The sequence below is a fragment of the Triturus cristatus genome, chromosome 9 (assembly GCF_964204655.1).
Source record: "Triturus cristatus chromosome 9, aTriCri1.1, whole genome shotgun sequence".
Taxonomy (NCBI): Eukaryota; Metazoa; Chordata; class Amphibia; order Caudata; family Salamandridae; genus Triturus; species Triturus cristatus.
Genome location: NC_140592.1, coordinates 711,890,069 through 711,962,157, shown reverse-complemented (window position 1 = coordinate 711,962,157; position 72,089 = coordinate 711,890,069). Strand labels below are relative to the sequence as shown.

At 45.7% G+C, this 72,089-nt stretch overlaps 1 protein-coding gene across 1 annotated transcript; it reads right to left on the bottom strand.

The window, feature by feature from the left end:
* Positions 1–43,324: 43,324 nt before the first annotated feature.
* On the bottom strand, positions 43,325–57,046 carry LOC146798567 (transmembrane protein 272-like). Its single transcript, XM_085625874.1, has 6 exons — positions 56,983–57,046; positions 54,813–54,950; positions 54,410–54,455; positions 52,424–52,486; positions 46,792–46,971; positions 43,325–45,218 (listed from the first exon to the last, which is right to left on the bottom strand). The coding sequence occupies exons 2-6, from the start codon at positions 54,843–54,845 to the stop codon at positions 45,007–45,009; spliced, it is 534 nt and encodes a 177-aa protein (XP_085482000.1). The 5' UTR covers positions 54,846–54,950; positions 56,983–57,046; the 3' UTR covers positions 43,325–45,006.
* Positions 57,047–72,089: the final 15,043 nt, after the last annotated feature.

The window sequence follows — 72,089 nt, the reverse complement described above, 5'->3', positions numbered from 1 at the left end:
CGAGCTCCGCCGCGTGGCCACGCCCCCTGCCTTCTAGCAGCGTGGTCCGCGACCTGCCCCCGTAGTTTTGCTGTGTTTACTGTTTGCTGATATTGTTGCCTGTCTCCCTGTATTTTGGTGTTCTTTTTCCTTCTGTATTGTACTGTACTGCTCGTTGCGCTAGCCCCTTCGTCCCCCCTCCCCGCTCCCCGCTTCCCGCCACCGTCGCTAACCCCGCCCCTTTTGCCTTCTGTACCCTCCCTGCTCCCGCCTCCCAGCTGCTCCGCCCCCCCGCGCACTTCGCCATATATGGCGACCGTGCGAACGCGCAGCGGTCACGCGCAGCGGGCGCGCCGATTGTGCGCCGAAGGCGCGCCAAAGGCAAGCCTGTCTACGCCCGTCCGCGCCTGGACCGCGCCCAGTGCCAGGACCCCTGGACCCCACCGACGGAAGACGACCCGACAGTCCTACGACGCCGCAACACTCATCGCACTCAACACCGGCGGGACCCAGGGATGCTACCGAGCGACTCCGAAACACACCCACGGACCCTTCAGCTGCCACGCCTGCAAGTTCACCTGCCTCCGGACCTGCATCGCACCAGCACCCGCCAAGTCGAACTCCAGCAGCACCCACCTCAAGTGCATCCTGCTCAACACCCGCTCCGTCCACAGACACGCCATCGAACTCTGGAACCTCCTCGACACCACAGCCCCTGACGTGGCCTTCCTCACGGAGACCTGGATGAACGCCTCCTCAGCGCCCGACATCGCCATCGCCATCCCAGAGGGCTACAAGATCACCCGGAGGGACCGCACCGCCAACCAGGTGGGAGGAGGCATCGCCATCATCCACAGGAACACCATCCGTATCTCGACCAGCACCGACAACACCCTGACCACCGCCGAACACCTGCACTTCCAGATCCACACCGACCCGAAGACCACCCTCAGAGGCACTCTGATCTACCGACCTCCGGGACCACGCACCCAATTCAGCGAGGACATCGCCGACTTCGTCAGCCCGCACGCCCTCGCCTCCGCTGACTACATCCTCCTGGGAGACCTCAACTTCCACCTGGAGAACAACAACGACCGCAACACCAACACCCTGCTCGACAACCTCGCCAATCTTGGACTCAAGCAGCTGGTGTCCACCCCCACCCACCTCGTCGGACACACACTCGACGCATCGCCTTCAGCCACGCCACACAGCTTCAATGGACGGACCACAGCTGCGTCCACTTCACCTTCAAAAGAACGACGTCCCACCACCACCAGCAACAGGCTGCCCGCAGAAGCTGGAACAAGATCACAGCCGACCAGCTCGCCACCTCCCTGAGCCAGCACCCTCCTGCCAGCTCGGCGAACCCCAGCCAGGCCGCCGACAACCTCACGAAGTGGATCAGCAACTGCGCGGACGAGCTCGCCCCGCTGAGGACCCCGCCCAGCGGATTCGGCAGCAAGAAAGCCCCATGGTGCACCAACGAACTCAAGAGCTCCAAGAAGAACTGCCGAGCCCTCGAGAAAGTCTGGAGAAGGGAACCAACGCCGGACAACATGACCACCTTCAAGCTTGCCACCCGGAAGCACCACCAGCTGATCCGCGCCGCCAAGAAAACTGCATTCAAGGACCGGCTGGACAACAACGCACACAACTGCAAGGAACTCTTCAACATCGTGAAAGAGCTATCCAACCCCAGCGCAGGAAACAACGACATCACCCCATCGCAAGACCTCTGCGACTCCCTCGCCTCATACTTCCACAACAAGATCGCAGACATACACAACAGCTTCAACAACCAACCAACGCACACCACGACCGAACCACCACCCCCCACCATCACCCTCCACGCCTGGACTCCGATCAGCACCGAAGACACCATCCGCACGATGAACTCCATCCACTCCGGATCTCCGACCGACCCTTGTCCCCACCACGTCTTCAACAAAGCCGACGCTGTCATCGCACCCCACCTGCGAGACATCATCAACACATCCTTCGACACCGCCACCTTCCCTGAGAGCTGGAAGAACGCCGAACTCAGCGCTCTACTCAAGAAACCCACAGCGGACCCCACCGAACTCAAGAATTATCGCCCCATCTCGCTCCTCCCGTTTCCTGCCAAAGTCATCGAGAAGACCGTCAACAAGCAGCTGGCCGCCTTCCTTGAGACGAATGGATCCCTCGACCCCTCACAGTCTGGCTTCCGAGCCAACCACAGCACCGAGACCGCCCTAATCGCTGCCACCGATGACATCCGAACCCTGATGGACAACGGAGAAACAGCGGCCCTCATCCTCCTGGACCTCTCTGCGGCATTCGACACTGTCTGCCACCGCACCCTAGTTCAGCGCCTCAGCAACGTCGGAATCCAGGAGAAGGCTCTGGAATGGATCATCTCCTACCTCGACGGAAGAACACAGAGAGTCCGCCTACCACCGTACAAGTCAGAGGCCACCGAAGTCATCTGCGGCGTCCCTCAAGGATCCTCGCTGAGCCCCACCCTCTTCAACGTCTACATGAGCCCCCTCGCGGCCATCGCACGCCAACACAACCTGAACATAATCTCCTACGCCGACGACACCCAACTGATCCTCTCCCTGACCAACGACCCCGCCGCCGCCAGAGCCAACCTGCACGAAGGGATGAAAGAGGTAGCCGAGTGGATGACGACCAGCCGCTTGAAATTGAACTCAGACAAGACGGAGGTCCTCATCCTGGGCTCTTCCCCCTCCGCCTGGGACGACTCCTGGTGGCCTCCAGCCCTGGGCACCGCACCCAAACCGACAGACCACGCACGCAACCTGGGCTTCATCCTGGACTCCTCCCTCTCCATGACCAGGCAAGTCAACAACGTCTCCTCGGCATGCTTCAACATCCTACGCATGCTACGAAATATCTTCTGGTGGATCCCCACCGAGACCAGGAAGACCGTCACCCAGGCCCTCGTCACCAGCCGACTGGACTACGGCAACGGCCTCTACGCCGGTACCACCGCCAAGCTACAGAAGAGACTCCAGCGGATCCAGAACGCCTCAGTCAGACTCATCCTCGACATCCCACGAACCAGCCACATCTCCGGACATCTGAGAGAGCTGTATTGGCTCCCCGTCAACAAAAGAATCACCTTCCTCCTCCTCACCCACGCTCACAAAGCCCTACACGACCAAGGCCCGAGCTACCTCAACAACCGAATCAACTTCTACGCTCCCAAACGCCACCTCCGATCAGCCAACCACGCCCTCGCCGCCGTCCCCCGCATCCGAAGAGCGACGACAGGAGGAAGGTCCTTCTCCTACCTGGCCGCCAAGACCTGGAACTCCCTCCCGTCCGACCTGCGCCTGACCCAAGACCACCTCTCCTTCAGGAAGAAGCTGAAGACCTGGCTGTTCGAGCAGTAACGGCACCCCCCTTCCCCCAGCGCCTTGAGACCCTACGGGTAAGTAGTGCGCTCTATAAATGTCTTTGATTGATTGATTGATTGATTGAGTGAATGAGTTTTGGTAAACTCTTAGGGATAGTGGTGCTTGTCTAGAATCACACTGTGAGTCTGTGTACATTTGGGAACCACTGTGAGAGAAGCGTTTGGTAACATTGTGTATTTGCTGACAGATAACTGTTTTAAAACATGTCATGTTGTCAAGTTTTAGTAGCATTAGAAGACAGTTATGGCTTATGCTTCCATTAAATGAGTTAGGTATTGACAGTAAAGTGTAGTCGTGAAATATGTAGATTGTGTGCACTTCCCTTACCACTTCCAGTGTAGTGAATGAGTTTTGGTAAACTCCTAGGGATAGTGGTGCTTGTCTAGAATCACACTGTGAGTCTGTGTACATTTGGGAACCACTGTGAGAGAAGCGTTCGGTAACATTGTGTATTTGCTGACAGATAACTGTTTTAAAACATGTCATGTTCTCAAGTTTTAGTAGCATTAGAAGCCAGTCTTTACTTATGTGTTGATTAAATGAGTCAGGCATTGACACTAAAGTGCAATCGTGAAATATGTAGATTGTGTGCAGTTCCCTTATCTCTTCCACTGTAGTGAATGAGTTTTGGTAAACTCCTAGGGATAGTGGTGCTTGTCTAGAATCACAATGTGAATCTGTGTACATTTGGGAACCACTGTGAGAGAAGCGTTTGGTTAGATTGTGTATTTGCTGACAGATAACTGTTATAAAACCTGTCATGTTGTCAACTTTTAGTAGCATTAGAAGCCAGTCTTTGCTTATGTGTTGTTAAAATGAGTCATGATTTGACACTAAAGTGCAGTACCATGTAGTTTTGTCTTCACTGCACCAGAGCTGAAAATTTAAAAATTTTACCCAGGCACTGTCCTAGAAGTAGTCTGATGATTTAGTCAGTTTCTAAGTACTTATGTTGTGAACCAACCATTACCAAATAGACTGCTTCAAATGTCTATGCAGTATGCATGTAGTTCTCTAACCACCTATACAGTTGTTTTCACACCTTCAATTCCCTAGTCAGCATCCATACACTTCTAGGAAACACCCTGTCAGTCCCTTTGCAGTCTTCTAGTGACCCATTCAGCACCATGTAGTAATCCATTCACTGTGCCAAAACGCAAACATTTATAAATTCACTAAGACACTCTGTTTACAGTACAGTAATGATTCAGTCACTGTCTAAGTATTCATGCACTGAGCCAGGCCTTAGCACATGGACTGCTTCAAACCCCTATGCACTATGCATGTAGTTTTCTAACCACCTACAGACTTGTCTTTTACACTTTCAATTCCCTAGTCAGTATCCATATAGTCCAGCAAACATCCTGTCACTCCCTTTGCACTCTTCTAGTGACCCATTCAGTACCAAGTACTAATCCATTCCCTGTGCGACAACCCAACCACTTATAAATTCATCCAGGCAGTCTCCTTGCTGTAGTCTAATCATTCAGTCAGTACCGAAGTACTCATGCAGTGAGCCAGGCCTTAGCACATGGACTGCTTTAAATGCATATGCAGTATGCATTCAGTTCTCTAATCAGCTACACAGTTGTCTTTTGCAACTTCAATTCCCCAGTTAGTATTCATATACTTCTAGCAAACACCCTGGTACTCACCCAGGGTGTCTCCTTTTAGTAGTGTAATCATTCAGTCACTTAGCATGTAGTCTTTTAGTGAGGTAGGCTTTAAGGCACGAACTGCTTCAAAGTAGTATGCACTATGTATGTAGTGGTTTAATCATCGTCACACTTGTGGTTCAGGGCTATAGTTTCTTAGTCTGTTTTTATATAAAATGTGTATGTACAGTAATGGAATACTGTAAATTTGAAAGTTATTAATATACATTTATTTGTGATTCTTTTTTGCAGATACTGTTTTTCAACGTTAAAATTGAGAAATTAGAGGAGCCAAGATGGCGACCGGGACGGCAGCGTAGACTCCCGGCTCCGTGAACCTCCGTATCCCGCACGGATATCCTGCATTAGATCCTCAGCCTGCGCCATGCGCCCGTGTTTGTGAATAAGAGCGGCAACCGATCGAGTGACTCCGAAGTTTCTGGCGGCTGTACCGCCGGAGAAACGGGTATTTGCAATTTGCGGCCTGTGCGGCCCTGGAGCCGGGACCTCGAGTGGACACCTTGGCCGGGTGGCAGTTTAACAACAGCGGCCTTTGGTGACTGGGTGGAGTCGGACTGCCGGATCGGTGCGACTATCGGCCTACATTTCGCCGTGGTCGCTTCCTACCACTAAGCGGAGCGGAACAAGTGCATGCCCGGGGTGGCAGTTCCACGACTCTCCGGTGATTGCCTCTGCCTTCGACGGTGCGCTGCCCGAACGCCGCCCGTAACTCGCCCTGATTCCTGTGGGCTGCTCCCGGATTTTCGCGGGCGCTGGTCCGTAGTGGGGACGACTGTTGCCTGTGATACATTTTTGTCTGCCTCCGGAACTCTGTTTGCCAGCGACATGGACCTTGATGCGCTTGCCCCTGGGTCCCGGTCCCAATACGGGTTGGACCTATCCGGCGGCCATCTTGTCACGATGAAGTCTACCATCCTGTACACCAGGTCACAGCAGGATCGGGAGTGTGCGATTCTGGGGAGCGTAGCGGAGCGATCGCAGAGAGCTGTGCTGGGGTACTGTGACCTTCTCGAGGCTCTCGGTGCCCTTCATTCCACCTTGCTTCATGGCGTTTGGGTATTGGGGAGTAGGCTTGATGGTGTGGCATCAGCGTTGGGACAGTTGCGGCCTGCCTGTCCTCAGATACACAGGGACTTCCTGCACTGCACTCAGGACGACAATTTCGTGGCCACCCCTGTGACTAGTGACCAGCTGGAAACTCCGGACAGTCTACTATCGTGTGATCGGCTGGCTGTGGGTCTGATCTGTCCCGGAGGTATTGGACCTGAGTGGGGGGGGGTGGCCTTGTCCGGTGCGCGGCCTCCGGCGACCCGGGGAAAACTCAAGCAACGGTTGTCTACTCTGGCTGATTCCGCCTTCCTGGACCTTGTGTGCGGTGCAGATCCTGGGGCAGCACTGGGAAAGACGTTCCTCCATAATGCTGACTGGGTTGGTACTCAGAGACTCCCACCCCACCGGGGTGCGTCGCTTCCTGGTCGTTTTTGGACGCTCCTTTACCGTGTAGCATTGGACATGGCGCCGGGTCGAGGGGTATGCATGGGCGGATTTGCCAAGAGTGGCCAAGGATAAGAATGATCTTCCAGAGGTAGTCGGCTAATAGGCGGGCGGGCTCGGGGTTGCGTGCTCTCATGGTATAACTGTCGGTGTAGTAGGTGCAAAATGCTCCCCATCTTTCTTTGACATGGTCGATTTTGTGTTGCTTACTGTTTGCTTTGGGGGAAACATAATGTGCGGGAGGGAGAAGCCGGGGGCATGTTTTGAAGGCCCTCCTCCAGTTTATTAATACTCTCTCTACCCCCCCTTCTGGTGGGGTTCTTTTCTTACTCCTTTTTCCCTGTTTCTTCTATATTTCGGGTCTGGTTCCAGGGCGACAGGCACACTGCTGGGGGGGGGGGGGCCGTACTCATCTGCAGAGGTGCAGGGTGGGGGGTTGGGGGAGGGGATTCTTTAGTCTTTAATCTCTTTTTTCCATGGCCTCCTTTTTCTTCTCTGATTCTTCTTGTTTTTTCTTTTCTGGGATCAGCGTGGTACACCTCCTTTGTTGTGAATCGTTGCCTTTTCATGTGTGCCACAATTTCCGGGGTGTTCTCTGGGCTTTAGGGCAGGGGACTGCAGGCGCAGCTGGGCATGATATTCTTCCCCATCCTGAATTTCCTGTGTCTGCGCCATTGAACCAATAGATTGCTGTTTATTGCTTATGTTTATTATTCTGCCTGCCTCTTATCGCTGTTGGGAAATTGTTCGGCACCTGATCCTTCTGTCTTTTTCCATTATAAAATGAAAAACCTTTTTTATCCTGGTGTCCTACCTGCGCTGTTCACTGGCCAGACTATATTAGCATGAAGATTCTGCTCCCCGAGGTGCTGCCTGTGTTAACATTTGATCTCTGTTGCTCTGACTGCTTAGCGGCCGGCCCTGGGGGGTTGTAGGCCCATACTTGTTACTGATTGAAATGTCAATAAAGGTTTTTCAAAAAAAAAAAAAAAAAAAATTGAGAAATTATGCCAGAAAAATAAGAAAAAGAAAAGAACAGAGACAGGAGGATTATTTGAAGAAACATCAACCACAAGTATTGAATGAACAAGATAATGTGGCTAAAAGGAAAAAAAATTCCGGTAAGATCACAAAGCAATTTATTAAAAATGTTTGTAGGAGCAAACAGAATGTAGAGAATGCTGCAACTTCAGAAAAAATTTTAAGTAAGAAAAAAAATCAAAATAAGAGGAAAAGTAGAAAAGCAAATGTTCAGTCAAAGGAGATAAAGTATGGTAAAAGAAGACAAAATCAGTATAAGGAATTACGTAAAACAATATTTTACAAGAGAGTAGTGCATAATTTGCTGAAAGATGTGAAGAAATATAAAAAGAGAGCTTTATTTTATAAAAAGAAGAAGCATATTGAAAGCATTGTGGAAAAGGCTTTTGAAGTAAAAAGGAAACTGTTTATTTTACTGTTAAACAGAATTCGATCACTAGATAAACCAATATTTGTAATGAAGGCCAAAAGTAGGAGGAAAAGAGTTATTAATAAAAAAAAATGTTGTGATTTTTTTTGGGAGAATGGAAACACAGTTCTAGTTCATAGCCTTTATTTAATGAAGAGAGTTATTCACTAAGTGAAAAATTATTGTATGCAGTTGACACCACTGGTAGAGGTTATGAGGTTAGTGATGGTTGTCCAATGGAGAAAGAGAAAATGATTGAAAGAAATGCAGAAGAAGTGATAGCTGATGAAGTTTTAGGGAGACGTGCTAAAAACCCTGTGTACACTTGGGATTGCAGTAGTGTTTGTAGTGTACAACAGGAATCTATTGAAAAATTATGTAGTTTTTTACGAGTCTATACTAAAAAAAGTGTAAAACAAAAGATTAAGCTGTTGCAAGGACTAGACCCTTGCAGAGTGAGAAAACATACTGGTTTGCAAGGTCATTCTCTGGCTTGTCCTTCTAGGAAAGTTTGTGAAAGTGTTTTTCACCATTTCAGAATGCTGGCAGTTCATCATACTCAAATGCGGAAGTTAGTGAGAAGGTTGTATTATGCAAAAAGTCCAGCACTAAAGTTAAGTGAGTTGAACAGTGCTCTTTTACGTGGGTCAGTTTCAGATGTGAAGAAGGTTTGTGAGGATATTGAGTTTTGTTACTTTGGGCCTCAGCAAGAGAGTGAAGAAATTGACACATTAGTAGAACAAAATGTTGAAGACAATGTAGAACCTGTAAATACAGAAAAATTTGAGGATGAAATCACAAAGTTTAAGGTAATTTCAGGTGAAAGACCAAATGTTTCTTGTATTTGTTGTCGGCGAAATCACTATAAAAATCAGACTAGGGGTGTCAATCTGTATTTAAAAAGTGAAATAGAAGATAATGATAAGTGGATGGAATTTGCAACTTATTTGTTGGTAGAGGATTGTTTTGATTTGGGATGTGAGCAGCGTATTTGCAAATATTGTTATAATGAATTAAATGATAATAAAATGCCTGCTAGAGCTGTTCATAATAATCTAGAGTTGGTTGCTATTACTCCAGAGCTGATTGATCTAAATACGTATGAGTCTATTCTGATACAATGTGTTCACCCGTTTCAGGCTATTGTTCGTATGGAGCCCAAAACAAGTAAATTACCTCCATCAGAGTTGCAAAGAGGATTGAAAGGAAGAGTTGTGTATTTACCATTAGATTTAAGGAAAAATGTTGAAACTATTGGTGTAGATCATGCAGAAAATGAGCCACTAGTCATTCTAGTTAATGGTGTTCCTACTAAGAATAAGAAAATCTGGCAAGAGTTAGTGGATGTTAGAAAAGTGCAAAAGGAATCATTGTATCTGATAAAAAATAATGAGTACTATAGAAATGTGTTTGTTGGAGAAGAAGAAATAGATTTAGCAGAAGATAGTGAAACATTAAGTGGACAAATTGAAAAAGTGGACATGTCCAGATGTGAAGAGATCTATGAACATTACAGTGTACATCCACTTCATTCCAAAGAGGTGATGGGGAATACAATTGAGTTGTTTCAAATGAAAAAAGCAACAGGAAGTCCCATGAGTGTATGGGAAGAGAGCTTAGAAGCGTGTTGTTTCCCGCAGTGGTTTCCAACAGGAAAAGGTGGACGATATGATGAACGTCCTGTGCAGATTCCTGCATCTGAATATCGGACAACAAGATTATATGCAGAAGTTTCAAGCTTTCAACAATGTATCCCTTATATGTTTCATCTTTTGTTTGAAAGTGACTTGTCTGGACTTTCATATGGAGTAAATCACATTTTAAAAAACTGGAATGCATCTGCAAAATGTAACTGCAAAGGATTTTATGGATAAAGTGCATCAGAGAGATGATCATTTAGAATCTCAGTTGATTAATCTGATGGCATGTCAGCGTGGGACTAATGAATATTGGTACCGTCGACATGGAGAACTGAAATGTATGCTACGGAACTTGGGAACTCCTACGTGGTTTCTTACCCTAAGCTGTGCTGAGTACGCCTGGGATGATTTACTTGAATTTCTTCGAGAGGCAAATTCCAATATAAAAAATATTGAATACAAGACACTTGAAGAATTGTGCTCCTTGGATCCTGTCAATGTATGCAAATATTTCAATCATAGATTTGAAGCTATGATGTCTTTCATCTGCAATAAAAAGAATCCTCCTCTTGGAGAAGTTGTGGATTTCTTTTGGAGAAAGGAGTATCAAGCAAGAGGTGCTCCTCACATACATATGTTGTTATGGGTCAAGGACGCCCCCAAATTTGCAACAGATTCAGATGAAACTGTTTTGTCTTTCATTGAAGATTATGCTACATGTGCTCTTCCAAATAGCAGAGAAGAGAAAAACTTAAAACAACAAGTCTTACGATTTCAAAGTCACAGGTGTGGAAAATACTGTCGACGAAAGTACAAGTCAAAGGATAAGTTCTATACCAAATGTCGTTTTGGATTTCCACGTCCTGTATTAGCCAAAGGAAGAGTGGACAGTTTTATGTCAGCTGTACGACATACCATCACAAGAAAGTCTCCAAAAAACACCTACAACTTAAGAAGAAGCGAAAAATCGAAATACATAAATGACCACAATCCAGTTATTTTATCCATGTGGAACACTAACATGGATATTCAGTATGTTGCGGACAATTCCATTGCTGTTGCTCGATATGTAACGTCTTACATTACTAAATCAGAAAAGACTGAATTGAAAGAAATGTGGGAAGAGATTTCTCACGAGAAGAGTCTAAGTAAGAAATTATACAGTTTCAGTTTGAAGATGTTATCGCATCGTGAAATTGGAGCATATGAATGTTTAGATCGGTTATCATCTGCAAGTCTATATTCCAAAAGTAGAAGAATCATTTGGGTGAGTCTAGGTCTTGCAGGAATGCGAAATCGGGTACTGAAATCTGTTCAAGAAATTGAATATTTAGCAGAAAATGACCCTGAAAGTACAGATATTTTGAAAACCAATATGTTGGACACATACTATCCAAAGAGAAGTCATCATCTTGAGAACATGTGTCTCTATGAAGTGCTGCAAAACTACACTTTTAAACAGAATATTACAGAGAACATCAACGATGGAAAATATGGAGTGATTGGTTCTGAAGGATGTCTGGTGAAACAAAGGTAAGGAAATTTAATTAATCACAGAAAACTGAGTTGCGACACTGCTGACAAAAGGGAATTTTACTATTTAGCCCTTTTGCAAATGTTCAAACCATGGCGTTCTGAACTGGAATTACTTGGAGATTTTCCCAGCTATGAATATTCATTTAATGCTTGTAAAGATAACATACAATGCAGTGCTTTCGCAAATTATGTGAAAATGTTGAATGATGAAATTGATCAAGAAGCTACAATTGCAGCTGAGATTGCTAGAGACAGTTCTCAAGACAGTCAAAGTTCTGCTGCACTGAGTCAAGATCCACTTGGACAACCAATTGTTGAAAATGAAGCAGCGATTGCAATGAATGAGGTGGAAACAGCAATGTATCAAGCACAAGAAGATGCAATACAGTTAGGAAACTTGGAAGAGCAACTAAATGTTGAACAGAAACAAATATATCAGCAAGTGAAAGAGCAGATTGACCATGGATTACTTCATGAAAAGAGAGTGTGCTCATGTACATCATTTCAACCTATCCGAATGTATGTAAGTGGTCAAGCTGGAACAGGAAAAAGTTTCTTAATTAAAGTAATTACAAGTTATCTGAAAAAAACAACTGAGTCGCATTTGTCTTGTGTTGTCACTGCTCCAACTGGGTTGGCAGCACATAACATTAAAGGAATTACTTTACATCTTTTACTAATGCTGCCAGTAGAGCATGAGAACAAATTGGAATACCACAAGCTATCTGGAGAAGCTTGTTGTGAAGTTTCAAGAGTGCTGAAGAAAATGAAACTTCTCATTATTGATGAGGTGAGCATGGTTTCAAACGTGATGCTTGCCTTTGTGCATTTAAGAATGCAGCAAATTCTTAAAACAGAGTATGACGTGTTATTTGGAGGAAAACACGTCATAGTTTTTGGAGATCTACTGCAACTGACACCGGTAAAAGGACAACCGGTATTTAAAACACTTGCCCATGAAGATACCAGAAAGTCTCTTGGCAGTGTTGCTAATGTGAATATTTGGAGTCATTTTGAATACAAAGAACTGACAACAAATATGCGACAGGCAAATGATGCTGAATATGGAAGTATTCTTCAAGATATAAGAATTGGAATTCTTTCAAAAAAAGGGAAAGAAGCTTTGGAGAGTCGATTACTTTGCAATGTCTTTCCAAATGAAAATGCAGTTGCTGCAAAAGTGTACGTGGAAATTGCTAAAAATAAGTCAGTGATTTGCTTATTGCCGACACTGCGTGAGTGTTCAATATTTAACGAAGAATTATTAAAATTGGAAAATGAAGAAATTGTTAAAATGGAAGCCATCGATAAAATACTACATGAAGGAATCACTATTATTTTGACGGGTAAGTTGAGATCAAAACTAGATAGTTTAGAAAAAAAAATATCTAAAACTGCTGGTTTGGAAAAGACACTGTATGTGTGTGTAAACTGTCGGGTAAATTGAAGGCGTAATTTGGATGTAGAGAAAGGTTTAGTTAATGGTGGAATGGGAAAAGTGGTGGATTTTGTGAATTATCAGAAAAAAGAAGGAATTGAATTTTTAAAAATTAAATTTGATCAGATTGATGAAGTTAAAGAAATTGGTCGTTGTTCAGATAGTTTTTTGCTTGTTAAAGATTTATATGTCCGTAGGAAACAATTTCCATTTTCTCTGGCATATGCAGTGACTAGAGCAAAAACCAAAGGAAATGATGGACGGAGTGTTGAACATTTCAAGCACTCACCCCCAGTCAACTGATCCGGTCCAGGGAAGACATGGCTTGGCAATTCGGGCTGGACTGTTCCCATGAGGCACAGGGTCAGACTGATTTGCATATGGCCATGTCTGAACTGGGGTGGCAGAGTGGGCTAAAGAACGGTGATGGATTAAACCCAGATCAGTTGACTGGGGGTGAGTGCTTGCAATGTTCAACACTCCGTCCATCATTTCCTTTGGTTTTGCTTTGTTCGCCATAAGTTGGCAGGGTATGCTCAGACGTGAGTCCCTTGCTCACTTGGCCACTGGATTCAAGCAAGCCTGGCTGAAGACGGCTGAAATGCCAGAAACCGGTCCTAGGATGCTTGTTTCCGGTCCAGGGAAGACATGGCTTGGCAGTTCGGGCTGGACTGTTCCCATGAGGCACAGGGTCAGACTGATTTGCATATGGCCATGTCTGAACTCGGGTGGCAGAGTGGGCTAAAGAACGGTGATGGATTAAACCCAGATCAGTTGACTGGGGGTGAGTGCTTGCAATGTTCAACACTCCGTCCATCATTTCCTTTGGTTTTGCCATATGCAGTGACAATTCATAAATCTCAAAGATTAAGTGTAGACAGTGCATTGGTGAACATTGTATCTACTGTATTTAAAGAGGGTATGGCATATGTTGCTTTGTCGCGAGTTAGAACATTATCTGGTTTGTTTTTGATTGATTTTGATGAGACAAAGGTTACTGCAGATGCAAACTGTGTAAAAGAGTATAATAGGTTAAGCAGGGTGTATGCTCCAAATTTAGGTCAATATCCTGTATTTGAAAAGCGTATGGTTAGTCGAAAAAGAAGGTTAGAGAATATCTGTACTGAAGATGCCAAGAAGGGAAAAGAACAAGATAATGTTGTGATTGCAGGAACAAAGAAATTGGTCACTGTTGAAGAGATTGTTGGTTATCAGTTTGAAAATAGTTCTGGTGTCAACTGCTATGCTAATGTAGTGGTCAATGTTGTTTTTTATCTTGAAGGTTTGCAAGAACAAATTATGCAGAATCTGGAAAAAAGATTTTGTTCTCTGTTGCATTCTGTTTATGAAAAATTGACAACAGATAGAAGTAAAATACAATCTGTTTCAGATGTTCGTAATCTTTTGGATGTGTCTTCTGGTTCTACACAATTTACACAAAATATCCAACAAGATGCTCAGGAATTTTTAATGTATATGCTTACCATTTTTGAAAATGAAGGTGTAGAAATAGAAAATATTTTTGGCCTTTCTTACAAATGGGAACATTATTGTGAAAATTGCATGTATACATGTAGCACCAATGTAGACACTGAGAGATTTCTGTATTTAACATTACCAGACTGTAAATCAGTGTTTTTCAATAAATTAGTGAAAGGTGCAATTCAAAACATGGAGTGTATCAAATGTAAATCAGAAATGTTATCCACATTATTCTTAACAAAATATGGAAAATACATAATTTTAATGATGCAACGTTGTACAGCTGATGGAAGAAAATTGGATACTTTAATAAAGCAGTTTGTAGCAACACAAGTATCAATATCAGGAAGGACTTATGTAGCAATTGCAATAATTTTCCATTATGGTCCTTCCACCACATCTGGAAATTATACTGCCTTTCTAAAATGTGACAAAGGCTGGACACTTTGTAATAATGATGCCCAGTTGGTTTTCAAACAACGTTTGCCTAGGGAATTACAAAATTCCTACCTAATATTTTTAAAGCCAAAGTTTTAGGAAGATAATTCAGTCTCTGAGGAATTTATTATTATAATTTAATAGGACTACCATTGGACAATTTACATAAAGAAGAAGTGCAAAAATACCATTTGGCCTCAAGGAAAGGTATATTTTTGAATTATGGACTTTTTGGTGGTCATTTATTCGGTGATTATTTTAATGCGGCAACATTTACAGTTTTTATAAGTTAAAGTTATAAAATTTTGTAATCTGTAAGCATTTCATATATGTATGATTTGTATTTTCTGGTATTTTACTGAGAATAGTATGTTGGTTTTTTTAACAATCTTTCTGATTGTTTTTTTTTTTGCCTGCTGTTAAGTGATGAGTACCATTGAAATCACTATTTCTAGTGAAATTCTATATATTTTGAGAACAGCAAAAAAGGCAAACAAATTACTTTGTGGAAATTATGTTGTGTTGTAAAAAATGTATTATTATATGTTATAATTGTTCTTTTTTTTCTTTCACAGATCCAAATTTTAAAATAAGCAATTTTTAACAATTTTTATTTGAATGAAAAACAGCAAAAAATGAATACCATTTTCTAATCCTATTACTGTGAAGGTAAGTTTAACTAAGTCTCAATATGCAGAATGAAGAGGCCTGCAAGAAGCTACAAAGTTGAAACACGTTTCTAAAAACACTCTGTTTATGTAGTTTTGAAATCTGACCATAATCAGATATCATGTGACCTGCAAAAAACGAGATTTGAGGGGTTCATAATATTTCACGTTTTTAGCTGTTGAAGGACCGCAATCATTTCAATCATTCTTCTTTGAACATCTTTGCAGACAAAACTCTGTGCTTACTTTTATCATTCGCAAGGAAATTTAAAAACGGAAATATGTCACTTTTTGGAACATAGTTATTGTGCAAGACACTCTTTTATATTTACAAAGAGAGGAAAAGGCACTCTGTGCACTTTTTATACTCCATGTAAATACAACCTCATCATTTAGACCACTTTGTGTTGAAAGGGTGTTCTATAAGTGTTGTTGTGCATGATTGCACTTAATACTCATAGAACAAGACACATGTTTAGATTTATCAGAAATCATAAATCTCGATATGTGTGTGAATGGTGCACCATTCTACAATTTGTGTAGGAAAGCACAACAAAGAGAATTGTTTTAATTTCTCCACATTTTTATATCTTTAATGCATGCTGAAATGTTCAGCATACATTGAAGGAGAAAAATGCATTTTCTCATTGTTTTTGTACAGGAAGGTGTGTCTTCCTTTAGAAAAACAAACAGCACATGACACAGATATCCTTGCACTATTGTGCAAGGGTGCCTGTGTCACCACATGGCTGCAGTTTAAGCAGCCGTGCAGACAGAATCATAGATGTGCAACATATTTATGTACATATGTTGCATCCCTGTGCTTCGGAAGTACTACAGCACACTGCAGCTAAAGAGGTTACTGTGTGATGCTGCAGCACTTCCTTATAGTTCTGCACTTATACATTCACCATATGCTACTAATGCATTCATTCAGTCAATTACGTACTACACATACATTCATGTAAACTTTCACTCACTAACAAAGAAATTTAGCTCTTTTTTTAAACCAGGAAAGTTAGTTCTTACAAGAACATTTTTTTTCTTCTTTCTTCTTTTATATTTTTTGGGGGGTTTTCTAAACAATTTTGTGTTTTTTTTTATTTTTCAGAAAAACAAAAAACAAAACAGGAGAAACCAAAGAATGAACTTCAGGGAACAATAAATAAAAAAAATAAAAAAAACAGCAAATATGACTTTCTTGGCGGCGGCAGATCAGATCGATTGACTGCTCGCCATAGCACAAAGTCTTATTGCACTTAGTGCAGAGCACATTTAAAAATTGAAATTGAGGACGGATGTCCAAGGTTTGGTCTGATGGATGCACTCTTGATGTGCTCGGCTGCGATGAGGTGGATGGCGCAGGAGCAGGAGTGTTTCTCATCTGTCGGCACTCTTCTTTTGCAAGATTGTTTGGATGAAGGGTCCTCATGTGCTTCATCATACTTGCCGTGCCGCAAGAGTATTTCTTGTTAGGATCCCCTCTCGATAGGACTCTTTTGCAAATCTTGCATGTGACCAAGGTGGCATTGGTTTTATTCTGCCCCTCGGGAAAAGTAAAACATTTCCATACCACTGAAGAGAAACATTCTTTGCGTAGTAACTCCGGCAAAAATTCATCCTCAGAGGTTTGAGGTGATGCAGGTGATGCCTGATGCCCTGAAGCCATTTATGGTTGAAAAAAATTAGAGCTAAGTGTAAACTTAGTCTAAAAAATGTTCTTCTCTCCAAAGAGGTGGTTCTCCAAAGAAGCTCAAAGAAGAATGATTGAAATGGGTGGGGTCTTTCAGTAGTTAGAACAGGAAGTGTAATGAACGAATCAAATCTCTTTTTTTGCAGGTCACATGGGATCCGCGCACCGTGCGCTTACGCAGCACACACCCAGTGCGCATCCGCGAAATTGAATTAAAAAGAAATATAGGATTAGATGTCAAAATATATTAGTTTTAAGACTAGTTTAGAGTTTGTCTGCAATTAATATTCACATGCAATACATAAATATGTTTTTAAATGTTAAATACTTCGCGGGATCCGCGCACCCACCGCGTCATAGACGCATATGACGCATCGCGGAAGCGCGTAAACATCGCATTACGGGCATCGAACGTGTCGCGTATAGGCTAGGAGTCGCGTACCGGTCGCATTGAAATCGCGCACTAACCACGTACCCGCCGCAAACCATGCGCAGATGCTATCGCGTAGGGATCGAGAACGGTGCGCTAAGGGTGCGCGGATCCAAAAACTTTTTTAAAAAAATATAAATTAAAGTTTTGCACATATAGTTAATAAAATATTTTGAGAAATATAAAAAATATATGTTTGAAAAACCCATTAAGTTCAAATAATATTTTTTAATTTTTAAAAGAATTAATTAAAAAAATACATTTAAAAATGGTGATAAAAAAGTATTTTAACAAAAATGTAATAAATGAAATGAGACACTGAATTTGAAAAATATAGAAATCCAATCAAAATCATTAAACATGATATCTTCAGAGATAAGTTAAATATAGGAATTAGCATTTAAAAAACCTTTGAAATTCACTGAAAAAACCATAGGTTTCATGCACGTTATAGTTAGGAATTGGCATTTAAAAAACCTTTGAAATTCACTGAAAAAACCAAAGGTTTCAGGGGCGTTATAGTTAGGAATTGGCATTTAAAAAACCTTAGAAATTCACTTATAGTTAGCTTGACATTTCCCTCGTACAAAACCCTAGAAATTCCCCTTTATAGTTAGTGCAGCTAACTATAACTCACGCCCCCGCAATGCACTGCTGATGACGTCACATATTACATCACTCATGACATGGTCAGTGACATCACTGATGACATCACTGATGACATCTCAAATGACATCACTGATGATATAAATTTCGGAGTCGCGCACTCAAAGTGTACACATCATGGTGGAAGCGCGCATTCTAGCCGCCATTTTAGAAAACTCATGAAGGATCCGCGTATGGTGTGCGACGGCTGCGTGTTTTTCAGTTACATCATATACATTTAATATCACGTGATATGCGCAATTGGTATGCGACCAGTCTGCGACTCCTGCTCCCGTGCATTCGCGACACATGCACATTACGGTATGAGATGTTTGCGCGGTTGCGGGTCCCGCGTGACATCATATATGTGCTGGGGCGCGCTGGGTGCGCGACTCCCGCAAAAAAAAATTATTCTCCAAAATGATATGTATGCGTCTTTAATATACATATTAAGGCAAGAGATTATGTAAGATATTCATCAAAATAATATATTTGTACTTATAATAAACTTATATTATTTTTAAATATATTTTCGCGAAGTCGGGTGCGTGCATCGTGAGTGCAGAAAACCAGGTCAGCAGAGCTGCTGTAGAGCCAGAGAATCAGGTCAGCAGAGCTGCTCTAGAGCCTAAGAACTAGGTCAGCAGAGCTGCTCTAGAGCCAGAGAACCAGGTCAGCAGAGCTGCTGTAGAGCCAGAGAAACCAGGTCAGCAGAGCTGCTTTAGAGGGAGAGAACCAGGTCAGCAGAGCTGCTTTAGAGCCAGAGAACCAGGCCAGCAGAGTTGCTTTAGAGTCAGAGAACCAGGTTAGCAGAGCTGCTTTAGAGCCAGAGAACCAGGTCAGCAGAGCTACTCTAGAGCCAGAGAACCAAATCAGCAGAGCTGCTTTAGAGCCATAGAACCAGGTCAGCAGAGCTGCTTTAGAGCCAGAGAACCAGGTCAGTAGAGCTGCTCTAGAGCCTAAGAACCAGGTCAACAGAGCTGCTCTAGAGCCAGAGAACCAGGTCTGCAGAGCTGCTGCAGAGCCAGAGAAACCAGGTCAGTAGAGCTGCTTTAGAGGGAGAGAACCAGGTCAGCAGAGCTGCTCTAGAGCCAGAGAACCATGTCAGCAGAACTGCTTCAGAGCCATAGAACTGGGTCAGCGGAGCTGCTTTAGAACCAGAGAACCAGGTCAGCAGAGCTGTTGTAGAGCCAGAGAACTAGATCAGCAGAGCTGCTCTGTAGCATAAGAACTAGGTCAGCAGAGCTGCTCTAGAGCCAGAGAACCAGGGCAGCAGACCTGCTGTAGAGCCAGAGAAACCAGGTCAGCAGAGCTGCTTTAGAGAGAGGGAACCAGGTCAGCAGAGCTGCTTTAGAGCCAGAGAACCAGGTCAGCAGAGCTGCTCTAGCTGCCACTGACTGACTGACACTGACTGATTGACACTGACTGACACAGATTGACTGACACTGACACTGACTGGCACTGATTGACTGACACTGACTGACTGACACTGACTGACTGACACTGATTGACTGACACTGACTGACTGACTGACACTGACTGACTGACTCTGACTGACACTGACTGACACCGACTGACACTGACTGACTACTCTCTACTACTCTACTACTGACTCTCTACTACTCTCTACTATTCTCTCTCTACTACTCACTCTCTACTACTCACTCTCTACCACTCTACTACTCTCTACTACTCACTCTCTACTACTCACTCTCAACTACTCACTCTCTACTACTCTACTACTCACTCTCTACTACTCACTCGCTACTACTCTCTACTACTCACTCTCTACTACTCACTCTCTACTACTCACGCGCTGCTACTCTCTACTACTCACTGTCTACTACTACTCTCTGTACTACTCACTATCTACTACTCTCTACTATTCACTCTCTACTGCTCACTCTCTATTACTCACTCTACTACTTTCTACTACTCTCTACCACTCACTCTCTACTACTCTACTACTCACTCTCTACTACTCTCTACTACTCACTTGCTACTATTCTCTACTACTCACTCTCTACTACTCTCTCTCTACTAATACTCTCTACTATTCACTCTCTACTACTCACTCTCTACTACTCTCTACTACTCACTCTACTACTCTCTGCTGCTCTCTACCACTCACTCTCTACTACTCTACTACTCTCTGTCTACTACTCACTCTCTACTACTCTCTCTCTACTACTCTCTACTACTCTCTCTCTACTACTCACTCTACTACTCTCTACTACTCACTCTATACTACTCTCTCTCTACTACTCACTCTCTACTATTTACTCTCTACTACTCACTCTCAACTACTCGCTCTCTACTACTCACTCTCCACTACTCGCTCTCCACTACTCGCTCTCTACTACTCGCTCTCTACTACTCTCTACTACTCACTCTCTACTTCTCACTCTCCACTACTCTCTTCTACTCTCTCTGCTACTCACTCTCTACTACTCACTCTCTACTACTCTACTACTCTCTACTACTCGCTCTACTACTCTCTACTATTCTCTACTACTCACTCTACTACTCTCTCCTACTCTCTACCACTCACTCTCTACTACTCTACTACTCACTCTCTACTACTCTCTCTCTACTACTCACTCTCTACTACTCACTCTCTACTACTCACTCTCTACTGCTCACTCTCCACTACTCATTCTCTACTACTCGCTCTCAACTACTCTCTACTACTCACTCTACTACTCACTCTCTACTGCTCTACTACTCTCTCCTACTCTCTACCACTCACTCTACTACTCTCTACTACTCACTCTCTACTACTCTCTACTACTCGCTCTGTACTACTCACTCTGTACTACTCACTCTCGACTGCTCACTCTCCACTACTCATTCTCTGCTACTCGCTCTCAACTACTCTCTACTACTCACTCTACTACTCACTCTCTACTACTTTACTATTCTCTCTACTTCTCACTCTCTACTAGTCTCTCTCTACTACTCAGTACTCACTCTACTACTCACTCTCTACTACTCTCTACTACTCCACTACTCTCTACTACTCACTTCTCACTCTCTACTACTCACTCTATACTACTCTACTACTCTCTACTACTCTCTCTCTACTACTCACTCTCTATTACTCACTCTCTACTACTCTCTCTACTACTCTCTACTACTCACTCTCTACTACTCTCTACTACTCACTCTCTACTACTCTCTCTCTACTACTCTCTACTACTCACTCTCTACTACTCTCTACTACTCACTCTCTACTACTCTCTCTACTACTCTCTACTACTCACTCTGCTAGTCACTCTATACTACTCTCTAATACTCTCTCTCTGCTACTCACTCTCTACTACTCTCTACTACTCACTCTCTACTGCTCACTCTCTACTACTCTCTTCTACTCACTCTCTACTACTCTCTACTACTCTCTACTACTCACTCTACTACTCACTCTCTACTACTCTCTCTCTACTACTCTCTACTACTCACTCTGCTAGTCACTCTATACTACTCTCTAATACTCACTCTCAACTACTCACTCTCTACTACTCTCTACTACTCACTCTCTAATACTCACTCTCTACTACTCACTCTCTACTACTCACTCTACTACTCTCTACTACTCACTCTCTGATACTTTCTCTACTACTCTCTACTACTCACTCTCTACTCTCTATTACTCGCTCTCTACTCTCTATCTCTCTACCTCTCTCTACCTCTCTCTCTACTACTCTCTACCTCTCCACCTCTACCTCTCTACCTCTACACCTCTACCTATACACCTCTACCTCTCCACCTCTCTGTACATGCACACATATGCACATATATATATGCATATATATGCATATGCATTTATATATATGTATGTGTATATATATATACATATATAAACATATAAATATAATCTGCATATCTATATAAATATAAATGCATGCAAACATATACATATACATATATGCATACATATGCATGGTATGTACATGAAAGTTTGAAAAACTCTAATACAAGCAAAGCTAAAAAGCCACCTAATTACAAACAGAATTGCTTTAACTTAAACGAGTGCGAGACCTATTGCATTTTCAATGCTTGTTTACTGTGATTCCATCAAGAAGGCATTCAGATGTGTCACACATTTTCCATAAATTCTGAATGGTAGCACTCTAGTTGCTCATTAGATCACTGTAGTAAAGCTACTGCTCACCAGGGAAGTATGCTGCTGGCATTCAAAGTGTATGTTTCAGTCTGCATGTCAGAATTTTTTAATGAAATGGAAGAGGATTTGAGAAGTCAAAATGTGCCCTAATCTTTCTTTCTGCAGCACTAATCATAATTTCTATGGCAAAAGGAACCCCCTCATAAATGTTTTAAGTGTTACCACTTTATTCCAATCAAGATGGCATCAGGTGTGCCATACTTTTTTCATAAGTAAGACTGTTAGCGCTTTAGTTGTTCTTTAAAACACTCTGGGACATTCTGTCATTGGGCTATACTTGGGCTACATCTCGGTGATATTTGTGCTACATTTGGGCTCTTTTGTCTCTGGTGGCCATCTTGGGAGACTTATTTGTTTTGAAGTTTCCTAATTTCCTCATTTACAACAGTCTCCTCAGTAGGAAATACTTTCAGTTTTTTTACTTTCATTCCATCAAGAAGGCATTCAGATGTGTCACACATTTGCCATAAATTCGGAATGTTAGCACTCTAGTTGCTTATTAGATCACTGTAGTAAAGCTACTGCTCACCAGGGAAGTCTGCTGCTGGTATTGAAAGTGCATGTTTCAGCCTGCATGTCAGAATGAATTTTTTAATGAAATAGAAGATGATTTGAGAAATCACTCAAAATGTGCCCTAATTTTCTTTTTTCCGCACTAATCATAATTTCTATGGCAAAATTAACCTCCTCATTGTGTTCCTTTTAAATTAAACTACTCACTCTCTACTACTCACTCGCTGCTACTTTCTACTACTCACTCTCTACTACTCTCTCTCTACTACTCTCTACTACTCACTCTCTACTACTCACTCTCTACTACTCACTCTCTACTACTCTCTACTACTCACTCTAATGCTCTCTACTACTCTCTACCACTCTCTGTATACTACTCTACTACTCACTCTCTGCTACTCTCTACTACTCTCTCTCTCTACTACTCCCTCTCTACTACTCACTCTCTACTACTCTACTACTCTCTACTACTACTCTACTACTCACTCTCTACTACTCTCTACTACTCTCTCTCTACTACTCACTCTCAACTACTCACTCTCTACTACTCTCTCTACTACTCACTCTCTACTACTCTCTACTACTCACTCTACTACTCTCTACCACTCACTCTCTACTACTTTACTACTCACTCTCTACTACTCTCTCTCTATTACTCACTCTCTACTACTCACTCTACTACTCTCTACTACTCTCTCTCTCTACTACTCACTCTCTACTACTCACTCTCTACTACTCTACTACTCACTCTCCACTACTCACTCTCTACTACTCGCTCTCTACTACTCTCTACTACTCACTCTACTACTCACTCTCTACTACTCTACGACTCTCTACTACTCTCTCTGCTACTCACTCTCTACTACTCTCTACTAATCACTCTCTACTACTCACTCTCTACTACTCTCTACTACTCACTCTACTACTCACTCTCTACTACTCACTCTCTACTACTCTCTACTACTCTCTCTACTACACACTCTCTACTACTTGCTCTCTACTACTCACTCTACTACTCACTCTACTACTCACTCTCTACTACTCCCTACTACTGACTCTACTACTCACTGTCTACTACTCTCTACTACTCACTCTCTACTACTCCACTATTCTCTACTAATCACTCTCTACTACTCACTCTGTACTACACTCTACTACTCACTCTCTACTACTCTCTACTACTCACTCTCTACTACTCTCTCTCTACTACTCACTCTCTACTACTCACTCTCTACTACACTCTACTACTCACTCTCTACTACTCTCTCTCTACTACTCTCTACTACTCACTCTCTACTACTCTCTACTACTCACTCTCTACTACTCTCTCTCTACTACTCTCTACTACTCACTCTACTACTCATTCTCTACTACTCATTCTCTACTACTCTCTCTCTGCTACTCAGTCTCCACTACTCACTCTCTACCACTCTCTACTACTCACTCTCTAATACCCACTCTCTACTACTCACTCTCTACTACTCTCTACTACTCACTCTACTACTCACTCTTTACTACTCTCTACTACTCTCTACTTCTCACTCTCTACTACTCTCTACTATTCACTCTCTACTACTCACTCTACTACTCTCTCCTACTCACTCTCTGCTACTCTCTCTACTACTCTCTACTACTCTCTCTCTGCTCTCTACTCTCTATTACTCATCCTCCACTCTCTACCTCTCTACCTCTCTCTCTACTACTCTCTACCTCTGTAACTTTACCTCTCTACCTCTACGTCTCTACCTCTACACCTCTACCTCTCTACCTCTCTCTACACGCACGCACACATATGCACATATATACATATGCATTTATATATGTATGTGTATATATATATATACATACATATATAAACATATATATAATCTGCATATCTATATAAATACAAATATAAATGCATGCATACATATACATATATGCATGTTATGTACATGAAATTTTGAAAAACACTAATAAAAGCAAAGCTAAAAAGCCACCTAATTAAAAACAGAATTGCTTTAACTTAAACGCGGGCGGGACCTATTGCATTTTCAATGCTTGTTTACTTTGGTTCCATCAAGAAGGCATTCAGATGTGACACATTTGCCATACATTCTGAATGGTAGCACTCTAGTTCCTCATTAGATCACTGTAGTAAAGCTACTGCTCACCAGGGAAGTCTGCTGCTGGTGTTCAAAGTGCATGTTTCAGTCTGCATGTCAGAACTTTTTAATGAAATAGAAGAGGATTTGAGAAGTCAAAATGTGCCCTAATTTTTCTTTCTGCAGCACTAATCATAATTTCTATGGCAAAATGAACCCCCTCATTTTGTTCCTTTGCAAATTGAATGTTTTAAGTGTTACCACTTTATTCCAATCAAGATGGCTTCAGGTGTGCCATACATTTATCATAAGTAGGAGTGTCAGCGCTCTAGTTGTTCTTTGGAACACTCTGGGAAGCTGCAGTAGAACACAAAGGAATCAAATGACAGTCTCTGCCCTTGTTGGATGTACATGTTTACTGAGAATGTCAGACTTCATTCTCACATGACTAAGAAAGATAATGTGAATTTACAGAAAATATGCTCTCAGTTTAGCTTATAGATCACCTTCCAAAGCTCTGTGGGAAAAGCATGTGAAAATAGTTTTCTCTCAAACGTGATTCATGATATCCCAGCAGAAGGCTTTTTCACATGGTAAAATCACCTTAGAACATACCACAATTCCTAAAATTAGTATGGTACCATCAACAAATGATTTAAAATGTAACTAAAGTCTTAAAACCTTCTATTAACTGCAATGCTTTTTATTTTAATGAGGTGCTATCATGTATATTGGTCCCAAGATGGCTGCCAACACTTCTTGGATGAAGTGCTGACAGCCAATCAGATCTCACGATGAGATGTGTGGTTAGGCTCCGCCCAGATATATATGTGATTTTACTTTTGATTTTCTCAGGAACTACTGGACGGATTTACACCATTTAAGCAAAAGGCACGACTCTGAACCAAGGTCTACCTTTCTGCCAAATTTGGTGTAATTCCGTTCAGCAGTTCGGGCTGTAGCTGCGTCAACAGGTCCTATGGGAAATTGCACGGGGAAAACGCGTTTTGGGATCCCCCTTTTTCTCAGCCCCCGCTTGACGAATCACCATGAAACTTTCAGGATAGGAGCGGACCGGAGCTGGCCAAAAGTTTGGAAAATTTTGAGAAGATTCGTCAACCGGCGCCAGACTTATTGGGAATAGAATGTTGCGGATTTCCTATGGAAAATAGGTCCTAACTATAACTACATTCTGGCGACCGCCAGTAGGTAATATATATATATATATATATATATATATTCCCTACTTGTGACATGTAAGGGTGGAGCTAAAATTACGCTGATTCAGCAACAAAGTCCAACAAAGTAATAGTCTTGGCTGCTAGTGGCGACATGAAGTTAAGGAACATTTATGATATTTGTGGTCTCTAATAACCAGCAAATACGTCTGATGGAGTGCAAAGTCAATAAAGTTGATGTTTCAAACCAATACCATTAGATGAATACGAAATTGTAATGAATCTCCAGGCAGTCTTTAACATATGGTATTTACTGTAATTGATCTTTCCATTGTGGGAATAGATCACTTCCAACATTAACAAGCATTTGCAATGCAGTAGTTCTAGCATTTGCTAGAGTTTGAGCTATTGGCATTGTGAATTATAATGTCTTTAATTCATGTGCTTTGAAAAGCTGCAAGCAGTGCATAAACACGCACTTTGTACTTATAGTCATTGCTTACGAGAAGAAAGGCTGGCAGTAACTGCACCTCTTTTACTGCCAGCCTTGCTTCTCCTAAGCAAGGACTCTGAGTACAAAGTGCGTTTAAGCACTGCTTGCAGGTTTTTAAAACACATAAATAAAAGGCATTGTCATTTACACACTGCTTGCAGGTTTTCAAAACACATAAATAAAAGGCATTGTCATTTACAATGCCAATAGCTCAAGCTCTTGCAAATGCAAGACCTATTGCATTGCAAATACTCATCTTACAAGATAAAAGGAAATTAGTTCAACAGAAATCCATTTGCAGAGTATTACAAACTCTTCCCAAAGCGTATTTTCCCCACTGGGCCTTTAGCTATGCAGCCGGGGCAAGACATGTTTATTTATTTCTTTGAAGTTGTTTTCATCCGATCACAAAGGGCATCAGTCTCTGCGTTTAGAAGGAAGCAAGGCAGAAAACAAGCTAGATATCCAGAAAAGGCAGCTGCTGAAAGAAACATGCTGGTTTTTGAATTAGCATTAGAAGTAGCAAGGGCAATTGCAGAATCGTGGCACGTGATGTGATCCTGAGCAAATGTCTCAAGCTTGTTCCTCGTTTCTCTTGTTTCTAAAATGTAGAATGTTTAAAGGTTGAGATGGGGAAATGTGTTTTATACAAAACTCAGCATTTCATCTAAAACACTTTTGGAAAAGTTTCAAAGTGGTGAAAGTTACGAAATTGGTGGCCCTGAGGCGGCAGCAGCCATAGGAAGGCAGGGACCGTGACACCAGGCCCTGCATTTCAAAAGCAGGAGAGAGGAGGAGGCAGCTGCAGCCAATATGGACCTCTACCTTTGAATGCACAGCAAATGTGTCAAGATAAGAGCAAGATTTACAGCCCTGTTTACAACAAAGCTCTGTAAACCATAAGCACTGGTCTCGAGTGCTTTAGCTTAAAGAAAGAAATAGTGCTCACAAGCTCTGAGTAACAACACGTGTAACTGGGGCAGTCCTTGAAAATGGGCGGAGCTTTAAAAGCCCATATCCTGAATGCAGCATGTCTCACAGGGACAGCGCAAAGCCTGCCTCGTGACACCTAAAAACATTTTTCGGCTCCATATGGACCTGCACTTTTTTAAGACCATCTTAGATAGTCATCCAGCAGACCCTACATCTCAACTATGTGAAGCTAATCTGCTGCTAGCAGATCTTGCAATGGCATTAGGCATGAAAACAATTCCTTCAGAATAGAAATGTGGCAATAAAATATCAATTCACATCTAGTGGTCGAGTGGTTGTTCACACACAGTGTGCACTATATAGACCCAAACCTGACTATGCCCAAGCATAAAACAATTACACTCTAGAATAGACTAGGTACATTTCCACAGGAGAACAAACTTCAGTGTAGTCCAACTATACCATCTCCTGTATAATGTAACACAAACATAATAGAGTAACCTATGCTATTTCACATATGTTTAACTTTTAAAATTGTCAGATGTCACAGTCTGCATTGTAGATCGTGAGAGACGGCTTACAGCTTTCTGCTATAATTACTAAGGGCTGATTACGACTATGGAAGTCCATTGGACCGCCGTAGTTGCGGGGTGGTCCATGGACCACCAGACGGGCAGTCCACTCACCATATTACAACTAAGGAGGGTGGACTGCCACTGGACCGCTGCTCCCGCTGGGGATCCATGATCCTGCTGCAGTGGCGCAGCGGTCAGAGGAAGTAATATGCTGGCAGTGCCGCTGGGGCACTGCCGAGCATATTACGAGTTTCCTCACTGCCCTTCTTGGTCATGGTATAGTCGTATAGCGGTGAGCACACCATGAAAAGGGTGGCAGTGAGGAAACTAAGGGGCCCTTACAGGGCCCCCCTGTTGCCTCTGTGCATGGGGGTGCATGCAGGAGGGTACATGGTGTGCCCCCATGTATTTCTGCACCCCTGCTCTTGCACGGGAAGAAATGCATGTTATGGTGCATTTCTACCAGTGCAGGAACGTTGCAGCGCTACCACGGCAGTGCCTTTCTGAGGCTCCCCTTTGAGCCTTAGGAAGGCACCGCCGAGGGACCACCTCCAGGAATCTGTAAACCGGCGAGCGGTCTGACTATGGGTTTGGCGCTCTTCCTGCAGGGTGCTGGGATGGTGGCCCGCAGGAAGACCCCCAAACTCATAATCAGGCCCTAAATGTTTAATCCTGTACGTTTTGTTTTACTGAATGACAATCTATATACAAGAATGTTATCCCATTTGCTTCTGAACTTTATTATAGTGGAGACTTTGAATATTGCCACTTTCTCAATTCAAAAATAAAGTTCCTCTTTTCCTCAAAAGTACATTTATCTTTTTTCCGAGGAGCCAGGAATAAGCTCACCTAAAATACATACTACCATTATGGGTGATTCTTCATTAACTTCTTTTGCTGGGAGAAGCACCTGTGTAGATTGCTTTTCATTGCCCTACTATTGCTCCTTAGTATAACAGTTAGATTGCTTTTCCTGAAATGGGGAGTAACTGCTCGGACCCAGTTAACACCAGGTCCTTCTTAGGGCACTTTTCTCAATTCGGGGTTTAACTGCCCATAAAACAGACGGAAAGTGTCAGGGGGACTGCCATGAGGGCGAGGGAGGAAAAAGAATGGATGGGAGACAGGTGAATCTGGGCATTCTTCGGTCTGTTTGAGGGTAGTGTTGTCCTATCCACCCTTGCTACTGCACAGGGTTGGGTAGGGCGTGTTACTGCCCACAGCTCCTGCCCATGCATATTTCGTTAACAAAAAATAAAAAAATCAAAGAACTTGAAAGTCAAAACACTTCTTACTCATCCCTTTCAGATTGCTGCTGACTTGTTGGTATGATTTTATTTAGATTTGCTATGACCACAATTAAACACCAGAGTGCGCACTTGCCCATATTTTTGGAACGAGATCCAATGAGTTGCTGCTATGATTGATAAGAGCAAATTAGAATGTATTTGCCGCACATTTAATTTGTGCAGTTGGCCATAAAAAATAGCAGTGGGGATTTACTTTGGGGGATGCCAGCTTCTACCATAAGAGTCAAGAAAGTCTGGCTGTCGGGAAATTAGGTAATTAGGTTCGTTGTTGGTTTGATGGGGAGCAGCTGAGAGAGGGGCCCCTTTCTAGTCGGCTAGTGGAGCCAGTTCACTATAGTGGGATCAAAGGAATGTGGCCAGTAGGTGTCAACCAACATGAGGGCTTCACAGACATGGGTTTCTCCATCAATAAAGTCCATTAGTTTGATTGCCAGGGCCGGTTCTAGGATTTTTGGGGCCCTGGGGAAGGGGAATATGCAGTGCCCCTCTAATTTATATAAGTGACACCTTCTGGGGTGCAGAAACCTCTTTGTGGAAACTTCTCCTGGGCCTCAGCTCCTCCTCTCAGCCTCCAACGAGCACCTCTTTTACAGCTCATATTGGGCTGATGCAATGCTTAATTTGTAAAATTTTAAGTGACAGGGCTCTGACCAGGAGGCCACTGCAGCTTGCACCACCCATCGCCCCAGTCATCGCTGCCAAAACAACCACTAACCATCCCTCTCGCATGTAAATGCGACACTTCAGATTATTCCAGGTCCCCAAAGCTAAAGGAATGGCTGGGGAGGCAGATTTTAGAATTTTTTTTAATGTATATTGCTTTCCTAAACAACTGTTATACTGCTCATTACTAGATTACATGAGCAGCGCCACCTTGTGGCAGTCTGCCCTAAGTGTGATGTTGACAATTGGTAAATTAGGTGCCGGTGCCTAGCACCGGAAAGCTCCTGCTCAAATTAAGCACTGGGCTGATGGTGTGAGAATTGCTTGGGGGCTGAGAGTTAAAATTGCAGGGACGTTAAAGTGCTGACAGTGGACGTCCTGCAGTGTCTCTGAATGGGCAGCCCAGCAAAAGGCCTAATTGCAGGGCACACCTGCAAAATGTGTTTCCTTGCAACTGGGACAAGAGAAAGTGTCCCCCTCCCCTAAGCATATTCATGCCATCCCTGAGGGGCCCAGGTTGGGGGGTGGGGGGGGAGAGGTTCGGCTACCATGGGCCCAAGTGTTACGAGACACTTTTTTTTCAATTGGATCGGCAGGGGTACCTGAGCACCGGTGGTGTGTTGCACTTGTGCGGGCCCCATGCTGGTAGGCTGAGTGCGAGGCCCTGGGCAGCTGCCCACACTGCCCATGCCTTTCGCCCGCCCTGTTGATTGCTACAGTCATAGGTAGCCTTCATATTTTGTAACAGAAGGGGTACATAACGGCCTGAAGGAACTACCTGATCCGTGGGCAGCGTCACGAGAGGGTAAGGTTAAACAGAAACCTTTAGCATACAAACTACTCAGGTTCGATCCCAGCTTGTCACCATACCCACATGGGTAGGCCAACCTACAAATACGCATTCTATCCTAGAACGGCACCTGGCACCCTTAATTTATCTGATTATTGTGTACAATTCTACCTTTCCCCGAAGGTAGCACGCACTCTGGCATTAACATGTTGCGGGTGTCCTTGGTAGTTTGGGAATGCCTTTTTTCAGTGGATAATGTATAACTCCCTTAACTGCTAAGGGTCTGGGTCTAATGTGATGTTTACTTGGTGACTTGGGCACATGTTTTTCAATATTTGTATACATGTATTAACCTCTTCAGTGCCCATGACGAGATAGTCTCGTCATGGAGCACGGTTGCGCTGTGCCCATGAAGAGACTATCTCGTCATGAACCCCACCCACTAGTGCAACGCCCGGCACAGCAGGGGGAAAGGGCGTGGCACTGAAGGGGTTAAGACAGCCAAGCAGGGCCTTTGAGGCAGCTTACGACGGTTTGTTTATGTACGACATTGCATCTTTGTGGTACCCCTCTGGAGAGTGGGGATGCGGAGACGTTGGTACCAATGTGTGCCATTGGGGTCCTCTGGTCCCTGCTATCTCGCCTGGTGCAGGTTTGGATTAGGGGGCTGGACTGGCCCCGGGCGTGGTGCTATTCTGTGGACAACGGGCTGGCGAAAGGGGGGGGCTGACCTCACAGTGGTCCTGGATCTCTCCTGCTCAACCCCAGGATGTCCGGTGGGGGCTGTGCCTGTGTTCAGGTACCCCAGCAGGGCTGGTACACTATGCGGTGCCCTGGATTTGAGTTTTTATGGTGCCCCTGTGGGATGGGGGGATGGTGGAGAAGTTGGAACCAAGGTGTGCCAATGTGATCCCTGTGTCCCTCCCATTGTGCCTGGTGCAGAATGGGATTCTGGGACCGGTCTAGCCTCTGGATGGGGTGTTATTCGTGCAAGCAACATGCTGGCGCGGGGGGGGCTGACCTTCTGAAGGTCCTGGAACTCTCCTGCCCTACTCTGCAATGCCTGGTTTAAAATGGGGGTGCTGCGTCTGAGTTCAGGTGCCCTGACAGGGCTGCTGCGCTATGCAGGGCCCCGGTTTTGAGTATGTGGTACCCCTCTGAGATGAAGGGAGGATGGAAAGGTTGGGCAAAGGGCTGGTGGTGGGGGTTGCGACCTTACGGTGGTTCTGGAACTCTCCTACCCTACCCCAGAATGCCTGGTTTGAACTGTGGGGACTGCGCTTGTGTTCATGTACCCTGGAAGGGCTGGTGCACTCTGCGGTGCCCTGAATTTGAGTTTGTGGTACCCTTCTGGGATGCTAGTGGGTGGAGAAGGCGGTCCTCCGTGTGTCATCTTCTATCACGCATGGTGCAAAAGTGGATTCTAAGATGAGATAGACCCCTGGATGGGGTGTTATTTTGTGTGGACAGCAGGCGGGCTGGAGGGGCGCCCAGTGGTCTTGGGACTACACAGCCTTGCCCCACAATGCTTTGCTTGACCCATTGGTGTGTAGCCACTGTGTGCCGGTACACCGGCAGGGCTGGTGCACTATGCGGTGCCCTAGGAGTTGACTTTTCTGTTACCTCTCTGGGATGGATGGGATGTGGATAAGTTGGTTCAAATGTGTGCCTGTAAAACCTTCTTATACTTATGCATGGATGCTCTGGGTGTACCTCGAGAGGCATCACAAGTTGCGACCTTCTGGTACATGGCACACAGCCGGTCACATGTCAAGGTGTTTTTGTTGCTCCTTGAAAGGCAAAATCTGTTATTTGCTAGTGCACCATTCTACCTCCTTGTATGTTTTTTACCTACTAAAGGATATCTGCTAAGAAAATACCTGTTTTCTTGACTGACTCTGTTAGACCCGGCCCTCGTAACATGGCTAGACCTGACCCCTGCACCTCACACCAGCCCCCAAACCCACGGCCTAGCCGATCCTTCCCACCAGAACTCGCACGCACCCAACCCGGACTTCCCCGTCCGTGGCCTTCTGCCCTTCGGCCACACCGGGCCCGCGTGCCCACTTCATGCAACAAGATGGCCGCCCGGCCCCAGCGCGACCCTGGCCTAGAGGCGCCACTCCAGCTGGAGGACATCACGCTCCCCTTGGGATGAGAGAGGGAGGAGCAGTTTCTATCACACCTCTGCGCTTCCCTGGGACGGTGGGTTTCGATCGACCTGCCGGCCTCCCCGAGGGCTGGCTCCACGCCTGCTGGGTGTCTGGGACTCCTCCCGACCCGGCCCTGAAAGGATCAAAAGACAATGGCAGGAAACCCCAACAAGCGACCCCCAGGTGACAAGACCCCTGCCTGCACAGACTCCGGACATCAAAGAGGAGTCGCCCTATAACAAGGGGTGCTCTGGGACTGTCCGGCAGATTCGCGTTGGAACACCTGAGCCCTGCTGAGTGACTCGCGGCTCCCTGAAGATCGTAAGACCTCCGAACTTGTGCTTGAGCCCTGCTGAGCGACTCGCGGCTCCCTGAAGATCGTAAGACCTCCGAACTTATGCTTGAGACCTGCTGAGCGACTCGCGGCTCCCTGAAGATCGTAAGACCTCCGAACTTATGCTTGAGCCCTGCTGAGTGACTCGCGGCTCCCTGAAGATCGTAAGACCTCCGAACTTGTGTTTGAGCCTTGCTGAGTGACTCGCGGCTCCTCGAAGATCGTAAGACCACCGAACTTGTAACCGAGCCCCGCTGAGTGACTCGCGGCTCCCACAGACTCCCTTGGTCCCGCCGGACCCAACGACGACAAGCGTATCCCCCAGCTCGAGGATTGTGAGCTGTGCGACGGGTACCCTCCTGCATTTGATCCATATCCCCAAAGACTGTCCCGCTACCTCCTACTCCCCTCCAAGACTCTGAGAGCCCACGCTCTGCTTGTATATATTTGCCGTGCTGATCATAAAGATCCTACCACTCCAATCTGATAAAGATTTGCTCGTAAGAACTCCTCGTGTGGTATCTCTCTGTCGTGTGGTGCCGAGTGTGCGATCCTAGATACGAGGTTCCTCCCCTGAGGAGTCTCCCGCCAGTGCCCGGCTACGATACCTCGAGGGTGGGTCTCAGGGCAGTCAGGGCCCCCTCCGGGCCCCTCTGAGGTCGCCTTCTAACATTGGTGGCAGCGGTGGGATTCGGGCCCATAATCTAGAGATCGTACAGTGAACGGTTGACGCACTACCGACAAAGATGGCAGAAGGAAACGCCGTGGTTCTCATAGAAGACGACGCCAGTACCGTGTTCCAGGTGGAACAGCTGGAAGAGTACACTCACAAAGAACTAAAACAATTCTGTAAGGAACTCAGAATCGCTACCACTGGTCTCAACACCTAAGAAGATATGCAAAAGGCACTGAAAGCTTGGGTGGATTCTGGAGCCTCCCGGCCAGAAGGAGCGGGGGAGCCCCACGACGAAGCTGGACCCTCCCAAGGAGAACGCAGCAGCAACCAGGTGCGAGGCTTCGTACCAGATGGGGGCCTATCCCCGGAGGAACTCGTAGACAGAGAAAAAAGTCGCCATCACAAGCTCGAATTAGCCAAACTCAAAATTGAGGGCGAGCTGAAATTAGCCGAGAAAAAGCTAGCAGTAGAACAGTTGCGAGTACAAGGAGAACTAGAAGAGAAGAAACTCCAACGAGAACACGAGGGAAAGAGACTTAAACTGGAACATGAACGCAGCCTGAAGGAAATAGAACTGAAAGCAAGAAGCGAAGAAACGCGGCCCCCGGGGAACCGGGAGGCGGCCGCCCCGACGGAACAGAAGGTCCACATCCCGAAGGATGTGGTCAAAGAATATTACAAAAATGATGACATTCAGCAGTGGTTCCGGGCCTACGAGGTCGCCATGACCTCCCATCGGGTCCCACAGAAGGATTGGGGGGCTGGGTTATGGGGACGATTCCTGAGCGAAGGGAGAGACACCCTGCTCGACCTACCCACTTCCATGCAAACATCCTATGAACACATGAAAGCGGCCCTCCTCACAAGGTACGGCCTCACCCCGGAGATGTACCGCCAGCGGTTCCGGGACTGCAGGAAGATCCCGGGTACCACCTGGGTGGAATATGTGAATTTCTTCAGCCGCGCCTTCGATGGATGGATCAAGGGCAGCAAGGTAACCACCCTGGAAGAACTAACAGACCTTATGCTGTGGGAACACCTGGCGGCCAACTGCTTTGTGGAACTCCGCCAGCATCTGCTCGACAGCAAGCTCACGGACCCAAGAAAGCTGGCTGTCGAGGCGGATCGCTGGACCAACACCCGGGTCTCCCGGGGCCCTGTAGGAGAGTACCCCCGAGCCAGTCAGGGACCACCTCGCCAGAGAGGGGGGGAAACCAGGGAGGACAGAGAGAGTCCCAGGCTAGTCCCCCGAAGTCCCAACCTCCACCTTTCCCGGCACCCCCACCAGCTGTATCCGCCCCCCCCTTAGACGGGGGCACCGGGTAACCATCACTTGTTTCCGTTGCCAGAAGCCCGGGCATTACGCCAACGACCCTGAATGCCCCATGGCCCCACGCACCACCCAGGCAGCACCCCCTGCTAGACAGATAGCCAATGTAGCCCTGGGGGAGGAGGTTGAGGAGGCCGAGGAGTGGGAACCCGCCGCTATGGCCCTAGTATCCTTAGGAGATAGAGAGATGGTCCCTGGGAGCTTCCTGCCCTCTAACACAAAGAAATATGGGCAGCTCGTAACAATCAATGGCCACCAAGTAGAAGCCCTCCGTGACACCGGGGCCAGCATCACCGGTGTCCTTAGCCATTTAGTACACGAAGACCAGGTCCTCCCCAACGTCTTTTGCCCTGTCATTTCAGCCGACAACACAGAAAGCCTATGTAAGGTAGCCCTGGTGCCCTTTGAGTGGGGAGGGGTGGTCGGTAAACTGAAGGTTGCAGTGAGAACCTCCCAGCCCGTCGACTGTCTCCTGGGGAACGACCTGGAAAGTTCCCCCTGGGGACAAGTTGAGCGCAAGACCCACCTAGGGATGATGGGCCTCCCTGCGTGGGTGTGCGCCACCACTCGATCCATGGTGGCTCGACTGACCCCCCTGAGGGAAGTCGACGACGCCCCGACCCCTGAAGATAGGATGGTCCCAGCCGAGGGTCCCCCCATTACCCCACCAGAAGAGTCGATCGCCAGTGACGAACCCCCGCCTTCCGACTCCACCCCAGTCACCGAGTTCGGCGATCTGCCCGAATTAGCCCAGTGGCGCCACGAAGGGGGCCCCTCCCGAGAAGAGTTCTGCCGAGAGCAGGCTACCTGTCCCTCCCTGGACGGGCCCCGGCAACAGGCAGAGGCCCAGGCCGCAGGCGACCAGATGGGGACGCACCGGGTGTATTGGGAGAATGACCTCCTGTACAGCGAAAAGAAGTCGGTGGAGCTAGGGTCCGGCCGGGTGCTGGTGGTACCCCTACGCTTCCGAAACCTCCTCCTGGGCTTGGCCCACGATGTCCCCCTCGCAGGCCACTTGGGCCAGGACAAAACGTACAGTCGCCTCGTGACCCACTTCTACTGGCCCAGAATGAAAGCAGATGTAGGAGCCCACTGCAAGTCCTGTCCCACGTGCCAGGCCAGTGGTAAGAGCAGAGGGAAGAGCAAGGCTCCCCTCCAACCCTTCCCTGTCGTCAGTACCCCTTTTGAGCGGGTCGGGATCAACATTGTAGGGCCCCTGGACCCCCGAACTTCCCAAGGGCACCAGTTCATCCTCGTCCTGGTGGACCATGCCACCCGTTACCCTGAGGCCATCCCCCTGCGCACCATCACGGCCCCCGTGGTGGGCCGGGCGTTGATGGGAATCTTCTCCCGCATGGGTTTCCCCCGCGAGGTCGTGAGCGATCGCGGTACCAACTTTATCTCCCGATACATGAAGTCCTTATGGCAACAATGCGGGGTGTCCTATAAGTTCACCACCCCGTACCACCCCCAAGGAAACGGCTTGGTAGAGCGGTTTAACCGGACTCTGAAGGGGATGATCACGGGCCTGGAAGAGCCCCTCCGGCGTAAGTGGGACATCCTGCTCCCCTGCCTCCTATTCGCATACCGCGAAGTACCCCAGAAATCCTTGGGGTTCAGCCCCTTTGAGTTACTCTATGGGCACCCCGTCAGGGGGCCCCTCAGCCTGGTCAAGGAAGGCTGGGAGGCGGCGCCTCGAGGCCCCCCCCGAGATGTGTTCCGTTACGTCCTGACCCTCCGAAATCAGACTAGAAGGTTCCGAGAGATGGCCGAGGCCAACCTGGAGGCGAGTCAGGAGGAGATGAAGCGCTGGTACGACCAGAACGCCACTCTGGTCGAGTTTCAGCCGGGCCAGCAGGTATGGGTCATGGCCCCCGTGAAACCCTGCGCCCTCCAGGATAAATGGACCGGGCCCTTCAAAGTGGTTGAGCGGAAGAGCCAGGTCACGTACTTGGTGGACGTCCAGTCCCCCCGGGACCCCCTCCGGGTCCTCCACGTGAACCGCCTCAAGCCCCACTTTGTGCGAACGGAGCTGAGCCTCCAACTGGCCACTGATGATGGGTCCGAGGAGGAGTCAGATCCTCTCCCCGATCTCCTGTGCACCAAAGAGAAGGACGGCTCCGTAGAGGGAGTGAGCCTCTCCCCGTCTCTCACTCCCCAACAGCGTGAGGATTGCCGCCAGCTCCTAGGGCAGTTTCCGGACCTTTTCTCCCTGGTCCCCAAGGTCACCGACTGGTGTGTCCATGATGTGGATACCGGGGACAGCCCACCAGTGAGACACCGAGCCTACCGAGTCCCTGATCGGGTCCGGTCCTGTATCCAAGCCGAAGTCTCGAAAATGTTGACCCTAGGCGTGATCGAACCCTCAGACAGCCCCTGGGCCAGCCCCGTGGTCCTGGTCCCAAAAGCAGCTGCCCCCGGGGTCGCACCAGAACTCCGCTTCTGCGTGGACTACCGGGGACTCAATGAAGTCACCCGAGCCGATGCCCACCCCATTCCCCGAGCCGACGAGCTCATTGACCGGCTCGGGGCTGCTCGGTTCCTCAGCACCTTCGATCTCACCTGCGGCTACTGGCAAATTGTGCTCACAGAAGGAGCCAAGGAGCGGTCCACCTTCTCCACCCCGGATGGGCACTATCGCTTTCGCGTGATGCCCTTCGGGATGAAAAATGCCCCGGCCACCTTCCAGCGACTGGTAAATAGAGTCCTGGCCGGCAGGAAAAATTCAGTGCCGCATATCTCGACGATATCGCAGTTTTTAGCTCTGAGTGGAGTGAGCACCTCCAGCACCTTCGGAGGGTGCTGACCGCCCTGCGCCAGGTAGGCCTCACTGTGAAAGCCAGCAAGTGCCAGATTGGGCAAGGTTCGGTAACCTACCTGGGGCACCAGGTCGGAAGCGGGCAGGTCGCCCCTCTACAGCCCAAAATCGACGCCATCCTAGCCTGGGAACCCCCCACTACCCAAACGGAGGTCCGAGCCTTTCTGGGCCTCACGGGCTACTACCGGAGATTCATCCGGAATTACGGCAGCCTGGTCGGTCCCCTCACGGGACTCACGTCCAAAAAGCAGCCCAAGAAGGTGCAATGGTCCCCTGCCTGCCAAGAGGAGTTTGAGGCCCTGAAAGCGGCCATGTGTACTGCCCCCGTCCTCCAGGCCCCCGACTACTCCAAAGAGTTTGTGGTACAAACTGATGCCTCCGAGCATGGCATCGGGGCAGTCCTCTCCCAGGTGAATGACCAAGGCCTAGACCAGCCCGTAGCCTTCCTCAGCCGAAGGCTATTGCCCAGGGAACAGAGATGGAGCACCATCGAGCGAGAGGCATTCGCCGTAGTCTGGGCCCTCAAGAAACTACGCCCTTACCTGTTCGGCACCCATTTCAAGGTCCAAACCGACCATCGCCCCTTGCGATGGCTCATGCAGATGCGAGGAGAAAACCCCAAGCTACTGCGGTGGTCAATCTCCCTCCAGGGGATGGATTTCACCGTGGAACATCGCCCTGGGACTGACCACGCCAACGCCGATGGCCTCTCCCGGTTCTTCCGCCTCAGCGAAGAGAACCCCCAAGAAGATGGGTAGTTCTCTCCGGCTTTCAGCTGGGGGGGACGCCTGTTAGACCCGGCCCTCGTAACATAGCTAGACCTGACCCCTGCACCTCACACCAGCCCCCAAACCCACGGCCTAGCCGATCCTTCCCACCGGAACTCGCACGCACCCAACCCGGACTTCCCCGTCCGTGGCCTTCTGCCCTTCGGCCACACCGGGCCCGCGTGCCCACTTCATGCAACAAGATGGCCGCCCGGCCCCAGCGCGACCCTGGCCTAGGGGCGCCACTCCGGCTGGAGGACATCACGCTCCCCTTGGGATGAGAGAGGGAGGAGCAGTTTCTATCACACCTCTGCGCTTCCCTGGGACGGTGGGTTTCGATCGACCTGCCGGCCTCCCCGAGGGCTGGCTCCACGCCTGCTGGGTGTCTGGGACTCCTCCCGACCCGGCCCTGAAAGGATCAAAAGACAATGGCAGGAAACCCCAACAAGCGACCCCCAGGTGACAAGACCCCTGCCTGCACAGACTCCGGACATCAAAGAGGAGTCGCCCTATAACAAGGGGTGCTCTGGGACTGTCCGGCAGATTCGCCTTGGAACACCTGAGCCCTGCTGAGTGACTCGCGGCTCCCTGAAGATCGTAAGACCTCCGAACTTGTGCTTGAGCCCTGCTGAGCGACTCGCGGCTCCCTGAAGATCGTTAGACCTCCGAACTTATGCTTGAGCCCTGCTGAGCGACTCGCGGCTCCCTGAAGATCGTAAGACCTCCGAACTTATGCTTGAGCCCTGCTGAGTGACTCGCGGCTCCCTGAAGATCGTAAGACCTCCGAACTTGTGTTTGAGCCTTGCTGAGAGACTCGCGGCTCCTCGAAGATCGTAAGACCACCGAACTTGTAACCGAGCCCCGCTGAGTGACTCGCGGCTCCCACAGACTCCCTTGGTCCCACCGGACCCAACGACGACAAGCGTATCCCCCAGCTCGAGGATTGTGAGCTGTGCGACGGGTACGCTCCTGCATTTGATCCATATCCCCAAAGACTGTCCCGCTACCTCCTACTCCCCTCCAAGACTCTGAGAGCCCACGCTCTGCTTGTATATATTTGCCGTGCTGATCATAAAGATCCTACCACTCCAATCTGATAAAGATTTGCTCGTAAGAACTCCTCGTGTGGTGTCTCTCTGTCGTGTGGTGCCGAGTGTGCGATCCTAGATGCGAGGTTCCTCCCCTGAGGAGTCTCCCGCCATTGCCCGGCTACGATACCTCGAGGGTGGGTCTCAGGGCAGTCAGGGCCCCCTCCGGGCCCCTCTGAGGTCGCCTTCTAACAGACTCTATCGGGGTAGGCCTCTCAGTTTTAGATAACTGGTCTAGTTAGGGTATCTACAGAGGGTACATATTCTAGTCCGCTATTGTCCCTAGATGGGGGTGGGTCTAGAAAAGGGGAAGGAAGTAAGTAGACAAGAGTAATTGCAGGTAGACGATGTCATTCCAGGATCAGTGGCCTTGCTTCAGGCTACAAAGGACTCGTGGCTCAGAAGTCTTATTCAGGGTACAAAGGTTCATTGAGTGCCCTTGCGTGGAACGGTAATGGCTCCTGTGTGTAGAGGTCCAGGGATGTACCAAACTTACCGTCTGTTTAATGTTTGGGGAGCTCCCAGTTTTGTCCTGAGAGTCTTTAGTAGATGGGGCGCAAACGTTTATGAACATCAGTTTTACATAAGGGGGTGGCCGGGGAGGATTTTCCGAGGTGCTACCAAGAATGGATAAGCTAACATCTGGAATGAAACTAGGATCAGTGGGAGCTAACCTGGTGTAAACTTGCCAAAGGGTGCAAGCCTCAAGGTACAGGATGAAATTAGCGAGACAGGGCCTGGCTGCATTTGTACTGGCGGCCGAAGGATTGCCTCTGGGTTCAAGGAGGCAGAGCAATATGCCAATGTCAAGGTGCATCTGTTGGATGGAGTCCCAGGTACGCTATGCAGACACCAAAAGGGCACAGAAGAGAATATCCTGAAATGAAGGGGGTTGAGCGGGGGAAAGTTAATCTCTTAGTGTGGAGGAAGCTAAGATTTGGTGGAATCACATGGCCAGATTGAATCGATATAGGTAGCTAGGGTGGCGGGCCAGTACACATTAAGTTGCTGGCATGGCATACAGTTGGACGGTGCTGATATGGTCAGCCCGCTGGTGTACTCACTGGGGAAATGTGGGGCAGAGGTATATGCAGAAGCACCCAAGCAGTGGGGTTATTGGGGATAGAGAGCTTTGTCATCTGAGGTGCAGGCTCTTCATTCAGCAGTCGCATTGGCTTAGGGACCAGTACCGGAGCCTTCCAGCAGTGTTGGGGGAGAACACACCAAGGACCTCATTGTCCTCTGGCAGAATTTCTAGCAGCAGAACAAGGGGGCTACCCAAAGGATTGGACAGATTTACTAAACTGACCCCTTGGAGGGGTGTTGATTTGGGTGGGCATTGGGCAGGCAAGAAGGGGGTACTGGCCTGCTGGGGGTCCTGGTCTGCCCTACCCCGGGATGCCTGGAGTTGAACATTCTGATGGGATTTGCCTAGTGACAGGTGCCCCGGCAGGGATGGAGCGCTAGGCACTGCCCTGAGGTATGTGTTGGTATGGAACTGAGGGTACTGCCTATCCCTCTGTGTGATGGAGGGACGTTTCTACTAAGGTATGCTTACCAATATTCACCCGGATGCCCTTGGTTGAGGGCATGGGTGATGGTTATGGGAAAGGGGCCTCCTGCCACTTTGCATCCTGAGTGTTGCGCTGCAATGGAAAGCTGTGACAATCGCGGTGTTGCTTGCACAACCCTTTAGCTGTTTTTTCTGATCTGTCATCCTCTATTCTCATAACAACAATATTTGCTTAACTATGGCTCTACATGTATATGCGACTAAAAGGCTACGCCTTGGATGAATCACTTTAATTGCTGTTGTCTCTCTCTCTTTGAGAGTCGTTTGGAGGGGGGTGCAGAGGCTTGCACGTTGTGAGCGCACTATTACCAGGACCGGACTTTGCTGACCCTAATATTCCTGGATGTGGAGAGACTTGCAATTCCGAGCTGTGGAATTTCATCTGACATTATCACTCTGGATGAAATATCACAACTTGCACTGAGGGCGTGAGTTGCTTTTTTTTTTTGTGTTTTGTTTTTTGTTTCTGTTATATATTTGCTGTTCCCTGCTTGCGTTAAATGAAACTGTTAATAAAGAGATTTAAAAAAAAAGAAAAAGCAACAGGAATCTAAAGTGACAATGGGATTGTGCACACGTCGACGGTATATGCACAGCAATCTCTGTATCAAAACTTCACTTAGGTTAGTGTTACAGTGTTTCATCTTGCCTAATAAGCCCTGAAGAAGTCGTGGGGTATTCCCAAGACGAAACACGTGTTGGCTGGGCAACCTTTCAGAAATAGAAAAGAAGAACAATTAATCCTCCTGAATGTTCTTCTTCATGTGTAATTTACTGTGATAACACTAATGTATGTGAAATTTTGATACAGAGAGATTGCTCTGCATACACCGTCGATGTGTGTACTGTCATCAGATAGTCATTGTAGCTACCTAACAACGCACACCCGCAGCAGGCGTCATCGCATACCGCATACGCATAAACCCTGTCCTTTGTAGGAATCTAAAGTGCACAAGTGCGAGGCAACTAGCAGCAGTTCGTAGGAAAGAGTGACAGCTTCTGTATCAGACTTGGAAGATATAGAATACATGCATTTGTGCATGCCTGTATTTACATGACTTAACACATCAAAGCTAGACCTATTGTCTTTACTAATGCTTTTTCTTTTTTTATTGTTTCTCAGGGAAAGCGCATTGTGTCCCCTTCCTAATCCAGACATAGCACCCACTTCAAGAATGAGTATTAAGTATGGCTTCTTGATGGCTCGTTTCTGGCTTTAGGGGTTAAATATTGTGGCAATGAAAACGTTGACCTTATATTTCAAAACATTATCAACACTGAAATAGGAAGATGGGGACACAGCTACCATAGTATGGAGACATGGACAAGTGCCCTTTAGCAGAGAGGAATGGGCGTGGCTACCTGGCCAGGGTCAGATAAACATGGCTAGTGGGATAGAGAGACACCTGTAGCTGAAAAATGTTGAAGAAGACTGCACTTCCCGAGCCTGCTGCTGGGCAACCACTGCAGTGACACCCAAAGGTTGCAAGACTAAACTCCCCAATGTGGCTTCTACCATAGTGCAACTCATTTCAGCAGTGCTTTAAATGGGGCGGTACTGTCCGGTACTGTGTACCAGGACTTTTTTATTTTGATTGGGGGTGTACTGGCACTTCTCGAGAGAAATGTAATACTTTTAATTGGAGATTACTGGCACATGTCAGAAACAAGCAGGTACTCTGTTACAGAGTACCTGCACTTCTATTTTTTCATTTAAAGCACTGCATGGCAGATAAGAACTCTCGCACTGCCAGTTCGGGGTCTCTTTGCGAAGATGGCGGGTGCTGTGCGGCGTAAGTGCTGTGTAACAAAATATTACATGTGTTGCAACAAGAGAAGCCAAAACAGATCGCAGACTACCACAAATCCAGTCAAAGTGATTTATTAGGGACATTTCAAAATGATGTTGACAATACTGAAGCATTACAAGTCACTCATCAATATGGAAAACAGGTAAAGTAGTCACAGTGGTAACTCTAAAAGATAGAGAGAGACAAGGGAAAATAATAATAGTAGGTAATAATCATATTAATAATAATACAAGGATCCATAAGAAATAAATAAGAGTTGTCATCTCTCTATCAGTATATAATTACATATAGATACCCGTCTCCAAATGCGTAAAATCTACTCAGATAGGTTGAAAATGGTTGTGCTGTAGGAATGGCACGTATAATCCTTAATTTATACATTAAACAGTTGCATGTGTTTAAGGAAAGACACTAACATCTGTTTCTTCATTGGGGCCAAAGCATTCTCTACAGTTCACCTGCAGCATCCATGTCCTATTATTTTCTGCCCATAACATCTTTTGAGTTCTGGGAAGGGCAATTTAGTGATTCTTTATTGTGAACTTTCGAATACGTCTGACTGCTGGATGCTTGTAAAACATTTTGTGATAGGCATTGTGTTCAGCAGTGCCCTCGATAAAGTGCGCTGTGGTTTAATTTAAGCTTCTAAATAATAAAAATCTGTATTTCAGCTCCTAAATGTAGACATAACAGAATAATTTGTGTTCATTTCGAACAAGAATCTCCCATTTTTGGAATCAGTCTGTTTGTAGCTCAAGCATGTTAGACTTTTAAAAACAAATTTATTGGTCATCAATCATATCACCATGATAAAATTAGTGAGCTCGAGAGTTCTGCCACCATGTTGGTAATGCTGAAGATACCCCACATTGCTCCAAATTATCCTGCTCAGTTTCCATCAATTTGGGACTCAGTTAAAGTAGAAACAGGGGTTTCAGAGAGGGCACTGGACCACTAAGACTGGTGATCAAAGCAGTAAACATTGTCTCTTGCTAGCCAGCTGCCACTTATTTTTCACAGTTGTCTGAACACAAAAAAAGCAAATGGAGCCATTGGAATTGGAAATTGATGACCCTTCAGACGTCATACCTTCACGGATGCTTCATTTACTCTTTCTGAAAGAGACAGTCTGGGCTTTCATCATCAGCGAACTAAGCGCCCGATTTGGAGTTTGGCGAATGGCTACTCCATCACAAACGTGCCGGCTATCCCATCCAACTTTATATAGAAGGAAAGTTGACGTTCTATTGTTGTGAACTATGTCTACATTTTAGTCTTCAAAAACATGCATGCTGCATGTGGTGGCTGACATTTTCTTCATTAAATGAATAAATAAAATAACAACTGTGCTTGCTTCATCCTGAGAATTAAGTTTGATAATTCTGTCGACAGAGATTTCAGTTTAAAACTGTCATCGAGCAACAGATCTCTTTACTATGTGCGATGTTTCGATGTGATTCTTGACTTCGTTTAGGTGCAGAACTGGATTGGTGTCTTTGGCCATCAGGAGAACCAGCATGGGTCACCTTTACTTACGGGTGGGCCGGTTAATAATCAACTCATTGCCTTGCATTTTGGTGGGTAGAACCTCTATTAAAAGAAATGGTCCACTCAGGGAGAATAAAGTCATGCCATGGGTATGTTTGCTTTGGCCAAATAGTCGTGTCTTTCTTCGGTCAATGGCTTTTCGGACTTCTCTCTTCAGCTGTCGTTGAGGTTAGTCAGTGTCCAGTCTCCTCAGTATTTAGTTAGGAAGGAGCAGCAGCCGCAGGAAAAGCAGCGGGAGCAAGACGAACAAGAAGAACACATGGAGAAAAGTTTGATAATAACCATTGGGAGAGAGAGGCCCAGGATAATCCACTGGATGATGAGGATGGAGAATGTAAACAGGTAGACGACTCTGTTGCAAGGCTCAAAGTTGGGGTAAAGGGGGAAGGTCCAAACGCTTCCTGCAGGAACAAAGGGGAGACAGGAAAAAAGATTAGGAGGAGGGACATGAATTCATTTGTGCTTTGAGGTTGCCTCACTTCAGATTCTGCTCTACCAGCATTTTAGGTTCATCCAATGCCCCTCCGTGCCATGCCTCCACTCAAAAGAAACCACAGAGGGAATGGTCAGGCAGTGCCAACCATGAGTACAACTAGGTTTCCATTTAATCGACAGCAAGCATTCTTATACCTTTTGTAAAAGCACCGCCCGTCTGGCGCAAATCGTGCCATCCACATTTTAACCTGCCTCTTCTCGCCTGCAACGTGCAAATCTATTTCTCTATTCAATCAGATAAACCAGTCCACGCCCTGAAGAGAATCCCACAAATCACCTTGTGAATCGAAACGGGTCGGCATTACACAACGCGGGGACTTTCGCTTTTAATTAGATTTTCCCCGGTAGAAATGTTATTTGAATTTTCTTACTACTGGGCATAATGTCTCTTTTTCCTGTGGGTAGCAGCTTCTTGAATTTGATACACAATGTGGATGCTAAAGGTTGTCCTAGTAGCTGCTCCATTTGTGAACTAAGACTGGTGATATAATGTTTAGATAATTTATTGTTATGTATCACGCTTCATGTATTGTTTGTTACATCACATTACTTCATCATAAAGTCTGTATGTCTTTGTTTTATTTGTTGCCTTAGTATGTATAATTTGCTCTTGATTGAAACGTATCCACACTTACCTGATCCATGATTAAATGTGGAGTAAAGTGTACATAACAAAATAGCAAATAAATGCTTCAAGCCCATATCAATTGAATTGATGGCCTTTAATTTGTTAATTTGGTTTAGCAGCATTTGAATGTGAACGGCTAGGACACCCCCCCACCTCCTTTTTCTTAGACCGTGAGAGAGAAGGAATCAGTGCTGGGCTTCATCTGCCCCAAAGGTTACCAACCTATTTATTATTTCTTCAATTTTAGTCTGTAAGTAAAGGGGGATTGAAGTGCGCCAACCCTGCATTCAAACCCCACACCATTGGGTGATAGACACACTGTATATTTAATTATTTATTTTTGCAGTTTGTATATAGCATGCACTTGGTCGAATGGCATTAGGGCGCTTTACATGCGAACCAGACATAGTAACTGTGAGCCCGATGTTGCACTTTCTTTTTAAAAGTGATTGGGGGGGCACAAGGAGGTTAAGTGATTTGCACAGAATCACAGGATGTTGAGATGAGGCTAAATCGCCTGTTTAGCCACTAGGCCACATTTCTAGTCTAGAGCCACATTGGAGGTACATTTTTAATGTTCACATTCAATCATCTTATAGAAGAATTGGAAAATTTCTGCCAAAGATTCCCCCATCTCGGTGATGCTGTGGCAGCCTTTTTGATGGTGCAACTTCTGCCACTATGGTGGAATTTGCACCAGAAGTCTGACGAGAACCCTAATCTGCTACCCAATCGCATAGATATTACACAAGCAAAACTCTAAATCAGCCCATAAACATTTAACCCAGTTTATAGAGAAAGTTCAGTGTTAACTTCCATTCCACTTAATCACACAAAAGATAATTCTTTACCTGTGATCAGCCAAGCAAACCAGAAGAGACTCAGCAGTGCCAGCAAACACATGACAAATTTGTTGCCCTTGAATCCAGCAACCATGGACAGGATGGAGATAAGGATCACGGTGACTCCATTGACGATGAGATAGATGGGGATGAGGTATTGATTCGAACAGTTATTCAAATACACAGAACCTGTGAGTGTAAAAAAAACACACTGCTGTAGCATACTTGTAAGGGTCCTCATGTTAAGTATCAGCACAAACAGAAGTCAAGACCGTTAGATATATACTTGAGTCCTGCAATATAAATGAATCTACTATTCCAGAAAGATATAGACTCTGGCCAAGATGTACAACCCACCAATATGCGACTCACAATTTGCCACTCGCAAATTGGGATGAACAACAGTGTCTCAGACACTGTTTGCGATTCCTAATGGGGAATCAAATTGCATGCCTCAATAATATTAATGAGGTAGGCACAATTTGCGACCCCATTAGGAATGGCTAGCACTCACCGGGATGGTGGCCTGCTGGGGTCAGCAGACCACCATGTCTGTGACTGCTTTTTTAATAGGAAAATAGGATGCATTTAAAAAAGAATAAGGAAACTTTTCATTTTTATTTTTTTAAGGGCAGGAAGGGTGGTCCCTGGGACCACTGTCTGCTCTTAAAAATATTTTCTCACATACTCACAAAGGGGAAGTGGTCCCATGGGGACCCCTTCCCGTTTGCGAGTGGTTTACCACCCACTTGAAGTAGGTGGTAAACTGCGAGTGTTTTGCAGCTGCAAATGCGGTCCAAAACAAACGTACATGGCATGGTGACTCGCTATTAGGAAGTGACGCCCCTTCCTAATAGCGAGAGTCGCAAATGCTATTTTGCGAGTCAGTGACTCGCAAAATAGCATTTGTACATGCCATTACCCTTTTTTGAGGTCACAAACGGAAGGATCTCCCGTTTGCGGCTGCAAAAAAAGGGTTGTACATCTCTCCCTCTATGCTTTTCTTAGGTCTTCTTAGAAAATGCATTAGCTGTCTGCAAGAGCGCGTGCGATCACCGAAAATAATGAAAAATCAGTATTGAAAAAAAGGCCTTTGGCTTCATCCCTACTTTGATCTTCTCCTAAACATTTGAATGAGCAGCAGTTCTGTTATTTTCTTAAATTGTTCCACTGCAGTGTACGAACAGTGAAATGTCCATGCACTGCAATGAAGGGGCAATGAATGATGCTGTGGGAGTCTGAGTTGCAAGATAATACAACCCTTGAGCAGATGGGTTAGCAACCTACAGAGCCGTTTTCTAGAAATACATAACAGTGTTCCTGGTACAAATGCTTCATATGGAAATGCTGCATTTAAATATAAAAGCAATTATTGAAAATGTTATTACTCCTACTTGTGCAAGAGCTAACGTCATCTCTGCCTAGGCGAGGAGAGGACGTTCAAGGCGAGAGTACCAACATTTCCTCAGTGGAGGAAGTTTGACTGTAATTGTTAGAGTAAGAGAATTTCTCAGCTGTCAATGCTACTCCCGCATGGTCCGCTACCCTTTCGTTGGTTTTGAGCTATACAAATACCTGTCAGGGGGTGTCTTTCAGTGGTAGAGTAGCTACTTTTTTGTTAACTCAGAATCTGTTTATTAGATTTTCAACAAGCGGTACAGAACAGAACAGAACAGAACAGAAACAGGACAATAGAAGCTAGATCTCAGTGTCAGTACATAATCAAGCTGTGGCCTACAATTGCAGTAGAGTACCATAGGTGACAGCAGTCTCTCCCCAGGGCACACAGAACAGTCGGTTAACAGTCGAAGAGGCGGGGTGAAGAGGAAATTTGGCCCAAGGGGAATTATGAGATAGTTGATAATCAACAGTCTACAAAACTTAAGGGAAGAGGCTCCATGTATGCTGGAAATAGGGTGATTATATATGAGCCGGGTTGTTAAAGTATGCCAGGTCCCCTTGGGAGATCAGTCCTCAGCGTTAGTGGGGGAGTGTCATCTAGGGATAAGGCTAATCCTACCGAACAGTAAACTGACAAGGGATCTGGTGGCGCCAACGGGGAAACTCCAAGTAGGTAAAAGAAAAAGGGCACTGGGGATAACCCAGAACTTGGGGGTGGGAAGATGAGGGAAGTTCTCTAGCCGTGCTGCGTCAGTAGGGGCGCGCAAGGAAACCTGCGGGCGGGGGGGGGGGATGTTCACCAGTAGGGAAGAAGCACTGTTTAAATAGGAATGATGCGGGGTCCTATCCTCTGCACCCCTCAAGAAATATCTTGTTTTGAGGGGTTCATCAGTCAAATAGATGGAGAGCCCTGAGCTACTCTTTTTAAATGGGTACTGGCATTTTAAACTTTTCATACCAAGTACTTGGTATTTGCTAACTCCACAAGCCAAAGTCGGACATGCCAGTACCCCCCAATCAACCATCATAGGAGAGGGGGCACTTTTTTACAAAGAGCTCACCGTGCACTAAATTGCCTCTATGTGTTTGTCAGGGTTACTCTAAAGTATAGTTTTGGCTTCTGTGAAATGTTTAAAAGTATTTGCACACACTGGCACTGCCAAGGCCCTCATCAGTAGTGACATGTTGAATTCTGCAGGTGCTTTATCTCCTGTTGCAAAATATACAGTAACTGTGAGTTGTATGCCCATCATAGCACGCCTAAAATGTTCCACAGGCAAATGTAGGGAGATCAGATCTGCCAAAATGTACTGGAGGAAGAAGACAACAAATACATGTTTGTTAGCTGACTTATGTTTACAACACTGACCTCACTGCACTAATAATAATTCATAATAGCAATACACCTACAAACTAAATAGTTTTTAACATTTATCTTGATCCAAAATTCTTTCTGTATTTAATTCTGGTATTTAGAGTGAGGGGTATACTATGGGGTGTAAATAATGGTCTTCAACATAGCATAATTGAATGTTTTCAATGCTAGAATTTGCCTTGGTAGAAATTCGTGTGAAAGGCAGAAGCGGAGACATTAGCTCAAAGATATAAACGTATAAAATAAAGATGTTCTGGTGCTAATACATACACACACCTGCATGCATAAATGTGCATTTTTCATGAATGGGTTTGCATGTGTTAGCACATTAAAGCCAGCTCTATTGGTTTTGCCAATGCTTGCTGGAGGATGCCAACAGGTTGACCTGTCGGCCCCCTTCTATGTTTTATTTCCACTGAACTGCATTTTGGGATTTGTAGTTCTAATGTTTATTATCGAAATACCTAGGATGTAGACCCAAAGTATCACAAATACATGGTCCGCACAAGCCTGTGACCGCTGACCTGGAACACTGGGCTTTCTACCTCTGCTCGGGCTGTCTTTCTAGAACCAGACGTCTAAGCCACTGTCTCGCTGGGCTTTTTGTTTACTTCACCTCATGCTGGTGCTGGCTTTTGTAGTTATCAGTGGTTGCCTGTAAGTGTGTTGGTCTGAATGTGCACCGCGCCTGTACCTATCTTGCACTTTCTGGTATTGTATTGTACTGTAATTGCATTTATATAGCGCTTACTACCCCTGACGAGGCGTCGAAATGCTTTTTCGGTGAGTAGCACGCTACTCCGGAACCCATAACGGATGAGTGTTGAATTAGTATATTGAAATATGAAAGTAATTTGAGTGGTGGATATGTTAGTCAGTTATTTGAACTGGGCCTCCCACCGACCCCTTCGATCTCTGTAAAAAGTCTCGGCGTGACTATTGACGCCGAACTCTCTCTCCGACCTCATGTCGGCTCCGTGATTTCATCCTGTTCCTTCCAACTCAGAAAGATCCGGAAGGTCAGTCACCTGCTCCCCCCACTTGCTCTGATTCAAGTAATCATATCTCTTGTGCTCTCCCGCTTGGACTTTTCCAACTGCATCTACCACGGACTTCCCAAAACCCTTCTCCACCGCCTTCAGGTGGTCCAAAACCAGGCAGCTCGTATCATCTTCAAATCTCCAAAATGGCAATCTGCCAAACCTCTGATGCATAAACTACATTGGTTGCCCATAGAACAGAGGGTGGCCTTCAAGTTGGGCTGCCTCACGTTCAAAGCCCTCCACTGCCCCAGCCCTGCTTTCCTGACTTCCCTCATCACTCCCTACTGTCCAAATTGCAATCTTCGCTCTGCTCATTTTAAATCACTTGTCATACCCAAAACCAGAACCAACAAATTTGGTGGACGAAGGTTCGCCCTTTTGGCACTGAAGTTCTGGAACTCCCTTCCCCTGATCATCAAATCGAGCAGCTCCCTCCTTCATTTTAGGAAGCTGCTCAAAACCTCTCTCTTTCCCCCACCCTGCTAACCCTGCATTAACCCCAGATTGTGTATCACCTTTGTCCTATAGCACCAGGAAACCCATGGTGTCAGTGCGCTCTACAAATTTCATTTAATAATAATAATAATTTGGATTCAGAAGGATAGCAGAAGGATAGGGTAGTATGTGAACATTAGTCTCTGTGTTGCGCTTCTACTATGTAAAAGCCAGACCCACTGGTTTTGTAAACGTTTCTCTGTATGTAGTACTCATTAATGTCCCCACTAAAGCCGAGAGGGAATATCTGTTGTGATTGTGGGGAGTAGGGTGTCACTTCAAGGAAAGGGAGGCGTCCCAGAGCATCCTGAAGAGACCCAGAGGAGTCATACTCCACTCCATACATCAGCCAAGCATACATACACGATGTGTCACCGGCAGTGTATAATTATCGTGATTACTGTGGAACTGCGACACAGATATCTGGGACACCGCCGAGGCTCTGGAATGAACAAGACGCCCTGCTTGCTAATTGGCGACTGGCGGCGCTAACAATCTCTTAATCATCATCCAGTGATGTCCCAAAATCTACTCTTCATGTTTTCTTGGAATCTCGCCCCGGCGGTTCAGTTTAACATAAACATCACCCAGATTATGCAAAATAGGCACGCGTCATTGGCCGCGCCTTCCTATTGAGGGCAAAAAAACAAACCTCGACACGCTAGCGTGGTATGTGGAGCCCGCGAGGGAACTCCCAGTCATTCCAAGGCCCAGGGGAGGGGTCAGCGTGACGCAGCAAGAGCTAACGAGTCACAAACATTGACCCAGACGGCCAGCTCCACAGCCATACCAAAGAGGATATCTCTGCCCCAAGCGCTTTTTTCTCATGGGCGATGTAGGCATAAAACCCTCGCTGCAACCTGTTTTTTCAACCTACTGTCCCAGTGCATTGTGGTACCTGTAGTGCTGCTCTTGAGACTGGGAACACAGGACTGCCGGCACAGAGGTACTGTGGCAAAGAAGGCATTGAGAGAGGTGATCATGGGCCCCAGATGGGCTGCTTTAGGAGTCTTTTGAGTTGCGTGACTTGGCCGTCCACACCACACACACATTTTTGGACTGTGGCAGGAGGTCCGTATAAAAACAAAGCCAGCGTCCAAATCTAATACAAAATACATCGCCCAAAGTGCATGAACCCACTATATTACAAAGTTTGCCCGTTTGCTTCATAATTCGAAAACAAAAACACGTTTCCTTAACTTCATTAAAAAAAAGGAAGGTTCACTCCCTTAGTATGTCCCAAAATTTAGGGTCATCAGAGAGAATAGGACTGCGACGTAGATTGAGAATAAACCAAAGGAAAGGGTGCGCAATTGTCTTTTCTTACCTATGACGATTTCAGCAATGGCCAGCGCTATCCAGACCAGTGAAATGAGGCACACCAAAATCTCTGAAACATAAAAATACACTTTCAGCAAGGTTACACATGCAGAATGAGCCCCCCCTTAGCAGACCAACCTTTTAGCATCTAGCTACAGCTTTGGTAGTGTGTTCCAAGTACTTGTGTGATCAATTCATGTCCTTTGCGGATGGTTACGCGGTGGTGTTACCTTTATGTAGTGGCTAGGTGAGTAGTTCCTTATTGTACGCACAGTGCAGATCTGTCAGCACCCGAAGCAGCTTCTCCGGCTCTGGCAGGGGCCTCATACAGAAGGCTTGCGGCCCTATTAGCTGGTCTGTTCCAGCCCCCCCTTTGCTGTAGGTTGCCTTTTGCTTGGTGACTTTCCCTGGGTATCTCCCCAAAGAGCTTTACATAATTCTCACCAGATGTATTGGCTTTACCAATGCCTTTTATTAGCAAGGACCAGCTTGGTCTGTAGCTACTGATACCTGCCAATGATCTTGCGCACCAGATGGAGGCCCAACGGACCTCCAATTTAACTGTGTCCTATGATTTCTTCCTCATGTCTTGATGGACTCGCGCAACCTACAGGCACAGTCGCTGAAACCTTAAATGTTCCCATCAGCAACTTCAGCGACCTGGCACCAAGTGGGTGAGACTATTGCCAAATAGGCCACGCCCAGGACAGTCTAGGAGTTAAGCTTCTGATCTTCCAATGAACCATCAGGGACCACAGGCTAGTTTCAACAGCACTGACCATCTGTGCTGACAGCTTACACAAAGACAGGGCTCTCATGTAGTCACATTACCCCACCAGCAGTTATTCTTGTTGTGCTAACTCTTTGCATTATGGTACTTGTAGTTTTGCTCTTCTATTGTAAATGAAAAATTAAATAGTACAATCATGCAAAGCAAAAGCAGGTGGTATTCAAAACTCACACTCCCAGGAAGCCAGGGATGGGGCAAACATGGCGATTGAGCATTCTTCCCATCCGTAGTTGTAACTAAGGATGGGAAAAACCGCATCATTTTTTCTCTGAAATGTCATGAACTTCCATGAAAATCTAACCAAATTACGCAAAATCAGACTTTATAAGCCAAATGTGGTTTGCTGATATCTTGCTTGACTTCTTGAAGGGAATGGGCACCTCTCATTAAAAAAGTACTGCGTGATTCCAGCAGGAGACTGGTCCGGACAGAAAATGTGTCTCAGCAAGAGGTTTTCTGAGCAAACTAGTGTACCCTGGGAAAATTAGACAATGTGAAATTTCATTATGTTTCGAGAATTTGCATATCACACATTTTAGGAAATTTCACAAGGATAATTTGAAAATTTCACCCAGCCTAGTGGAAACCCATTGACTGAGGTCAAAATTTAAAGCGGGGAAAAGAATGAGCTCCCAGTTCCTCCTCTGGTGGGCATCACTGCTACCCAGACGGGGAACATCCATAACATCGCGGTTAGTACACCGCGATGCAGTTACATCGCAATCGTTACAACGACTGCGATGTTACCACGCCATGCCATTACAACGCAAGTCTTTACATCGACTTGCGCTAGATGGCGTGCTAACATTACAAATAGTGTAGTTTACTATCCCAACACCTTCCCTACTGTTAAGTGGACTGGAGTTGGAATAGTAAATTACGCTTTTCTAATGTTAGCACGCCATCTAGTGCAAGTCGATGTAAAGACTTGCGTTGTAAAGGCATGGCGTGGTAACATCGCAGTTGTTGTAACGACCGCGATGTAACGGTACGCGTTGTAAAAATTCGCGTTGTAACCTCGTACATCCACGCAGACCTTTAACAGTGTGCAAATATCAATGCCCTCCAAGAAGTCTACCAGGCTGTTGCAGAATTTGATCCCAGAAGACAACACAGGACTGATAGTCTCTGGTTCAGTCATCCCTGTCCTTCTGATCTAGCATCATGCAAAACACTGTCAAATGAACATAAGGAAATACTTACTCATACATTTGGATGCGCAGCACAATAGCTGGTTGACCGATGGTTCCTAAAGGAAACAGACAGGAATTCAGCATAGATGTGGTAGATTGTGGCTGTAGTTTGATATTTATATGACCCCTCTACCCAAGAACTCCATATCCTGACATTTCTAGACAGTACTGTGTCTGTGATTTTAGGTACTTAAACATTTATAAAACATTTGGAGAACATTGGTGAACTTCTTTGACTGGTCACTAAATTTGCAAAAACCGAATAAGCATAGAGAGCGACGTGCTAGACAGTACAGCTTTACCCTTTTCCCTTTTACATGGCCAAACCTGCATTCAACTTTTCTGCTATTGTCTAGTATTTTTGTCAAAATGTTAGCACTTTTTTTTTAGAAAAAAAATAATCTGGTACATACCTGGCACTCTTGCTGCGCTCTGTCTTGAGTCATGGTTCCCTTCTTTTGCTCTCACTAATTTAATTTGGGATGTTCGATGCAGCTCAGGAGAGACTTCCTTTTTAACAGATTGCCTGGTATTTTTCAAGAAGTTGATCTCTGTGAAAATTCCAAACAAATTAGTATGTCAAACTTGCAGACGTTCTAAGTTCTCAGAGACAAAACATGAAGAAGATCTAATTGGGGTATTTTTGTAGTTGTGGGATAGTTCATCTGATACACAGTGTGCTCTAGAAATAACAATCATGGGGTTTCCACTGTCCATGAGACTAGTTCTCTTAAGCAATGGGGCTCCACAGAGAACACCAATGACTGAATACCATTGTGACTAAATTATTTGAGCAATCTTGGTATCCAAAACGCTGCCCCTTGTTTGAGGTCTTCATTTTCCGTTTGTTTTGTTTTTCCAGGCCACCATTTTGTCCTTTAACCCCTAACTCCCCCTCTTTCCCAAATCTGCTCATTGGCCATTTTTTTCTTTAGGTTCCTCTAAAAATCCTTTAGTTCTTCCCCTTCTCTTCGCGAAGCTGTCCCAATGATAAAGACACTGACATTTTGACATTAAGTCCCACTTCCTATAGCTGCCAAGTTTCCCGGGTCCATTGATGATGAACTACTCCAGTCCAGGTTTTTTTTCTTTGAAACCTGGGACTTGTGGCCCTGGTTTTGATAATGCAATAAAAAAGTCTACAAGTTCCAGAATTAAAAACAAAAACTTGAAGAGGAGCAGCTAGTTACTCTTGCACCTTAGAAACGTGGCAGGGCTGCACTTGTTACCTTTTTCGTGCTGTGAATCTTCATCTACTGCCCTAAGCCTCTACCACTTTCCACATCATGGGAAATTCAGTGAGCACCAAAAATATGTTAGAAGGTGTCCTTCTGGTTCTCTGTCCATTTTTCACTTTTTTTCTCACGCATTTGTTGCTCCTCTCTCTCCTAAAGTTCCTCTGTAAATTACTTTTTTCTCCCTTTCCTTTTCCCTGAATTCATGTATTTAAATGTGTTTCCTTCTGCTCATGCTACTACAGATTTAAACAAGCATTGGCATAGCCAATAGGTCTCGCCTTTGGGACCTTATAAGTGTTTAGCCATGCAACAGTTGCATAACTAAATACATATAAGGTCCAAAAAGCGAGACCTATTGCGCTATGCAAAGCGGCCGTGCGGCCGCGAAAGTGAAAGTGATCGCAATCAAACATCAAAGCGGCCGCGAAAGTAAAGTACTCGCGGTAAAGCGCCGTGCGGGCGCCCGCGCACATGCACTGTAGCTCTAGGCTGGCCTGGTAGCAATTTTTAGAGCCCTCTCAATAAGTCTCGCCAGACCAGCGCATGCGCTGGGTCAGGCGAGACCTAAAAATGGCCTTGTTAAGATCAGGCAAGAGAACAAATTAGAGAAGCTACAATTACCGATTTGATCTAAAAATAACAATTAGTACAACAAAATGAGATTATTTCGGAAGATGCTGTGCAACTTTTTCCCCCAACCAGAAACCACAGTCTGGTACGTCTCACTTTACAATAAGAAATGTAAACACAAGGAAGTATAGTTTCTGGCCCCTAAGGCTGGCATTGTCAATAAACACAGGCTCTAAACACAAAATACTGAGTTCGGATTGCATAGTGCCAAAATAATGCAGACTTTTAACCTTCGATCAAGCAATTATGTATCCTATGGTCTTTAATTTGCAGTGATTGTAAGTCCATGTCCACCCCACTACTGATGGTCTTATGGGTCAGTTACCCAAGACATATCAGAACAGATCTGTCACTGGACTTCCTAAAGTAGCATTTTAAAGTGTGTGAATCCCTTGATAACAAACATCTTCCTAAATACAGAAAAATACAGGAAGACTTTTTTTTACTGCTGTTCTAAATCTCAGTGATCAATGTTTGCATAGGTTTTACAATCCCACAGTAACGCTACATTTTTCATTGCCCTTCTGCCATTGAATACTCAGAACTTAAGGGTATTATCCAATTGAAGTAAATTTGCTGCCAGTGGTGAAAGATAGATTGGTCTTCCTCCAGCAAAGGAATAGTCAATCTCAGCCAAGTTTCCAAAATGATTCTCAACCACAGATAAAGACAGTCTCGCCCTCGCCAAAGAAGATTGGGATCCACCAACACATACCTGTTCACGTTCAGCCCGATGTTTCGAGGAGAAGCCGGCTCCTGGTAAGTTGTTAGTTGCTGTCCTTCGAAAGCGTTTATATAGCACGGCTCCCAGCTCTGGGAACAATGGGTTGGAAGCACACGCCCACACAAGGAAGAATATCAAGCTCTAATTACCTGCTCCCAAAGCATGTGAGCCAATTGTTTACAGGTGACGAAGGTAACACTCATGTGTAGAGTATGAGCCGACAGTAGGCCAAATTCCAAGGTTAACTTCAGTAAGCAAAGAATTTTGCAGGCCTGAGCGGATCTGAGGTCTTCTAGCTACTTCTGAAAACAATGCACGGGACGTGGACGGGATCCTTCTTGGAGTTGGCGAACAAGTTCCGCAGCTTCCGGATATGAATTCCTGCGTTTCCACCAAGACATTGTATATTCATTCAACATTCCAGCTAATGCAACAAAATAATTATGCCACTATATTCCTGAAAAATTTATTGAATGCGCATCATCCATGGATATTGATTTCTAATCCCATTTGAAAATCACCAGACTAGACCTAAAACAGAAAATGTGACCAGCAATGGGATAATCAGACAAACTAAATCTAATATTTGACAGCTAATGGAGGACATGTGGATATTCCACACAGTCCCCAATGTAAAGGTTGTGCTACTGTCTGAGAATCTGTACATTCAAGCCAAATATAGGCATACAATTTCAATCAGTTTAAATATTTAAAATATTGAAATAGATGGCATGGTCATTTCGAACATGTATAGACACAACAGTACGTTTGCTCAACGCAGAGGAATATCTGATATAAAGAGCCCCAATGACCATGTCAGAATGTCATAATCAGAAATATTGTGTGCTAAATATATAGTACAAAAATATCGTCCTACTGTGATAAGAATTTCGCATATTAACTTTAATGTAGCAACATTTTGTGAATATTTAGGACATTCAATTTGTGTCCAATATTCTGACTAAGATAATCTGGTTTGATACGGCCCTGAGAGAGTCCTAAAGTATTTATTCAGTGTGGCCCACCCTTCTTCTTCGAAGAGATGCAGTAAGTCCTGAAAACTTTCTTTTCTGCTGTGGGCCACGTCTCCATTGCTCTTGGGCTCTTTTTGAAGTGAGAGGAAGAATCTTCCTATACCCACTCGATGTCCCGAAAGGTTTTAAAAATATATATATAAAGGGGTAGGGTAGGGACACTCTTACCTAATCGCACTTGTGGGGGAACACAGGGTGACAGCCCCTGTGTCCAAAATTCAAAACTATATATATATATATATATATATATATATATATATATATATATACATATATATTTTAAATTTTTAATTGTGCTGACATATTTTTCTGGAAAGAAACAATCGGATATTTAATATATATATATATATATATATATATATATATATATATATATATATATATATATATATATATATATATATATATATATATATATATATATATATATATATATATATATATATATATATATATATATATATATTTTTCAATTTTTAATTGTGCTGACATACACCTATGGCCTATCTGGCCAGGTTCACAGCAATATATAAGTACAGCAGTAGTATCAACGTCAGTGCTTTCCAAAAACAAAGTAACATTCCATATTACAACAAAATGTGCTAGGTCCCTCCAATACTCCCCAGCTTTCACCCATCCACACCTCAATATCTCCAGAACAATTAAATCATGCAGTATTGTATGTGCTAGCATCATAACGACCCTCATTTTCTACAACTATTGCCATCGGGGTCAGAGGCTCCAGATAAAGGCCAGTGTAGTCTGCCCATCGCTGATAGATTTTTGGGTGTTACTGTGGGCATCCTCTAGCTTTAAATATAGGTACTTCCATGCCCATGCAAAAGTCCATACCCTTTTCCATATGCCCAGCAGAGGGGGGGATGTAGCCTTCCATAGTCTGCCGATACCCCGTTTTGCCAAAGTGAGGCCCAAGAACAGCAAGTGTCATTTATACCTATTGCCCCAATCTCATCTGTGATGTGTAATAAGACCAATCTTGCTGACATGGGGAGATCCCAGGCCAACACTTCGGAGAGGCACGTCATGACCCCCCCCAAAACCTAGTGAGCGCACTACACAGCCAAATCATATGCCTAAAGGTCAGTAGCGGTCCGTGGAGGGAGTTCGGTGGGGAAGTGAGGCGGGGCGGGGGAGGGGCAGGGTGGGGAAATGTAAACACCGGAATATGGATGAACGGAGGTAAGTACACATTTACATAAATAAAACGAATTTCGTTGTGCACGCTGCATAGCATTTTGCGATGCAGCGCACGCATAGGAATTCGTTTTATTTAATTAAATGTGTACTTACCTCCGTTCATCCATATTCCGGTGTTTACATTTCCCACCCTGCCCCTCCCCCGCCCCGCCTCACTGCCCCACCAAACTCCCTCCACGGACCGCTACTGCTAAAGGTACTGTCACTGTTGCCACATCGTAGGCAGGTAGGGAGTTCTATTAGGCCGGAACCTATGCCAGGTAAAGTATACAGAGGCTCACGTACTGTTATCCGTTGAGTATAAATTGTGAATGGAGAAGGTCTCATTTGTTAATATTCAAGCCTCTCCTGGTGCACATATGTGAAATAATAAAGGATGCCTGCTTATAGGAGGCTTGGACAACAAGTTACATATGCAAAGTAGTATTGAATACTTCCAGTCTCAAACATATTATTTAAAAAAAATTTAATACAGAATAGCATATGTTCTGTAAAACGTGCTGTGTGTGCGATCTCTTGTAGTGCGTGAGGATTTACAAATAAATACTTTTTATCCTTTATACAGCTCAAGCCAACTGAGCACATTAAAGAAAAAGGTTCTGCTAATACTGCATTGGTGATTTAATCTTTATCGTCTTATAATGCATTGTAGAGTTATGTGCATTCAAATATGTATTGCTTCCCTTTGGTTGGTTTGATAGGAATAGTCGCGGTTGTATGTTATGTTATGTTATGCCAACTTATAGAGTGCTCTAATACCCGTAGGTGTCCTGTCACTGTAGCAGAAAGTCTGGAGGGGCCATGAACAAACCATAACCAGAGGCGAGGAGGAAGTCTAAACTGGGAAAAGCCAGGTCTTTAGACCTCTTCTGAAGGAGAGGAGATCGAAGGAGGACCTAAGAAATGCAGGGAGCTCGTTCCAGGCCCGGGCCGCCTTGCGTACAAAGCTCCTTCCACCCCAGTTTGATTTTTTGGCCCTGGTTACTAATGCCAGTTTGGCATCACTGGAGCGTAGAGATCTCCCGGGAATGTACCACTGGATACGATTTCTCAGGTCCAGAGGGCCGGTTCCATGAAGAGATTTGTGAACTATACAGAGAGATTTGAAAAGAACCCGCTGTTTCATGGGGAGCCAGTGCAAATCACGTAGTCCTTTACTAACGGACACAAATTTGGGGGTGTTTGTTAGCAGCCTGGCTGCCGCATTCTGTGCCATCTGGAGTCTGTTAAGATGTTTGTTGTGAACTGTGAGAAAGAGGCTATTGCAGTAGTCCAGATGGGACAGAACTAGGGCAGAAACAGCAGACCTGAAGCTGTCAGTGGTCAGGTAGGGCTTTATTTTTCTCAGCATCCTAATAGTCAAGAAGCACGTGGATGTGACTTTATTAACCTGTTTTTCAAAAGAGAGTTTATTGTCTACGATCACCCTCAAGTCTTTAACCTTCAAGGCGGGAGGGGGGAGAGCCCAAGTCACTGGGCCACCAGTCTGGGGACCAGAGACAGGGCCTGTTCCCGAACAGGATGACCTCTGTTTTGCCCGCATTAAGCTTTAAACAGTTGGCCACCATCCAGCTGGTGATAGCAGACATATAGTCTTGACAGGTAGAAGCTTTAATTACTTCCGTCCCCTTATTAAGGGAGATCACGATCTGGGTGTCATCGGCATAGGAGGTTGGCCTAAGGCCGTAGGATCGTATAAGGGGTCCCAGAGGTTTAACATAGACATTAAAGAGCGTCGGGCTCAACGAAGACCCCTGAGGCACTCCACAGGGAAGGACAAATGATTTGGAAGAGAAGGTGCCCATATCCACGTTTTGGGTTCTGTTGGACAAGAAGGACTTAAGAAGGTAAGGGCGGTGCCCTGAATGCCGACCTCTGAAAGTCGCTCTGTTAAGACAGCATGGTGAACCGTGTCGAAAGCCGCCGACAGGTCCAGTAAGATCATGATAGCTGAACCTCCCTGGTCGACGGCTTCCCTTATCCCTTCGGTTGCTTTCAACAGAGCTGTTTCGGTGCTGTGCCCGGCCCGAAACCCATACTGGGAGTGGTCCAGCAGAGTGTTGGTGTCAAGGAAAAGACTAAGCTGCGAGTTCATCGCCTTCTCCAATACCTTAGCTGGTAGGGGAAGACGGTAAATGGGTCTGTAGCTGTTAGGGACTTTTGGATCAAGGTTGTTTTTTTTTAGGAGGGGTAAAATAGAAGCGGTTTTCCATGACAAGGGGTATTGCCCAGTGGCCAAGATCTGATTAAGAAGAGGAGTGAGAGTATTGGCGATGGTATCAGGAGCCATTTTGATAATAGAGGCAGGGCAAGGGTCATTCGGAGAACCGGAATTACAACCCAGCAGCAGGTTAACCACCACCTGATTAGACAATGGCAAAAAATTATCGAAGGTGGGGAGGTTGTTAGACGGTGACACGTTGGTGCTAACATCCATGAGGTGTCCTGCGGGCATGTTAAAAGAAGAGAAGATGGCATCAACTTTAGACAGAAAAAATTGTGCAAGATCATTGCAGAGCTCAAGGCTGCTGGCCGGGTTAGGTTTAGGGGGGGCAAGCAGGGCAGTGACCGTTTTAAAAAGTTCTTTAGCAGAGGATTTAGCTTCAATAATTTTTTTTAGAAAAGAAGGCCTTTTTCTCGGTGAGCAAAGAGTTTTTGTAATCGAGGAGGCGGGATCTATACCTGTCTTTATTAATGGAGTTGTAGCCGTTCCTCCATTAACGCTCCAAGTGTTTACATTCTGATTTGAGCTTTTGAAGGCTCTGCGTGAACCAAGGGGCCGATGGGGTTCTACGTTTGGGGATGCACCATTTGACCGGTGCGAGGAGACAACAAGCTGATTTAATCCAGTTAGTATAGGCTGTAGAAGCGTCTTCTATACTAGACGTTAGGTCCGGGACTGAGTTGGGCAATATTTCATTAAAATTAACTGGATTGATGTTTTTCCAAGCCCGGATAGCTAACCTGTCACTGGGAGTTCGAAAGGCTCGATGAGGGGTTGACTGGGCAATCTCAAAGAGAATAGCCGAGTGGTCGGTCCAAGGTAAAGACAGGGTTGCCGAGATAGAAAGAGAGGGTGAGTTAGTGAAGATACCATCCAGGGTATGGCCGGCCCTGTGGGTGGGACCAGATACTAGTTGGTGGAGGTCGACGGCACTCAATGTGTCCAACAGTCGGGTCGTATCAGGATCCGATGAATCATTTAAATGAAAATTGAAATCGCCTAAGGCGGTAAAGGAATTGGCACAGAGGCCATCTTCCAACAGAAGGCCTATCGAGTCTAGAAAAGCTGCTTTGGAGCCTGGGGGGCGGTAAATGAGCATCACTTTAAGAGAATCATGGGGGCCATACCGCACATTAATAGAGAGAGCTTCGCAGGAATTGTTGGACGCGTCCTCAAACGTGGGGCTAAGGCTTTTGTGATAGATCACCGCCAGGCCTCCCCCTCTTCTCAGAGGGCGGTCCAGACTATAGCTAAGAAAGTCCGGTGGCGAGGCTTTAACCAGATCTGGACCCGACGCATTGTCTGTCCACGCTTCGGTAATAAAGGCCATTTTGACCTCCGGATCTTCAATCAGGATGGAGCATTCTAAGCTATGCTTCACTAGCGACCGAGCGTTAACGAGGAGACACTTGAAAGGAGATGCCTTCCTAGGTGGCTCAGGTCTTAGGTAGCCATGTGAAAGAATTTTGGTGGGTGCAGCAAGAATTAAAGGAAGTTTACCAGAGCAGTTAGCACAGTAATGGGGCAACGTGTCAACTTGTATCGAGGGGGAGAATCTGGGGCAGGGTAGTAGATCTATGGCGGGATTGAGCCGTAAGAGATTTTCCCTAGCGTAGGATATGCGTAATCCTTGCGTGGAGGCCGGGGTCGTCGCCCTGAGCCCGGCACGAGCGCGGACGGGCGCAGAAGGGCTTGACTTTGGCGCGCCTTCAGCGCGCCGGAGGCGCGCCCGCTGCGCGCGTCCACTGCGCGGTCGCTTCAGGGCGTGTATTTGTATCATGAGCGACTGTAGCGCGACTAGAGCGCTAACTCAAAGATGGCTGCCGCTCACCAGGTCCGAGGCGGTAAAGACCGGCGAACCAGGCTTCAGCAGCGCCCACAAGGTAGGTTATTTAAGCACAGTACAGTGTAGCAGAAAAATGCTTGAATTTAAAAGATTAAAAGAGGCAAGTGCCGCGATGTGCAAAATAGCAAGTAAACGTTCAAACAGCCAGAAAAGGATACCGTGAACTTACAGCCATCCACTCGCACCAGCGGTCAATTCACACACGCACCTGGAGGGTATTGAACACAACCCTCCAGGCAATCACTGCTGCGCGGTCGCTTCAGGGCGTGTATTTGTATCATGAGCGACTGTAGCGCGACTAGAGCGCTAACTCAGAGATGGCCGCCGCTCACCAGGTCCGAGGCGGTAAAGACCGGCGAACCAGGCTTCAGCAGCGCCCACAAGGTAGGATATTTAAGCACAGTACAGTGTAGCAGAAAAATGCTTGAATTTAAAAGATTAAAAGAGGCATGTGCCGCGATGTGCAAAATAGCAAGTAAACGTTCAAACAGCCAGAAAAGGATACCGTGAACTTACAGCCATCCACTCGCACCAGCGGTAAATTCACACACGCACCTGGAGGGTATTGAACACAACCCTCCAGGCAATCACTGCTGCGCGGTCGCTTCAGGGCGTGTATTTGTATCATGAGCGACTGTAGCGCGACTAGAGCGCTAACTCAAAGATGGCCGCCGCTCGCCAGGTCCGAGGCGGTAAAGACCGGCGAACCAGGGTTCAGCAGCGCCCACAAGGTAGGATATTTAAGCACAGTGCAGTGTAGCAGAAAAATGCTTGAATTTAAAAGATTAAAAGAGGCAAGTGCCGCAATGTGCAAAATAGCAAGTAAACGTTCAAACAGCCAGAAAAGGATACCGTGAACTTACAGCCATCCACTCGCACCAGCGGTCAATTCACACACGCACCTGGAGGGTATTGAACACAACCCTCCAGGCAATCACTGCTGCGCGGTCGCTTCAGGGCGAGTATTTGTATCATGAGCGACTGTAGTGCGACTAGAGCGCTAACTCAAAGATGGCCGCCGCTCACCAGGTCCGAGGCGGTAAAGACCGGCGAACCAGGCTTCAGCAGCGCCCACAAGGTAGGATATTTAAGCACAGTACAGTGTAGCAGAAAAATGCTTGAATTTAAAAGATTAAAAGAGGCAAGTGCCGCGATGTGCAAAATAGCAAGTAAACGTTCAAACAGCCAGAAAAGGATACCGTGAACTTACAGCCATCCACTCGCACCAGCGGTTGCCCAAGTGAACAGTTCGATATCTCATACCAGTGGAGAGTAGAGAGAACTGCACCTTGTTACTCTTGTATGTGTTAATAAGAATGGTTGCGAGTGCATATAATTTGATATTACGCTTTAAAAACAGCTAGTGGTTTAGTACACATCGGGAGACATTAGAGTGCGTTTTGGGAATACTTGCCCATGCTGAAATTGCAGAACAATTTGAAGCCGCTGTCAAATGTAGAAAGTAGGTAAGAAAATTTATTGTGGCACTTGCCTATTTTGAGTTTACATGATACAGGTTTGCATGGGCAGTTCACTCAAGGCGTAATACGTAGGGGGACACGAGGAGGAGGACTACGGCGTGAAGGAGACACCGCGGTGAGGAGGAGGGTGGCCCACAGATGACAGAAGAGAAGGTAATTGGGTTTGAAAAAACAAAATTGTGGGGCTGGTGCAGAGTGGAGCGGAGCTCCACTGAGTTTATTTTTAACTCCCTGGAACTCCACGGAGCACCAATCCGAATACTCCGCCCAGGGTAAATATTACTCCATGTTAAACAAGGTAAAAGCTGAGTGCACCTGATGTGGGTGTTAGAGTTATGTTTGAATGTAGGTTGAGGCTCAAATCTATGCCTGGGCGGTGAACTCCACTCCGTTCGTGGTGTTTGCAGAGTTTTCCACACTCCACGCTCCTTGAAGCCCACAAGGTTCTGAAAAACTCTGCTCCGCTAACGGAGCAGAGTTTTTTCCTCACTCATGCTTGCCAATGGTAAGTTGGCGAGCAAGGAAAATCCAAAGCTAGACCACTTCCCAGGATGATTTCTCCACACGGATGGTTGCAACCGCTTGTGTTGAGAAATCATCCGTTCACATTGAGGAAACTGCAGTTAAAGTAGAAAATCTACTCGAGCGTCAGAAAGAAGCAGCACCCTCTTGCACTGCGCATGGTGCAGTTCACGCTGTTTTTTCCAGCGCGGGACAAACACCCACAGCTAAAAATCTGCGAAAATGGTGCAACCTAATGCAGTCCGTTGCTTGCCAAACTTTGCGTAGCATGGCTGAGATTTCAGAACTCCGAGAACTCCTCCCAGGCCAACTTAAATCTAAAGCTTGTTTTAAAAAATCTGTGAGAAAGGTAAAAGCTTCTGTAGACAATGAATTATCCATCGTGGACATCTGACCAGGTGCCCATGTTAAACTGTTGTAATACAGTGCTATGGACAAGTTTTATGTAGCAGGAAAATGTATAAAGTGTGGATGTTCATGTTGAGAAATTTGGAGAGGCATTGCAGGTTGTTGAATAATGTAGAATGTAGAGGTGCCCCAACTGGACGTGGCCTATCTCACATCTGAAAGGTAAGCATGCTTCCAAGATTTTATGGCATTGTACCATTTCAGGTATGTGTATAGCGTATTTAGCAAATTACTGAGGGTTGTCCATAGAACCTGGCAAAATGTGTCTCTTCAGTGGCTAATGCATACCTGTCAAACTCTTGACCTAAAATTGTAGGCCATATGAAGTCTTTAGGAAGGTAATTCCATTAGGGTGAATAGAAAGTTGGCAACATTTGTGTAGCATATTGAATTACTTCAAGTCCACAAACTATATAGGACACTGGTAAAATGACTGGATGATGTCATCACTGATGTCATAAATAATTAAGTGTGAGATGTCATTAGGGATGTCATCAATGGTATCATTTAACTTGTCATGAGTGATCTAATTTGTGAGGTCATAAACAATGCATAACGGGACGCAAGTTATGGATAGCTGTGTAAAGTATAACCGGTGAATTTCAGGGAATTTTTTATTTTTAAACGTGTTTCTTTTGTTTATTTCAACGCCTAATTGCATCATTAATTTAACTTTTGTTTTTACTATCTATCTATCTATCTATCTATCTATCTATCTATCTATCTATCTATCTATCTATCTATCTATCTATCTATCTATCTATCTATCTATCTATCTATCTATCTATCTATCTATCTATCTATCTATCTATCTATCTATCTATCTATCTATCTATTTACGGCATTGGAAACTGTTATTACCAATGTACAGGGTGAATATGTACTGGCTATAAGTCACTATGACGTAAATAGTATTTTTTGATAGTACAAGCTCGCGTCTATGAATAATGTTACCGTGTTATTCCTATACTCAATTTTGCTAAATGATTGTGTCCTTTGAAAGAAATGGACTATAAGGAACGAGTTTGTCTCCCTTTGCATTGCAAAAATGTACCCACTCTAAGATGGCCGCCAAAGTCACTTTTGCTTACACATGACTAAGATCCTGAGTCCTATGACTATGTCTACCACCATGTATGCATTTATAGAGGATTGTGTTCGTAACATTCACTGTGTGACCAAGGGAGCGCGACTCCCGAAACGCGTAACAGTGTTTATTAAACTCGTTACTGCTACCGAGAGTGCGTGGCTTATTTGCATGGATTTTTGGATTACTATTGCCGGCGGTAGCTCTACCGGCTTCACGCGCCACCCAACCACGGGCGAGATCCCCAGGAAGAGCTGACCTCGTTTGCGCATATATATATATATATATATATATATACATTTTCAAACAAATGCCCTTGAGCTTCCAGGACGCACACAACAGCTTGCCTGCCTTTAGGCTTAAATTATCAGCTTGCCTTTACCATCTGGTACATTGATTGCGGCCTGACGCGTTTCGTAGCTAGAACGCCACTTCCTCAGAGGCCCATTGTCATTTGCGCAGAGAATCTGGCTCCTTTATATACATGCCTTCAATTGGTTCACAGCCCCCAGTGGGCCTTGCTAGTTGATTGCAAGTTCATGCTGCATGTTGGGACATGTAGTTTAGTCCTTTGAGCAAAGTTCAATTCCTTAGTAGGTTTCCCTGTGCAAAATAAATAAGACATCAATTAATTCCTTAGTAGGATCCAGCATCGTAAAAGCAAGACAATTTTCATTTGGGCGCACTGTGCTGTATATTCGGATTGGAATTAGTTTCCCTCCACAGCCTTTTAAGATTAAAAGATGGTGCTGTCCTGCACGGTAAAGACCCCCGTGACAAATTATTTTCAAACAAACGCCCTAAATATATATATATGTACACATGTGTGTTTTTGCTTGAAACGTTAATCTGACTGTGTATGTGTGTATATAGATATATATACAAATACCTACAAAGTCAGATGTAAGCATTTGTAAACAAACAGTAGTGCTTTGCAGTGAAAGGTACATGGACAAATTAATGTGTGTGGCCATGTATAGTGTCCGTGTTTTCCTGTGCCACCTCCAAGCAGATTCAACAGCTTTGGTGGTCAGCACAGGACTAATACCTGGGACACAGCCTCATTTGCCCTCACTTCCTGTGCAGCAGAAAATCTTTTATGCGCCCATAGAAGGAGTTCCCTCAAGGTGGCTTTTAGGTGACATGCAGTGGTCGAAGTGGGAGGGAAAGGCAGGGCACGGCGTGCCCCTACTTCTTGAATTCCAGGGATTCCGTTCCCCTACTTTTTTATTTTGAAAATGCGTCCCGGGACGCAAGAAATCACCATCGCCTATAATTAAAGCTCGGCGTTCCTGGCGTTCGAGGACGGGCGGCAGAGAAGTAACAGGACTCTGTCTTTTCCTTCTTACCCAGAGAAGAAAAATACAGTGTCCACTTCTGCTCTGTCGCTTCAGTAGCCCCCCCCCCACGCTTTCCTTCTTCCCTCTCTTTCTGTCTAGCAGTTCTTCTCTTACAGAAAACCGAGATTTCAAGACGGGGTTTTCACACTCTTTCCTCTCCTTTCTTTTATTTTCTCCCCTGTGAAATGGATCCAAAAAAGAAAATAATTTTTGCTGGAAATGTTGTATTTTAATTCCAAAGTGCAGCATCTAGAATAAAAGGTTCAAAATAGGAAAAATAACTAAATAAAGTAAGACAGAGTGGTGGCAAACTGACCAGATTGATTTTATTCACAGCCAAACACATTAGCGCCACTTTTACAGAGTTTGCCAGTGAAGCGCTATTTTTGTTTTCTTGTCTTTGTTTTCCCTGGGCTTGCAACTAGTGCACCAGTCCTGGAGGTACTGCAAAGTGTGGATTGGAAAACAAAATGTGTACTGCGGCTCTGCGTCCAGGGATGTGGTCTTTTTACCATGCTGCTTACGTTTTGTAAGGATATAAGCTATGAACATTGAAATGGGTCCATTCAGAGCCCTGTAGTCATGTCCTTAACTTTTCAGGCAAAAGCACTCACTGATTTCTGAATAGTGAGTGTAAACGCATTAAGGTAACCATGTTGTTCCTGCTTACATTTCACATGGTTTGCTAAATTTTACATTCCCTATGAGGGTTTGCTTTTTCCAGGCTGTTGTTACTTTTTTATGTAGGCCGCATATTGCTCTTGTCTAGTGCGTCATTTAAATTGAGCCACATCCAGGTGTTTATAGCCCGCAGCAATTGGGTTGTAGTTGAAGGCAGTGTGAGTTTTTCTCAGTGGGGCAGTATGGTGTTCAGCAGGGGAGAGGATGTGGCACTATGGCCAGAGCTACTGAATTTGTAACTGGGGAACCAGGTTCAGCCTTAATAACCAGTCCACCAGACGACTCTCCTGAGAGAGCACAATCCCATGCTAGACCTTAGAAGGCTGCGCAAGACCTTAGAAGCGCTGGTGTCTTAGCACCAGCAGGTGGACCCTAGCACTGGCAAGTCTGGGTTAACCTTCAAGGTTTGTCCACCACAATCCATACTGAAGTTCACCTCCAGTCTTGTGGGCAGGCCTATGAAGCAGCACAGCCAAGAACAACAGTGACTCTGTCACTGAGGTCACAGGACCCTTGAGAAGGGCCAGCTCTAGGGCAGTGTGACCGGGCACTGACTTTGGGTGGAGGCATTATATTTGCAAGTATATTAAGGTTTTAAAAGTGCTTGCTGCCTCCTTCCTGGCCTCCAGCAATTTTCGGCAACAATAAAAATGTCATGATGACTCTGGTGTTTAATGTTCTTCCTAGAGAGAGATCATTTTGTCTAGTGGAAGTTTTGATTCATGGAAAGGTAGCTCAGAGGGTTAATGTGCCTGCTGCAAAGAACAAGTACCATACAGATTGTGAGAAGTTGGCCTGGTATATGCTGTCCACTAGTTATAGTGGGCACCTTGTACCAGTCCAAACAACCCTTATTGATGATAGGTTTAAAGACAACCTTTATTGAAAGCTATCCTAGTGGTAGCTATGGAGAGAAGCCTTCAGGCTAAGTCTTGAAGGAGTGTAAAGCAGCTTGGTTTACCAGATTATAACCTCTTGAATTACTAAATGAAAGGAGATCCACACAAGGTATAGATAAAATATGTATTTATTTCTAAACACTCACTACTAATCTCTTTATGAGATTAGAGCCCAAGATACACAATAATACAGTTCTAAAACAACAGTAAATAGCACAATATACAATTGGCCCTAGGGGCGGACCAAACCATATATTAAGAAAGTGGTATAAGAACCACAACTTGACTAGACACAGTGCCTAAAGCACATAGAATTGCTGGTACCCCAAGGAACCCCCCAAGGTAGTGACACAGGAGACCCACGGGGGACGCGTGCAGTGTGAGAACACAGGCGCGAGACCCGTACTATTTTATGGGAAAGTCGCGGTTGGAATTTTAGAAGTTAAGGACACTTAGGAGAGGACTTTGAGCAAACCCCTTTAGACTTCGGGGGTTCTAGGGCCAGCACCCACGGGAGCACTGGAGTACTCGAGTTACCTCACCCATGGAAGCCGGGTGCATAGGTGTCAAATGGTGTCGGGGATCGTCGTTGATTTCAATGGCGATCTGCTGCAAAGTGCTGCTGCCGGGAAGGAGGAAAGTGTCCGGTGTGATCCAAGCCTGGATCGAAGATCAGAGAACCTGAAAGCAGAGGGGACAGAGTCTGGGTCACTTGCCAGTGACCAGGGGCACGGTAGACGAAAGCCCACCAATGTTGGGTGATTCAGGTGCGAAGAGGCGAAGCTGGACTCTGCAGCCACGAGGACCAGGAGGCGTTGATGACAACCAGAAGCTGGATTTGAGCTGTCCCATATAGGATGTCGAGTGCTGCGGTGTCGGTGCTTGTATTGAACACAACAAGCCTTGGCAACAGCAACCCACGCAGGAAGAGAAAAGATGCTTCGGTGAGGACCAGCACGTTCCTGGGGACTCCCTAAGCAATGGAGAGACAGGGCACGTCTAGAGCAATCAGGTAAGCCTAATTAGAGGTAAAGTTGCCTTCACAGGGACCCACCAGTCGACGGACTAGGGATCGCGAAGAGACCTCGAGAGGAAACACAAAGGGCCAGCTCACGGAACACTCGTGGAGTGTAGACGGGCAATCTTCAGTGAAAATGCTGCTCGGGGTCAGGGCTATAAGTAATCCAAAGCTCAGCTGCAGGAGTTGTTGGAAAGCTGATGCTTCTGCAAAGTGACGTGGTGTCCAGGCGTTCGATTTGCACGGTCGCCACAAGGGATACGGGCCTCAGACTTGCTGTGGGCACTGATCAACCTCTAAGACCATGGAAACCCACCTCCTGTGTTGCAAAATTGTTCGGAGGCTGGCGGGAGCTTTGGAGCTGCAAACCGGTCAGATGTGTCTTTGGTGCCTGCCTTGCAGGGGAGTAACTCCTTTACTCCAAGGGAGATTCTTCACTCATTTAGTTCAATGTAGATCGTTGAAGTTCCAGGATTCAGTATCAGAGTTTCGTCCAGGTGTAATCTAAAGTCCTGTAGCCAGGGGTACCTTTCTTATACCCAAGGAAGGGGTGGGACAAACTCTAGGGACCCACCTATGGGAGGGTCAGGAAAGAGGGGTGGCTACACCCATTTCCTTTGTCCAGTTTCACGCCAGAGAAGAGACTGGTAGCCCCTGCAACCGGTTTGAGCTGGACTATGCACGGGGACACCAAATAAGCCCCCAGTGCTGAACTTCAAAGCACTCTTGGAGTGCACCCACTCAGCCCCAATACACTAAAGTAATTCTGGGAGGTGGTGACACCTCCCTGTGACAGGAAACCTATTGTCCAGGCCTCCCCTGCAAGAGTTTCGTCTAGCAGCAGGAGGGCAGACTCGTATCTGTGGCTGGCAGCATCCATTTTGTGATGCCAGGGCTCTGTTAGCTGGTACCGGGTTTACCGGTGCTGTCATGTCTCTCCCTCTAGAACGGTGGGATCATACTCCCACACCAGTTACTGGTGTGGGGGTATGATTCCAAAGTGTTTGACACCAAATACGACATGTTTCCGTGCAGCCATCCCAAAGTTAGCATTTACCATTTGGTTATAATGCACTTAAGAGTGTATGGTTTGGCTGCATCACAAACAACCCCAGAATAAAGGTTCTGAAGGCTGCAGAGGGGCTCTGCTCATGCATGGGCACCCTCTCACATAAAACCCAGCACCCTGCCTTCAGGATTGGTAAGGCCTGCCATAGGGGTGACTGATAGGTTTATATGTGCAGTGATATGGATAGATATAGTGAACCTATATCTCAGTAAGGGGTGCATGCACCACCTTACCCAGGCTGCAGTAGCAGACCTTTAGTGTCATTTTTGAA

Coding starts and splice junctions, on each gene's coding strand:
- LOC146798567 (XM_085625874.1), bottom strand. CDS start 54,845: ATGACTCAAGACAGAGCGCAGCAAGAGTGCCAG. Junction 54,456..54,812: donor GAGCGCAGCAAGAGTGCCAG/GTATGTACCAGA, acceptor TGTTTCCTTTAG/GAACCATCGGTCAACCAGCT. Junction 45,219..46,791: donor GTTTGCTTGGCTGATCACAG/GTAAAGAATTAT, acceptor TTGTTCCTGCAG/GAAGCGTTTGGACCTTCCCC.